This window comes from Lithobates pipiens, unplaced genomic scaffold (assembly GCF_037356315.1).
Source record: "Lithobates pipiens isolate NorthernLeopardFrog02 unplaced genomic scaffold, aLitPip1_a1.2 Scaffold_25, whole genome shotgun sequence".
Classification (NCBI taxonomy): Eukaryota; Metazoa; Chordata; class Amphibia; order Anura; family Ranidae; genus Lithobates; species Lithobates pipiens.
Window position 1 is genome coordinate 99550637 of NW_027507787.1, and position 72089 is coordinate 99622725.

The following is a 72089-nucleotide window of genomic DNA, read 5'->3' on the forward strand; positions in this document are numbered from 1 at the left end:
AAAAAAAGGAAAAAAGGACTGGGTGTAGTAACGGTGAAATAGCCGTGAATGTGGTATAAATAGTTAGAAATTTAAAATAGTGCTCAAACGTAATGTTTGAAGTGAATATCTCAGTGGTAGTACGATCTGATAGTTGGTCCAATTATAATAAATATTACTATATAAGATAAAAAAATTGCAGTGAACATAGAAATACCATGATACTTAAATAAAATACCATAAAAATTGAATAAAAATTAGAAATGTGCAAAAATGCAGGTGAACTGTGAACAATAAACGTAGTGAAACAAGTCTCTGATAAGTGACGGAATCTTCCGTGAGTGAAGGGGGGAGGTGATGGTTTCCAGTTGTGTTCCTCGCGTTCGGTGGCTACGTGTATATTATATTATTATGCTCTCACCGGAAAAAAGACCCCATCCGGGGTGGATCAGCCTTCACAATATCAGCTATTGTGTCGCTCTCTGGCTTCCTTCAGGTGTAATATTGGGGATCCCTCGTTTCTCCGTGAGAAGCAGTGTGCCACGTTATATAAGGTAAAGAAGAGGCACATCCATAGTGTGATACTGTTTAAACATTGCTTTTATTCCAAAAATAGATTAAAACTACTTACAAACAAGATATTTAAAATTGCGGTAGTGCATGTAGCTTTAAAAGTCCCACTCTGTTATCTCCGCCTGAGCTCGAGGTGTACGTTGCCTGGCCAGGCAACGTACACCTCGAGCTCAGGCGGAGATAACAGAGCGGGACTTTTAAAGCTACATGCACTACCGCAATTTTAAATATCTTGTTTGTAAGTAGTTTTAATCTATTTTTGGAATAAAAGCAATGTTTAAACAGTATCACACTATGGATGTGCCTCTTCTTTACCTTATATAACGTGGCACACTGCTTCTCACGGAGAAACGAGGGATCCCCAATATTACACCTGAAGGAAGCCAGAGAGCGACACAATAGCTGATATTGTGAAGGCTGATCCACCCCGGATGGGGTCTTTTTTCCGGTGAGAGCATAATAATATAATATACACGTAGCCACCGAACGCGAGGAACACAACTGGAAACCATCACCTCCCCCCTTCACTCACGGAAGATTCCGTCACTTATCAGAGACTTGTTTCACTACGTTTATTGTTCACAGTTCACCTGCATTTTTGCACATTTCTAATTTTTATTCAATTTTTATGGTATTTTATTTAAGTATCATGGTATTTCTATGTTCACTGCAATTTTTTTATCTTATATAGTACTATTTATTATAATTGGACCAACTATCAGATCGTACTACCACTGAGATATTCACTTCAAACATTACGTTTGAGCACTATTTTAAATTTCTAACTATTTATACCACATTCAGGGCTATTTCACCGTTACTACACCCAGTCCTTTTTTCCTTTTTTTCTTCTTTATATTATTTTATTGTATATCTTTACCTTTAAGGCACATACGGTAAGTATTTATTTGCACTTGCACTCCATCAATAACTATACATGGTTATGGTACAGGGATAAGCATTCCATATTATGGTCACAAAGTTCTTTGTGGTTTTAGTGTTTTTGGGTTTCATTAACCAGCACGCTGAGAAATATACGTAATATGTGTTGTTGTATTTAACTAACCAGCACGCTGAGAATTATATGCAATATGTGTTTCCACCTATGAGATGTTCACTAACAAATAGCATAGGGTGTATGATAGCACATTTATGTTAGTACCTAACTTGCCAGCACACTGAGAATTACATACAATAGAGTCCTCACCCAGAGGTCCATAATAATAATTGGTATTATCGGTATAGCGCCATATCTATTTCTTCTCCTCGTTTTAGCATCTTTTCACCCATTTGGGTGGAAATTAATAGTGGCTGCTCTTACCCTAACTTCTTATTTATTTCGTATCTATTTCTTATATATTTCTTTATTTGTATCTAACTGAATATTCTAAGGCTCCATAGCGCAACCTGTACCCCACACAATTCTCAGGAAGAGGCATAGACTCCCACGGGAGTCTATGCCCGGAAGTGGGTGAAAATACCTGTCTTTGACAGGTATCTCCACCCCCTCCCCCCTGAAAGGTGTCAATTGTGACACCGGAGGGGGGGAGGGATCCGATCAGCGGAGGTTCCACTTTAGGGTGGAATCCCGCTTTAAGTAATTCATCCCAAGGCTCCATGCACACTAGCTTAAAAAATTGCTCCTAACAGCAGCTTTTAAACTTTTTTTCCTGCTTCTAGAAGCAAATAGTATCATCCTATGTGTCTATGCACACCATTTTAGTCTACAGCATTTTTGAAGCTTCAGCTTCTAGGAGCAGAAAAAAATTATTTTTTTGCCAGCAGAAAAAACAGCTGAATGCTCCTAACTGCCGCTAAAACGCTAATAAAAGCTGGCACAAAAAATGCTATATTGAGCATTTTTCATCCAGCATTTGTATGGCATTCTTTTAGCAGTCATGGAGCCTAATGCCCCGTCCATCGGAAAAAACTTGGATGGTTTTTCAGACGGAATTCCACTCAAGCTTGGCTTGCATACACACGGTCACACAAAAGTTCTATGAACTTTCGACCGTCAAGAACATGGTGACATACAACACTACGACGAGCCGTGAAAATTAAGTTCAATGGTTCCAAGCATGCGTCAAATTTTTTCTGAGCATGCGGAGGAATTTTGTGCGTCGGAATTGCTACAGACGATCGGAATTTCCAATCTGAACTTTTTCCGACCGAAAAATATAGAGAACCTGCTCTCAATCTTTTGCTGGCTGGAATTCTGCCAGCAAAAGTCCGATGGAACATACACACAGTCAGAATTTCTAACCAAAAGCTCACATCTGACTTTTGCTGGCAGAATTTCTGATCGTGTGTATGTATTAAAGCATACTGTATGTTCACCCAACAATAGGAATTCAGTCATACAGCTGCATAGCAAACATGATTTTTAGGGCATAATGCATACAGGACATTTTGAAACCTTTCCTGAATGATTTAACTTGTCAGATAGTAACCAACGTTTAAAAACATCCGTTTTGCAGTGTTTACATGCTGTGTTTATGTTTTAGAAGTGTTTATTTTTTTTAATAGCCAAAAATGTATCTCCATTAAAAACGCCTGTAAACGAAACGAGGCTAAGCGCGAGTCACCCGGTTTCAAATGTATCTGAATATCCATTCTGAATGCATTTTTTTTGCTTTCGAAAAAATGCTTCTAAACTTAACTGCCTGGGAATGACTATAAACAACCCTTTGTACATGTAGTGACAAGATAAAACAGTAGAGAGTTCAGGGGCAGCTGAAAAAAAATGCCCAACAGCTCCTAAACGTCCGTTTACCAGCAGCAGTGTACAGTAAATGAAGCCTTAGCTTACAAAGCTGCCCTCTGCCCCTTATAGTAGGTGAGGTTGAAAAAAAGACACCAGTTCATCAAGTCCAACCTATGTGTGTGATTATATGTCAGCGTTACATTGTATATCCGTGTATGTTGCAGTCGTTCAGGTGCTTACCTAATATTTTTTTGAAACTATCAATGCCCCTTGCTGAAACCACCGCCTGTGGAAGGAAATTCTACATCCTTGTCGCACTTACAGTAAAGAACCCTCTGTGCCTCGTTCCTCCTCAGTTATCCTTTTTTGGGGGTTTTTGGCTTGAATACAGACTCATAAAAGCAAACAAAAAAAACATAAACCATGTTATGCTACAATAAACCTTTCACTCTACTTTCACTCAACTTCAAAATTGCTGCATTTCATTCTTTTTTTTTTTACTCAGTATACTCAGGAAACGTAGAAGTGAATAAAAGTACTTTTGCTGTCCATGCAACCAGCAGACAAACAAAGATTTGGGGGGCACACCCTAAAAAAATGCATTAAAGCTGGTGCAGCCATAAGACTATACTGACAGAAAAAAAGATTACAGAGCACACATACAAAAATTACATTTAACTTCTGCAAGGCTATTTAAAAACACCTGAGGATATTCAGAAATTATGGGGATTTAGTTACACCATATGACCATATAGTGCTAAGCCCACTACTACGTCAAAGTACCCCACGATCAGTGGGTTCTACGCTATCCATAGAATGGAGAATCCTGCTTCTCTGAACCACTGAACCATGGGAGCATACACTCCTCTATACGGGAGAACTAAAGGACTCCTCCTATAACACAGGTGGACACTAATAAGAGGCAATGATGGGGGGTGGGGTGCTCCAGCAAGGGGCGGATCCAGGGGGGCAACGGGGCAATTGCCCCCTCCAAGAATGCAATTGAGTGGGCGGGCAGACGTTGCCATGGGTGAGAGAGCCAGTGGGCGGCTCCATGGCTGAGAGCACGGGCGGCTTCGTCTGTGAGAGACAGCAAGCGGCTCCGCGGGCGGCCAGGCAGCTCGGGTGGTAAGCAGCTGTGCAGCTGTGCAGCTCAGTGACAGTTTGTGAGCAGGCTGCTGGCCAATCAGGGAGCAGAGAGATGATATCATCTCTCACCACCCGGCGCCCACCCTGCATCCCTGCAGTTCTGCCCTCACTGTGCAGTGTGCAGGCAGCCACAGCAGCAGAGAGATTATATCATCTCTTTGCTGCTTGACAGGTAATCTGCTGCCTGACTCTGGGACACAGCAAGAGACAATTATAGCAGGCAAGTGACAATCCGCAACATGTGGCATGGGATGTGGCAAGCGACAATCTGCAACGCGTGGAATGGGATGTGGCAAGTGACAATCTACATCATGTGGCATGGGATGTGGCAAGTGACAACCTGCATCTGGTGACTGGTGACGTGGCAAGTGACAATCTGCATCTGGTGGCAGTTGACATGACAAGTGACAATCCGCAACGTGTGGCATGGGACGTGGCAAGTGACAATCTGCAACATGTGGCATAGGATGTGGCGAGTGACAATCTGCATCTGGTGACGTGACAAGTGACAATCTGCATCTGGTGACAGGCGACATGCAAGTGACAATCCGCAACATGTGGCATGGGACGTGGCAAGTGACAATCTGCAACGTGTGGCATGGGACGTGGCAAGTGACAATCTGCAACGTGTGGCATGAGACATGGTAGGTGACAATCTGCATCTGGTGACGTGACAAGTGACAGTCTGCATCTGGTGAAAGGTGATGTGGCAAGTGATAATCCACAACGTGTGGCAGGTGACACGCTCAGGGCTCCCACTGATTCTGCATTATGGTGAGTTGAACCATTTCATTTTTTATAACAATGTAATAATAGTAATGCGTTTCAATCATCCTGACACCATAACAACCATGGCGCTGTGATGATTGAAGCGCTAACACCAGCCATTTCCCCGATAAATTTACCCCCAAAAAACATATTTTCTGGCAGTGCCCCTCCCGAGACTAGGCTCTGGATCCGCCCCTGGCTCCAGCCCAAAGGGATTTGGTCAATATCCATACACTAGACAAACAAAGATTTGGAGGGCACAACCTAAAAAATGTATTAAAGATGATACAGCCATAAGACCATACAGACAGAAAAAAAGATTACAGCGCACACATACAAAAATGACCTTTAACTCCTGCAAGGCTATTTAAAAACACCTGAGCATATTCAGCAAACATGGGGATTTAGGGGGATATGGCCATATAGTGCTAAGCTATGTAACCAGCAGTGTGCCAGGAGAGCATCCTTTGCATATGTACTTTGCGCTCTACTCTCAGATAATTTGGAGGAAACAATCCATCCAAATATTTACCATATTACTGTCCATGCGTATAATAAAACCTCCCAGAAAGCTGTCCTGCCACCCAACTGAGGCCTCATTTTTGCTGTCTCTGCATATTTTATAGGTTTTTGTTGGTGGAAGAGCCTACAATGTACTTACATTTTGAGTCTGCACACCTAGAACTGAACTGCAAGCAAATAGGCTAACAATTTGACCTATTCTTCCACACTTTGGCTAAAAGAACTAGATCAGAATAGGTACAATGAGGGTTATTTACTAAAGGCAACTCCACTTTGCACTACAAGTGCAAAGTGCGCTTGAATTTTCACTGAAAGTGCACTTGGAAGTGCAGTCGCTGTAGACCCAAGGGGGACATGCAAGGAAAATAAAAAACAGCATTTTAGCTTGCTCATGATTGGAGTGGAGTGACGTGGATTCAGGGCCGGCGCTAGCAATAGGCGGGTCAGGCGGCTGCCTAGGGCGCCCGGGTAGGGGGGGGGGGCGGCAAAATACGGATCCCCAGCCACTCGCTTTATTAAAATATATCCAGGATTGTAATTTTTTAAATACATGCTGCCTCATAGAGGGCGATTGCGCCTATGAAAACATCCCGGACCGCTCTGTCCCCAGCCTGCAGTGCCGCCATAGCAGCGGCAGTGAGAAGATGAGGGGAGACAGCCGGCCGATCCGGAAGTACAGCATGATCGGTGGAACTGGCTGGGGCGGATGAGATGGCATGTAACTCTGGGCTTGCCGATATCCGCTCCCCCTCCTCCTGGCCGCTCGGGCATCTGTTATGGAAGAACAGGCAGGCAGCAGCACCACTCTCCTGGAGAAAAGGCATCACCGCCGCTGGCTCAGGTATAGTGGAAGCTCAGGCAGCATGCTTAGTTCTGCAGCCTGCAAACACATGAAATAAAAAATGTACTCTGTCAAGTTTATAGTTTATTTCGCTGTGTGTGTATGTGTGTGTGGGGGGGGGGGATTAGGAACAGACGTGCAGGGGGGTATGTAGGGGGAACAGGTGTGTGTGTAGGGGGGGGGGGGGTACATAGGGGGAACAGAGGTGTGTGTGTGTGTGGGGGGGGGGTACATAGGGGGAACAGAGGTGTGTGTGTGTGGGGGGGGGTGTACATAGGGGGAACAGAGGTGTGTGTGTGTGGAGGGGGGGGTACATAGGGGGAACAGAGGTGTGTGTGTGTGGGGGGGGTACATAGGGGGAACAGAGGTGTGTGTGTGTGGGGGGGGTACATAGGGGGAACAGAGGTGTGTGTGTGTGGGGGGGGTACATAGGGGGAACAGAGGTGTGTGTGTGTGTGGGGGGGGGGGTACATAGGGGGAACAGAGGTGTGTGTGTGTGTGGGGGGGTACATAGGGGGAACAGAGGTGTGTGTGTGTGTGTGGGGGGTGTACATAGGTGGAACAGAGGTGTGTGTGTGTGTGGGGGGGTGTACATAGTGGGAACAGAGGTGTGTGTGTGTGGGGGGGGTACATAGGGGGAACAGAGGTTTGTGTGTGTGGGGGGGGTACATAGGGGGAACAGAGGTGTGTGTGTGTGTGGGGGGGGGGTACATAGGGGGAACAGAGGTGTGTGTGTGGGGGGGGGGGGTACATAGGGGGGAACAGGTGTGTCTGGGGAGGGTACATAGGGGGAACAGAGGTGTGTGTGTGGGGGGGGGGTACATAGGGGGAACAGAGGTGTGTGTGTGTGTGTGTGGGGGGGGTACATAGGGGGAACAGAGGTGTGTGTGTGGGGGGGGGTACATAGGGGGAACAGAGGTGTGTGGGGGGGGGGGTACATAGGGGGAACAGAGGTGTGTGTGTGTGTGGGGGGGGTACATAGGGGGAACAGAGGTGTGTGTGTGTGTGGGGGGGTACATAGGGGGAACAGAGGTGTGTGTGTGGGGGGGTACATAGGGGGAACAGAGGTGTGTGTGTGGGGGGGTACATAGGGGGAACAGAGGTGTGTGTGGGGGGGGGGGTATATAGGGGGAACAGAGGTGTGTGTGTGGGGGGGTACATAGGGGGAACAGAGGTGTGTGTGTGTGTGTGGGGGGGGTACATAGGGGGAACAGAGGTGTGTGTGTGGGGGGGGGGTACGTAGGGGGAACAGATGTGTGTGTGTGTGGGGGGGGGGCAGACAGACGTGCAAGGGGGTACATAGGGGGAACAGGTGTGTGTGTGTGTGTGTGTGTGTGTGTGGGGGGGAGAGGAACAGACATGCAGGGGGGTATAGAGGGGGAACAGATGTGTGTGGACACGGGACAGATGTGCAGGGGGTACAGAGGGGTAACGTGTGTGTGTGTGTGTGGGGGAGGGAACAGACTTGCAGTGGGGTACAGAGGGGTAACAGATTGTTTGTGTGTGGGGGGGAGAGACGTGCAGGGGGCTACAGAGGGATAACAGGTGTGTGTGTGTGTGTGTGTGTGTGTGTGTGTGTGTGCGCGCGCGCGCGTGTAGGGGAGGAGGGGGGAGATAGACGTTCAGGGGGTACCACGTGTGTGTGTGTGGGGGGGAAGACATGCAGGGGGGTACAGAGGGGTAACAGGTGTGTGTAGGGGGGAGACAGACATGCAGGGGGGTACAGAGGGGTAACAGATTGTGTGCGGGGGGGACAGACATGCAGGGGGTACAGAAAGACAACAGGTGTATGTGTGTGGGGGGGACAGACTTGCAGGGGATACAGAGGGGTAACAGGTGTGTGTGTGGGGGGGCAGACTTGCAGGGGGTACAGAGGGGTAACAGGTGTGTGTGTGGGGGGGTGGACAGACGTTCAGGGGGGTACAGAGGGGTAGATTGTGTGTGAGAGGAACTGATATGTGTGTGGGGGGTTTGAGATGAACAGAGATGCAGAGGAGGGGTGCAGAGGGGAACAAGTATTCAGGGTGATAGTGATTCTAGTGAAAGTGATGGAGTGATCTGACGTGTGAAGATGGAAGAATTGTGGTGATCTGAAACTTGAAAATAAAGAAATTGGGGTGATTTGAGGTGTGGAGGTTCAAGTCCATCTTTGTAAAAAAAAATAAGAAATTAAGATCCTTTTGCATACAAAAAGGTACAAAAATGTGCATTTATTATTATTTTTAGTAGGTGTCTGTAAAGCAAGGTAAGTAAGTGTATCTGTATACTCGTACAGACAGGCAATTATACAGTTAGCCTGTCTGTATACTGCCCTAGCTTGTGGACCACAGCTGGCTTGATTAAGCAAGCCGGTGCCATCCACTATTTGTTTTCGGGCCGGGTCCAGATGCACAGGTACAGGCCTGTGGACCACAGCTGAAGAAATGGGTGAAGAGGCGCCACAAAAGTCTCAGTGAAGGGGCGGAGCCAACGGGGCGGCAACATTAGGTTTCGCCTAGGGCGCCAAAAATCCTTGCACCAGCCCTGCGTGGATTTGTCTTTCGTAATTTAACTCCCATTGTCTCTTTCAGTTTTCAGTTTTTCTGACCATAGCCTTGGTGTTCCTTAACATATGATCCTTTCAGTGTGAGTTCAGTTGGGTAGGAGGATGGTATCTCTAGATGATTGATTTAGTAGTTTAATTCAGCTATGTTCATCCCCCAAAACAAACTTGCTTACCTATTACACCTTCATCCCCATTATCAACTAAAACAATCTCAACTTCCTCAGTAATCCCGTGTCTCAATCTAGACAAAGAAAACATCTCTCAACCTAGACAAAGCAAAAATGTGCATTAAAGTACCTTCTTCTTAAGGTGTATTTAAAGGCAAGTGTACAAATGGGGGGAAATACTGCGCTGAACCTCAGTGAAAACTTGATAAATAAAAAGTGGCTAACACTCAAACAAACGAAGTTCAAAATAGCATGTGGAAAAATATGTATAGCGCTCAGACATGTAACCTCATAAATAAGAACATGACATTGATTAACAAGTGAAAAATTCAATACAAATGTGAAAATTGCTCAAAAATTTATGGTGATCAAAGATTGTACACAGAAATGTGAAATAACAAAAAGAAAGTGAAAACACTTGATTGTACCAATGGGACTCAATGGGATGTGAGTTCTAGTTAAAATATGTAAATATGTAGTGTTAAAATATGTAAATATGTAATATGTAAAATACATGGGAAAGTTTTTTAAGGCTTCGCTTCCACAAAGGCTTGACTGGAGTATGGTCCCAATTGGACAATGAATATGCTACTCAACCTTTGACAAAGATGAACACACGATAGGGTACTCTTACCAGCTGAGGTGGACGCACGTACCATAGGGCAGTGGGTCAAATGGGCTTGTAATCTTTCTGTTGGTATCACTTAGGGTGTGATGGTGAACAGCTCCAAGTCGCAAGACCGTGAAGGTCCACGGAGAACCGTCAAACAGCAGCCAAGGGTATCCCAGGTACGTCCACGTATAGATGGAGGAAAGGGGTCAAAGATGGCGGAATGCGAAATGAAAAGGGGAAAAAAGAAAAAGCTCCATATGGTGCAGGTCAACCAATAACGATTTATTGGGCTTAAAACACCTTACAACAATTACAAGATAGATAATAAAATTAATCCAAAATGCGATAAAATTAAACGCTGTACTAGCCCTGGGCTTGCATATTTGTGACTCCCACATTGCTTTTAGTACAGCGTTTAATTTTATCGCATTTTGGATAAATTTTATTGTCTATCTTGCAAATTGTTGTAAGGTGTTTTAAGCCCAATAAATCGTTATTGGTTGACCTGCACCATATAGAGCTTTCCTTTTTTCCCTTTTCATTTCAAATTCCGCCATCTTTGACCTTTTCCTTCATTTATACGTGGACGTACCTGGGATACCCTTGGCTGCTGTTTGACAGTTCTCCATGGACCTTCATGGTCTTGCGACTTGGAGCTATTCACCATCGCACCCTAAGTGATACCAACAGGAGGATTACAAGCCTATTTGACCCACTACCATATGGTACGTGTATCTACCTCAGCTGGTAAGAGTACCCTATCCTGTGTTCATCTTTGTCAAAGGTTGATTGGCATATTTGTTGTCCAATTGGGACCATACTCCAGTTAAGTCTTTTTGGAAGCAAAGCCTTAAAGAACTTTCCTATGTATTTTACATATGGACTAGAACTCACATCCCATTGAGTCCCATTAGTACAATCAAGTGTTTTCACTCTCTTTTTGTTATTTCACATTTCTGTGTACAATCTTTGATCACCATAATTGTTTGAGCAATTTTCACATTTGTATTTAAAGGCGAAACATTTTTTTTCTTTCGCTTTAAATAGAGTAGGAAGGGGTTAGAACCACTGTCCATTTTTTGACATTTGTTTGGGATATTTCCCTCAATTCCTGTCCTGTAGCTACCTGTAATTACAAACAGAAGTAAAAGAAAATCTTTCCAAAGGCAGGAAGAACCTTTCTTACACTATAATCACTGTAATGAGTGTCAGCATTGGAAGGTTTCCCCTCTTTTAGCTTCCAGTCACAGGCTGCGACAGAGCTGTCGGTGATAGCTTGGCCAATGTACTGGGAGTGCATGGGGAGTGTGCTCTCAACACACAACCCCATTTCACTGTGGATGCATATGTGCAACAGCTGAAAGGTAAAGCCAGATTTTACGCTGCTGCATATACGGTATGCATTTTGACTTGGCTCTACTACGGCACTGTGTGAAAATGATACCACTACATTAATGTGCTGTAATAAAAGAGGTGATGACAAATGCATAGTTTGTAAACGTGTTGGATTATGGACTGCATATTAGCACCTCTCCTACTGCAGGGGAAATAGGTAAGCATGTTAAAGTATATGTAAAACTTTACTTTGAATATAAATGTATTTAAAAGTTTTCACAAGTTCAATACCATGAGATAAATATCAGGGAGTGCTGGTACATAATCAATTATTAGACAACCTCAGAAATTAGATATACAATAGTTGGAGCAAAAGCTAAAGAAGTAAGCCACAAACTACGCTGAGAGGTTGTGGAGAGTTATCAATGCACATGTCCCCAAAACATAGTCCATGACCATCAAACTGTTGAAGGAGTCATGCACAGCAATAGAGGACTCCACATACAATTAGGCTGCATTCACACCTGAGCGTTTTGTAGCTTGACGCCTGAAGCTACAAAACGCTGGAGGGGAAAAAATCCATTATTCTCAATGGAGAAGCTCAAACAAGTTCCGGACCCTTTTTTGTCGTGCGAATCGGGCTGATTTGGGCGTTTTTCTTCTTTTAACATTGGTGACCTTTTGCCCTGCACAAATTCGCGACAAAACGCGGCAAAAAAAGGCCGCGAATCGCGGTAAAAAATGCTGCGAATCGTGGTAAAAAACGCTGCAAATCGCGGTAAAAAACGCCGCAAAAAACGCTTGAAAAGCTACGCTCAGGTGTGAATGCAGCCTTAAGCCCCGTACACACGAGTGGACTTTTCAACATCCAAAGTCCGACGGACTGATTCCGTCAGACTATTCGATCGTGTGTGGGCTGCAACGGACTTTTGACTCGCCAAAGTCTGAAGGACTTTAGAATATGGAACATGCTTCAAATTTTTCCGAAGGAACTCCGCCGGACCCGGTCCCTTCGAAAAATTCGCTCGTGTGTATGCTATTCCGACGGACTAAAACCGACGCTAGGGCAGCTATTGGCTACTGGCTATGAACTTCCTTATTCGAATCCAGTCGTACGTCATCACGTTCGAATCCGTCGGAGTTTAGTGTGATTGTGTGTGGCCAAGTCCACTCAGCCGAAAAGTCCGTCAGAACTCTGTCGGAACTCCGGCAGAACTCCGACAGAACTCCTTCGGAAGTCTGTCGGACATAAGTCCTCTCGTGTGTACGGGGCTTTACAGTTTACATACCATCTTGGGTGTTTATTATAACACATAATTAACAGAAAAAGTCCACGCAACAGGTGGAAAAAGAAAAAGAAAAGTGGGAAATAGGAACAGGCAACAACCATGCACCTCAATGAATTAAGTAGAGGTACAAAAGTGGACCCGGGGGCTCAGATTCAGTCATACAGTAAGTAGAGAGAGTATGATTCTGTCTGGCTGCAAAAGCTTCCACGAGCTTTACATCCCAAATATGAGAATTTAGGTGGAGAGCCCATTTATTTGCTGTCAGTGGGAAATTATTAAACACCATGTGGCCTTCAAAATGTTTAAAAAGTAACTTTCTGGCATTCCTAAACACATTAGGTGGCAGCAGGCCCAGCATATACATGGTCAAGTGTGATTTGGGTTTGTACTGTAGATGGGTATAAATAAGATCCTTAACGCCTTGCCAGAATTAGGATATCCCAAATAAATGGAACAAAGTCCCTAACTGTGGAAGACATTGCCAACAGTGGCCTGAGATGTTGAGGTTGAGGGAATGTAAAATGGTAGGAATTTGGTACCAGTGATACAGAATTTTAAATTGGTTTTCAATCTAAACTGTACAGAGAAAAGATATTGCCTTTTTGCTGTGCTTTAAATTTCCTATTTAGAATGTGTTCCCTTTTCGTCATGTAGTTAAGTTTTAGGGGTAAATCAGAATGTGGGGTTTAAAAATAATTGTATATGTTGGAGATTAGATATTTGCATGATGCACCCATAATGTAAAGTTTCTCAAATGGTGGGGGCAGAGAAGGTTATATTCAGGGCAATGGACTGAACAAAAAGTTTTTGGGAGATAGCCAAGTGGGTATTTGGAGGGGAGATTGTAACCCTCTCTTAGAGCAGGAAAAGGAAAAGAGTTTTGGTATGGGTGTCAAAAAGGTTGCCGATATGAAAAAGGGATTCATGTTTCCAAGTGTAGCGATGACACTTTGGACAAAGTGTCTGTCATGTACAAATTTAGTTTTTGCCTCAGAACAGTAAAGGGGTTCTGAGGGTTAATTGTGTAGGTGTAACTTTGACATCAGTTTGGCTGGGCTGTGTTAGAGTTCTGCCTGGTCATGTGTACAGTTAGGTGCACATGACAGGCTCAGAACCAGGCCTGGTTGGACGTTTTGGGTATCAGCTTCCCCAGAGCCAATCAGTGGGTGTGCCGGGCCCTGCTGAGGAGTCTGGGGAAGGGTACTTAAGTTGTTGAAGTCACGTGTTCTAGGTTCGTTCGTGAGGCCTTAGCGGTCTGTTCCTGATTCTGGACCGGGGTAGCCCCACGAGTGGTCCCGGTCATGGGAGCGTTCGTCGCTCCGCAACATGCTTCGGTTGGCTAGCCCCAGTAGACCCGCCTGGTCTGGGGTAGGGATCTTTCTGTTCCCAAGTCTCGGAACCGGCTGGTCCGAGGCGCAGTAACTGAGGGAGGATTCAAGGCGTCCGGATGTGTTCTCGGCTTGGGGGAACCGCAGCTCATGTAAGTGACTCTTCGGAGGAGAGCCAACAAGCTGGCATCCTGAGAACTGCCTGGTTGCTGAGTTGTGAAGGACACTGATGAATTCATGCTTTTTCCAGTACTGCCAAGGAGATAGAGAATGCTCCAGGTACTGAGGAAAAAGGTTCCTGTTTACTTCTGTTACCAGTTACTCAAGGCCAAAGATTTCACAAGTTCTGGATCAAAGTGCTGATTGCCATAATCTCTGGCTAGAGGTTTGTTCAGCCCTGAAGCGCCCAGCTGCGAGTGGCTACTCCATGGGTGGTATTAGAGACTTTCTGATATTATTAGTTCTTGCCTGAGTTTCTTCACCCCTGCCCTCTGTTCCCATATGAGACTGTGATGTTGGATGTTACCCCTGCAAATAAAAACCTTTTCTAAAGGACTTTTATGGTGTCAGCATCCAAAGTTGTTGGGTACTAACTCTGGGAACCCCTAGACGTGGAAGAACCAGCCAGTGGAGGTAACTGGTAAGCCCAAAAGTTAAGTCCGCCCTGCTAAGGGTTATGGCCACTACACAAGGAAACATCATATAGTGGGTAAGGTTGTCTGGGATGGTGGGTGTATAGAGAAAAGAGAACAGGGGTATGCTGGGGGACACTAAACAGAATTTAGACCTACAGGCATTCTATAACTCCTTTGTAAGTTTCATTGGAGCATGTCTTGGCCTCTGGAATCCATTGCAGTACCCCAAATCAGAGAGTAACAGTGAACCAGGGCTAGCCTATGCAAAGCTTTAATATGCACTATAAATTAATGCAAGCCAGAAAAGTTTTACATGCTATCCAAGGCAATTAAATAATAATAAAAAGTGGCTAAATGCTTTCTTGATTGTCTTTGTAAAAATCATCACATGGCCATTATTCATCACTGTATCGACTGCTTGCTTTTGAGAGGTATAGCCTTCTTCTCCCAATCTGCAGCTTTCGAATACAGTATAGCACTAGTCAGTGAGTCTCTATACAGAAGACATTGTCAGACAGAAAGGGGGGGCTGTAGTGTGGACATGTCAGCCTATGATGTCACAGGGTGACTGTTCTAAGCTTGTCATGCTTTTGTACAGCATTGCACTTTTCTCTATAAGAAATGACATGCATATGTCTATCAATCTGCTAAATCTTCTCCCATTCCCCTTCTTAACCCTATTCTATCTGCACTGTGAAAGGAAGATGTGTATACTTATTCTGAGAGCGATCTGGTCCGGTCACAGACCAGGTGCCAAGGCATTCCATCCATTGTTAGCACTCTTTCCTCTCCCCTGAAGCTGGTGCTGGAGAGTGACTGGACCGGATCACTCTCAGAATAGGTAAATATTACACATCTTCCTTTTAAAGGGTAGATAGAAAAGGGTTTAGAAGGGGGTGGGAGAAGGTTTAAGCTTAGTTAGGGATAGGCTGGACTTCCATTTTTATAACTGCCAGCTACTGCCCTGTCTTTGGGCTCTGTGAAGGGGAAAAAGCAGCAACTGCAGCAACTGCAACAGAGAAAAGTTGCACCAGTCACCTGCCCTCTTCTGCCCTCTCCACCATTCACAAACTCCTATTATTCCACTCCCACATTACATTGTGTTATGTGAATGGATGAGCAGTCAAATAAGAGGATCTCCTCAATCCGTCCACAGAATATAAAGCACTGTGGGACAACACCTACTATTATTGTCCCACAGTGCATTGCATTCTGTGAAAGGAGGGGAGAGCAGAAGAGGCTGGGCAAGCGGTGCAATTTTTCTCTGTAGCAGTCACTGCTAATAACCTTCACAGTACTGGAAGATATCTGTTTAGACCATCCATCAGCTGTGAAGGAAGCACAGCAGGATGAAGACAGCGGCGCACTGGGGCAGGCCGCAGATCGCGGCGATATGCTGCGAGTGTCGGCTCCCGTGCGCATGCGCGGGAGTGACGTCATCGCGGCTCCGGAGAATCACAGTGCCGAAGCGGCGAGACCCAGAAGTCACTCCGGGATCCATGGCAGCGGTGAAGAGGAAGACGGAGGAACGCTTCGGGGGCTTCGTTCTCAGGTAAGTTATTCATAATGAGCTAGTATGCTATGCATACTAGCTCATTATGCCTTTGCCTTACAGGGTATGCTTTTAAAAAAACATATATTTTGCCTTTACTTCCTCTTTAAGTGAAAATGTCCAAATTGGGTCAAAAGTGTCAATATTTTGTGTGACCACCATTATTTTCCAGCACTGCCTTAACCCTCTTGGGCATGGAGCTCACCAGAACTTCACAGTTTGCCACTGAAGTCCTCTTTCACTCCTCCATGATGACATCAAAGAGCTGGTGGATGTTAGAGACCTTGCGCTCCTCCACCTTCCGTTTGAGGATGCCCCACAGATGCTCAATAGGGTTTAGTTCTGGAGACATGCTTGGCCAGTCCATCACCTTTACCCTCAGCTTCTTTAGCAAGGCAGTGGTCGTCTTGGAGGTGTGTTTGGGGTCGTTATTTTGGAATACTGCCCTGAGGCCCAGTCTCTGAAGGGAGGGAATCACGCTCTGCCTCAGTATGTCAAAGTACATGTTAGCATTCATGGCTCCTTCAATTAAGTGTAGCTCCCCAGTGCCAGCAGCACTCATGCAGCCCCAGACCATGACTCTCCCACCACCATGCTTGACTACAGGCAAGACACTTGTCTTTGTACTCCTCACCTGGTTGCTGCCACACACGCTTGATACCATCTGAACCAAATAAGTTTATCTTGGTCTTATCAGACCATAAGACATGGTTCCAATAATCCACTTCCTTAGACTATTTGTCTTCAGCAAACTGTTTACGGGCTTTCTTGTGCATCATCCTTAGAAGAAGCTTTCTCCTGGGACAACAGCCAACAGCGGCGTATGGTCTTAGCACTGACATGCTGACCACTCCTTCAACCTCTGCAGCAATGATAAAAGCGCTCATATGTCTATATCTCAAAGACAGCCTCTGGATATGACGTTGAGCATGTGCACTCAACTTCTTTGGTCGACCATGGTGAGGCCTGTTCTAAGTGTAACCTGCCCTGTTAAACTGCTGTATGGTCGGGGGCGTGTCCGGAATGGCCGACTGAGAGGACGCACACTGAGTGAGCTCCGGCGGAGTGTTCCGATCGATTAACGTTTTCCCTGCAATCTAGCTGCCCTGCTCGGTGCATCCTCGTAGGATTGTTCCCTGAAGGGGATGACCAAGGGACAGAGCTCTTCGAACACCCGGAGGAGCTCCGCAGCGGTCAAATCTAAGCCCCAGGCTGACTCGGGCCCTCCTGCAGGCCCGCAACCTCCGAAGCACATGGCGTCTCAGACAGAGTGCCCTGACCCTGCCCTGACGGAGCAATCGAACTTTGCTGTGCTTATGCCAGCGATCACGAACTGCCAATCCGCCCTGACGGGTAAGATTGAATTGGTACAGCTGGATGTCGGATTAATCCGTTGCGACATGGACACCTTTCGCGCCCGGCTGATGGAGGCAGAACGCCGAGTGAGAGACGCTGAGGACACTCTGAGGGAACACTCCGGTGCCATCCGCACTTTGCAGACCAGAGTCAAGAGCCTGGAAAGCAGAGCAGAAGACTCAGAGAACCGTAATCGGAGGAATAACCTCCGCATCGTGGGCCTGCCGGAGGGGGAGGAGGGTGCGGACCCCCAGGCCTTCACAGAACGGCTGCTGCGAGACCTCCTACCTCGTGCGCAGTTTTCACCATTTTTTGCAGTGGAGAGGGCACACAGAATGCCTGCTACCTGGGGTGCACCGGGAGCTCCTCCACGCACGTTCATCCTTCGTCTGCTGAACTATCGAGACCGAGACCAGGTCTTGCGGGAAGCGCGGAAAGCTGAGACCCTTCAACATGCGGGCGCACGACTTATGATCTTTCCGGACTACTCCATTGATACGCAGAAATTACGACGCTCATTTGATCATGTTAAGTTGAATCTCCGGAACAGACGCATAAAATACAGCATGATTTTCCCTGCCAGGCTCAGAGTCCAAGATGGAGAGACGGTGCGGTTCTTTACCTCCCCAGAAGATGCATCGCACTGGCTGGATTAGTTGCCCAGAGGCTGAAGTTGCTGCACGTTATCCTGTGTCTCCTATATGTTGAAAGTTGACCGCTGTACCTATTGCGGTCATTGGTGGGGTCTCCCTGCAGCTGCCGCCATTGGGATGTAGGTAACTGTTGACTACCCCTCTTTCCTATGACCTACCTGCCGGATTAAGGGTGGGGGGCTCTTCGAGCATTAGGGGGGTTGATGCGTGACACCGTTAAGGGTGACTTTTTCCATTTTCCTTTTTACCCCTTTTTCTTATATACATGCATATTTTTCTATGTTCTGTTGGTAACGGTTTTTGTTTAAGACTGTGCCCCCGACAGGGATCGGGAGATCTGCTGAATTTTGCAGGGACCGTCTATCCTGCTACAAACTGAGCCGGAGTCTGTGTGCTAAGACTGAACTCTCAAGGTGCTGGGTTTTTCACGCACCCCCATGGTTGTTACCAGGAGGTTATGTTTGGGATTACAAGACACACTGTGGTTTGGGGGGTGGTGTCGGGGAGGGGTGAGGGAGGGGGGTTACAGTTTTGGTCATGATTTTCTTTCTCAGCGTACAGTCTACTTGCTTAATATATGACATGTTTCAATGTTGTTTTCAGAGTCTAGCAGTCGTCTTACTACTCCTTTTGCTGCACTGGTGTGGAAGTGGGAACCGGCATAGGACAGGTCTTGGGGCCCTTTGGTATGGATAAGGGTAACTGATATATTCCCGGTAGATATCTCTACTGACCCGCCATGGTACCGCTGAAGGTTCTCTCCTGGAACGTTAGGGGAATGAACTCTAAACACAAGAGGTCCTTGGTCTTTACATATGTCAAGAAGTATGCACCACACCTCTGTATACTCCAGGAGATGCACTTGGTGGGGAGTAAGACACTGGCCCTTAAGAAACCTTGGGTGGGCTCATATTATCACGCTACCTACTCCGCATATTCTAGAGGAGTTAGTGTTCTCGTGCATAGGTCCCTTCAATTTACTCTCCTGGACCTTCAGACAGTGTGTGAAAAAATTTCACTGTACGCAGATGATATTCTCCTCTATCTTCCAGATGCGTCCTCGACATTGGAAATGGCCCTTAAACTCATAGACAAATTTGGCTCCTTCTCGGGGGTGCACATCAACTGGAATAAATCTTTACTGTTCCCCCTGTCACCCGCTCCCCTTGTTGTATCCACCCGTACCTCTCTGCGGACTGTAGATAAATTTCGCTATCTAGGAATAGAGGTTCAGAGGGAGCCCAAACACTATCTGGCAGATAATGTCTACCCAGTCTTACAGAACCTGGTGGCCAAGTGCCAGGTGTGGAGAACTCTACCCCTGACACCGGTGGGTAGGGTCAATCTGCTCAAGATGACGTTTCTCCCAAAATTTTTGTATGTTTTTCGTAACACCCCGGTCCCGATCCCTAATTCCTTTTTTAAGAAGGTAGACCAGACAGTGAATTCCTTCATATGGGCCGGGCGACCCCAAGAATAGCGCAAACTACCCTCCAACTGCCCCTCTCACTTGGGGGTCTAGCCCTTCCCTGTCTAAAAGAATACTATTGGGCGGCTATACTGGTCACGGTGTGGTAGTGGTTCATGCAGCTCTGTTCTAACCTGTCTGTTAATCTGGAGGCGGCAATTTTGGGATCCCATGCTGCATTGAGTACCTTGGTATATAGAGGGCAGAAGGCTCACCCTGGGGTCACTACCCCCATGCGAACTACTCTTTGGGTTTGGTCTCAGGTTACGACTCGATTGAACCCGCCCGCCGCACTGTCAACACATACACCGCTGTGGGGAAATCCAAGGTTGAAACACCTCAACTGGGTCCCGGACCCTGCCCTCTGGGTTGGGTATGGTGTCACAACTCTGCAACAAGTGATGCCGGGGGGCTCACTTATCCCCTTTGATTCCCTTAGAGAAGAATACCAATTCCCCTCCCGAATGATTTTTCGCTACATACAATTACGCCATGCCCGAGAGCACCATTTCCCCGCAGGGGTAAGCCTCCATTCCCATATCGTTGAGAAATTCCTCCTGGCTCAGGAGGCGGATCGTATCCTCTCCTCTCTTTATCTTAGAATCTCAACGGGGTCGGAAAGGGGGGGATCTAGCCTCTTCCAGAAATGGCAGGAGGACATCCCCATCCTGGCGACTGATGATTGGGAGGAGGGGATACAACAATACTTGCCATTAATGATATCAGCTAAGGATAGGTATATACAGTTGAAATTTATTCACAGGGCGTATTATACCCCGCACTGCCTTTCTAGAATATACCCAGGACATTCGGATAGATGCCCGAAGTGCACCACTGAGGTGGGATCTTTTATGCATGTGGTGTGGGACTGCCCGATTATAAGACAGTTTTGGAAGGATGTGGTGCGGGTGGTCAACGAATTGGGGGACCTCTCGGTAGGGTTAGACCCGGTGGTTCTACTGCTGGGCGTGTGTGACAGAGTGGCACCAAACACATATAAACAGCTGTTTGTGTTCTATACAGCATTCTATGCCAGAAAGACTATTCTTATGCAGTGGAAGAAATCGGACCCGCCTAGTGTAGCCCACTGGAAAGCCCTGATTGATTCTGCTCTCCCGCTCTATAAGCTTACCTATATGAGTCGTAAATGCCCTAAAAAGTTTACTAGGATCTGGGGAAGCTGGGTGCAGGAGTGAGGCGCACGATGAGACACAGGCATGTCCGGTATTGATGAGTTGACCCTTAGCTTTCTGGGCCCTCCCGCTTGCACGGGCCCATCCCCCCCCCCCCTCGCCCTGACCTGGGGTAGATGGCGGGGTGCTATACTGTGTTTAACCACTTTCAGACCGGACCATTTTGCTGGTAAATGACCAGAGGTCTTTTTACAATTTGGCACTGCGCTGCTTTAACTGGTAATTGCGCGGTCATGCAATGTTGTACCCAAACAAAATTTGCGTCCTTTTCTTCCCACAAATAGAGCTTTCTTTTGATGGTATTTGATTGCCTCTGCGATTTTTATTTTTTGCGATATAAACGTAAAAAGACCGCAAATTTTGAAAAAAAATGATATTTTCTACTTTTTGTTATTAGAAAAATCCAATAAACTCAATTTTAGTCATACATTTAGGCCAAAATGTATTCAGCCACATGTCTTTGGTAAAAAAAAAGTCAATAATTGTATATTTATTGGTTTGCGCAAAAGTTGTCACATCTACAAACTAAGGTACGTTTTCTGGAATTTACGCAGCTTTTAGTTTACGACTGCCTATCTCATTTCTTGAGGTGCTAAAATGGCAGGGCAGTACAAAACCCCCCCAAATGACCCCATTTTGGAAAGTAGACACCCTAAGGAAATTGATAAGTGGCATGTTGAGCCCATTGAATATTTTATTTTTTTGCCTCAAGCGATTGAATAATGACAAAAAATAATTTTTTTTTTTTTTTTTTTACACAAAGTTGTCACTAAATGATATATTGCTCACACATGCTATGGGCATATGTGAAATGACACCCCAAAATAAATTCTGCTGCTTCTCCTGAGTACGGAGATACCACATGTGTGGGACTTTTTGGGAGCCTAGCCGCGTACGGGGCCCCGAAAACCAAGCACCGCCTTCAGGCTTTCTAAGGGCGTAAATGTTTGATTTCACTTCTCACTACCTATTACAGTTTTGAAGGCCATAAAATGCCAAGATGGCACAAAACCCCCACAAATGACCCCATTTTAGAAAGTAGACACCCCAAGCTATTTGCTGAGAGGCATTTTGAGTCCATGGAATATTTTATATTTTGCCACAAGTTGCGGGAAAATTACAAACTTTAATTTTTTTTTATTTTTTTTTCACAAAGTTGTCACTAAATGATATATTGCTCACACATGCTATGGGCATATGTGAAATGACACCCCAAAATAAATTCTGCTGCTTCTCCTGAGTACAGGGATACCACATATGTGGGACTTTTTGGGAGCCTAGCCGCGTACGGGGCCCCGAAAACCAAGAACCGCCTTCAGGTTTTCTAAGGGCGTAAATATTTGACTTCACTCCTCACTACCTATTACAGTTTTGAAGGCCATAAAATGCCAAGATGGCACAAAACCCCCACAAATGACCCCATTTTAGAAAGTAGACACCCCAAGCTATTTGCTGAGAGGCATGTTGAGTCCATGGAATATTTTATATTTTGCCACAAGTTGCGGGAAAATTACAAACTTTTTTTTTTTTTTTTTTTTTTTCACAAAGTTGTCACTAAATGATATATTGCTCACGCATGCCATGGGCATATGTGAAATGACACCCCAAAATAAATTCTGCTGCTTCTCCTGAGTACGGGGATACCACATATGTGGGACTTTTTGGGAGCCTAGCCGTGTACGGGGCCCCGAAAACCAAGCACTGCCTTCAGGATTTCTAAGGGCGTTACAGTTTTGAAAGCCATAAAATGCCAAGATGGCACAAACCCCCCCCCAAATGACCCCATTTTGGAAAGTAGACACCCCTAAATTTAGGGGTACACTAGTGAGACTAGGTAATAAATGGCAGGTGCCCTGAAACTATAAAAAAAAATAACTAACCAACCAGCGTCACCTGTAACAGTTATATGGTGATCACTGGTGAAAGGGTTAACTAGGGGGCAATCAGGGGGCTTTATGCGGTAGTATATGGGGGTCCCTGGCGCTATAAAAAGCTGCGGCGAACCTAAATACCTACCTGCCTAACTAGCGTCACCTGTGACACTAATACAGCGATCAGAAAAGCGATCGCTTATTAGGCTGGGTTCACACTGGAGCGATGTGGGAACGCCACGAATGCGCGGCGGGTTCCCACATCACATGCCTCCCGGCGGCAGTTCACACTGCCCTATGCGAACTGCTGGGAGTGTCAGTGAAATGTTAATGACACCCCCAGATCAGTTCGCATATCGCAGTGCGATCTGCAAACTCGGATCGCATGGTGTGAACACCCATGCGATCCGATTCTGCTGCGGACCAAAAAAAGGGTCCCGTGCGAGTTTGCGGCGGGTGCGGCGGGTGCGGCGGGTGCGACACGAATTCAGCCATACTATCTGTATGGCTGAACTCGAATCGCACAGAGATCGGATGTGATTTGCACTGCAGTGCGGTGCGAATCACATCCGTTCTCATAAACCGCTGCAATGTGAACCCAGCCTTAGTGACACTGGCGACGGGGGGTGATCACGGGGTTAAACCTTTATTGGGGGGGTTAGGGGGGTACCTTAGAACTAAAGGGGGCTAACCCTAACTGCCCTAACAGTTATTACAGTCACAAATGACACCCGCCGGGTGATCAGGGGGTTAAACCTTTATTAGGTAATAAATGGCGGGTGCCCTGAAACTATAAAAAAATAACTAACCAACCAGCGTCACCTGTAACAGTTATATGGTGATCACTGGTGAAAGGGTTAACTAGGGGGAAATCAGGGGGCTTTATGCGGTAGTATATGGGGGTCCCTGGCGCTATAAAAAGCTGCGGCGAACCTAAATACCTACCTGCCTAACTAGCGTCACCTGTGACACTAATACAGCGATCAGAAAAATGATCGCTTATTAGGCTGGGTTCACACTGGAGCGATGCGGGAACGCCACGAAAAAAAGGGTCCCGTGCGAATTTGCGGCGGGTGCGGCGGGTGCGACACGAATTCAGCCATACTATCTGTATGGCTGAACTCGAATCGCACAGAGATCGGATGTGATTTGCACTGCAGTGCGGTGCGAATCACATTCGTTCTCATAAACCGCTGCAATGTGAACCCAGCCTTAGTGACACTGGCGACGGGGGGTGATTACGGGGTTAAACCTTTATTGGGGGGGTTAGGGGGGCACATTAGAACTAAAGGGGGCTAACCCTAACTGCCCTAACAGTTATTACAGTCACAAATGACACCAATGCAAAAAAAAAAAAAAAAAAAAAAGCAATTGGTGTCACTGTGACTGGGGGGGGCAGGGGTAATTGGGGGGTGATCGGGGGGTAAAGGGGGGGTGTGAGTGTGCCTGGCATGTTCTACTGTGTAGTGTAGTGCTTGTGCAACTCACCGATGCTCTCTCCTCGGTGCCGGAACGAAAAATACCGACACGGAGGAGAGAATACATCACTTCCTCTCCTGTGTTTACATTACAGGAGAGGAAGTGATGTCACCGGACATTTTCATTCGTCGGGAGCGATCGCGAGGGGGTGGCCATGAATGAATGGCCGTCCCCTCGTCCGGGATCGCTCCCAAACGAATACCGACCGCCGCAGGCACCGGGCGGGCAGGCAAGGACGTACATGTAAGCCCTTATGCCTGCCCGTGCCATTCTGTCGACGTACATCGTCGTGCGGCGGTCGGCAAGTGGTTAAATGGCTTGGCCCAATATAACAGAAAAATTAAAAGTTGTCCCCTATGACTGCTGGAATAGGTGCGGTGCAGATACGCTCCGCGGAATGTGACTGCTAACTAGGATTGCACGCTGTACTTTGCCGTCTGATTCCGTTTTTTTTTTCTTCTCCCTTTTTCTTTTCTTTTTTTGTGCTTATCACACTGTATTTCATATTTTAAATGTAAAAAATATGCTGTGATGCTTTGATGTATCCGTTTAGAGACCAATAAAAAACGTTTCTGTTAAAAAAAACTGCTGTATGGCCTTGGCCACCGTGCTGCAGCTCAGTTTCAGGGTCTAGGAAATCTTCTTATAGCCTCGGCCATCTTTATGTACAGCAACAATTCTTTTTTTTCAGATCCTCAGAGAGTTCTTTGCCATGAAGTGCCATGTTGTGCCATGTTGAACTTCCATTGACCAGTATGAGAGAGTGAGAGCGATAACACCAAATTTAACACACCTGCTCCCCATTCACACCTGAGACCCTGTAACACTAATGAGTCACATGACACCGGGGAGAGAAAATGGCTAATTTGGTCCAATTTGGACATTTTCACTTAGGGGTGTACTCACTTTTGTTGCCAGCAGTTTAGACATTAATGGTGGCTGTGTGTTGAGTTATTTTGAGGGGACAGCAAATTTACACTGTTATACAAGCTGTACACTCACTACTTTACATTGTAGCAAAGTATAATTTCTTCAGTGTTGTCACATGAAAAAATATAATGAAATATTTACAAAAACGTGAAGGGTGTGCTCACTTTTGTGAGATAATGTATATATATATATATATATATATATAGATAGATAGATAGCGCTACCTCTGTAAGGGCTGCTGGTAATAGCTGATTCTTCCCTAATAGTATAGAGGCGGCCCGCCACCATAAGCACAAGTCTATACACTTCAGATGTAATAACTCAGTCTAGACCAGGGATGTCTTTTTGAAATATATTGCTTGAAGAACTTTAAACAGGAGAGGGGTTAGGGCATGGGATACTCCAAAAACGCTGCACAGTAGCAAGAGAAGACGCTTCTCTAGGATCACACTCCAGTATTCTGACAGGGGAACAGCTAGTATTCTAAGACCCTGTGAGAGGTGTCTCAGTCCACAGCTTCGTCTGTCACTTATATCCTAAAAGTATCAGGAATCAATTCAGGGGCTGTCCTGGGAAGTCCCCAGGACAGCCATGCACCTCCCAGCTTCCTTTGGTAAATAGTCCAGTGATGAAAACAATCCTTCTCTGATCCCTATGGTGAATTCCCACAGCCAGCTTCTCAGAAAGATAATTCCAGGCCCTCAGCCCTGACACCTTTGAGGCCTCAAGAACAGCTACACAGTCCACAGGCTACCTCAGAGGGGCAGAAGCCTCCATAAGGCTTGTAACCTTCCTGGGGATCTCTCCAGGGCTTCACAATATTTATCACCCCAGCCACCTTCTGGAAACTCTTCTCCAGGGATTGACCAGGCCACGATAGATATTTAGGTTGGTCATTTGAATCCCCTTCCCTATGTTCTGGAAGCTTCCTCTTTAGTGGCAGGGGGAAGCAATCAAACTCCCATTTACTGCTGTTTTGACTGCAGAAGGAGCCAAAAACTAAATTTGCCTAGGACCCTACAATAGGATGGGTGCTACATCTTCATAAATGTAAAACAGGCAGCAGCTTTAAAACGATTACCTGCTTTTTTGGATATTGTAGGCTCAATTCACAAAGCTGACACACCATGATTAGGATTGTAATTTTCCAAAAATTACACTTATTTTCAGCAGATGTCAATGACATTTTATTTAATTATAAAGATTTGTTGAAGCTGTGTGAATTGAGCCTTAATTTTGCTTTCAAGGGCTTCTGTGTGAAGCTGACAGGTTCTATGACTGGCTCCTGACCTAGCTTTGCAAGTTCACCTAGAGGACTGTGACTTGGCAGGACAGTGACACTAACCACAAATGAAACTGTCAGTAACAAAATAAAAATTTCAAAAAAATCACATAATCACTTTAGATTTATGTGTTTATGCAACATTTTACGGGAAATTATTCAAAGTATTTAGACGATTAAACAAGTTATGTTCCTCTGAAGGAGTTATAACTTGGAAAATGGCAAAGGGACTAAAGTAGACCTTTTGAAAGCATATATCAGGAATACTTTATGGTGTGTCCTTAACCCTTTCACGCCTAAGGGTAAAACAAATGTTAATGCCAAAGTACAATTTTGCAACTTTGACATGTGTTAGTAAAACAAAACATATCATTACTTACCTACCTTGTGCATCCAGGTGGATTATACCTTGTTTTTTTCAGGACAAATTGGGGTTTCATTTGGAGGTAAATGGTAATGGATATCTCCTGATTTTTATTTTTTTTTATGAAAAAAAAGAAAAAACTGTCCCAAAATAGTAAAAAAAAAAAAATATATATATATTTTTTTAAATATAGCTGTATATTCCTTGTTACTACCGTAACCTACCACCAGAGAACAACCCAAAATAAATTTAGTTTTTTTAATCCTAAATTTTTGTTTTTTTTAATCCTACCTAAAAACCACTGATACTAACACTGATACTAATTTATAAAAACATTTTTTTTTTAAATCCTGCCTAAAATATACTGACTATGACCTTTGACCCTTACCTTTGACCCTTACTTGACCCAAACATCAACTCTGGCACTGACCTAGATGTAACCTTAAGGCCAGGTTCAGTGCGTTCGTGCTCATTGGTTCAGGTGCGATTCAGATCCAAATTTTTGCCTGAATTCGCACCTGAACCAGACCCAAAAAAGCACAGGACTATTATGGAATTTGCACTGCAGCTGCCCCGGACATGTGTGATCCAGCTCTATTGAGAGTTGCATTTTTTATGAATTGGAAGCAGTAAAAAAACACATTCAAGTCGCACATATGTGAACCCAGAGTGATCTAGGTTTTTTTTCCTTTCTTTTTTACACACAGTTATTTATTTATCTCTCTCTGCAAGGAGAGAAAAAGATCCAATGTATTTTTCCTCTCCATTCAAGGATAGAGAAACACAGGGTTTGTCTACTCATTGACTGATCACTGTAATAGCCAAGCAAAGACTATCACAGCACAAAGACTATCACAACGGTTCCTGATCATTCGCACAGGTGGTGTAGCATGCTCCCGGCACAAAGACAGATACGGAAAACAGCCCAGTCTAGTGAGGCTGCATACGGTGCCTTGAAAATTTTTCCATATTTTGTTATGTTACAACCAAAATTGTAAATATATTTTATTGGGATTTTTTGTGATAGACCAAAACAAAGTGGCACATAATTGTGAAGTGGAAGGAAAATAATAAATGGTTTTCACATTTTTTTTACAAATAAATATGTGAAAAGTGTGGTGTGCATTTGTATTCAGCCCCAATGAGTCCATATTTTGTAGAACCAACTTTAGCTGAAATTACAACTGCAAGTCATTTTGGGATGTCTCTACCAGCTTTGCACATCTAGAGAGTAACATTTTTGCCCATTCTTCTTTGCAAAATAGCTCAAACTCTGTCAGATTGGATGGAGAGCATCCGTGAACAGCAATTTTCCAGTCTTGCCACAGATTCTCAATGGATTTAGGTCTGGATTTTGACTGGGCCATGCTAACACATGAATATGCTTTGATCTAAACAATTCCATTGTAGCTCTGGCTGTATGTTTAGGGTTGTTGTCCTGCTGGAGGGTGAACCTCCGCCCACGTCTCAAATCTTTCACAGACTCTAATGCTATTTACACACCAGGGTGTTGGGGTTGTCAACGGTAAACGCTCAAATTGGTTTGAAGAAGGTTGGGCTCGGAGGGAACTTGTGATAATAGCGAATTAATATTCGCTATTGTCTTGCGACTTGTGGATGTGGAAGCCATGGAGGGGGGAGTGCGGGGGGGGGGGGCTGGAACCGTCACCGTGGAGAGTCTGAGTGCCGGTGGACCTCATACGGGGTTTGTTTGCCACCCCCCAAAAAAGAGTTTAACACCAGCTGCCACTGGTAAGGAAATGGGCTGGGTGACAGGAATGATCAGGGCAATCAAGTTGTTAACTGTGTGTGTTAACAATATGTGCTGATTTTACTCACAGACTGCCTGGCTTTTCTTCCTGATTTCAGCTCTGAGCGTAGGTAAAATCAAGGAGAAGAACCAGCTAGGTCTCTGTGCTGTGGTTGGCCCCAACCATCAGCAGGTTCACAGCCAAAATCATTGGCTGCGAGCCTGCTGACAAACTGCTGCTGTGTGTCCAACCACAGTACAAGAAGCAGGGGGCACGCGTACCTGTAAAACAGGGTCGCAGGGGGGACAGAAAAGCTGCCGGGAAGCAGTATATGTTAAGCTACTGCTCAGCAAGTGGTTGACCACTTGCCACCCACCCACCCACCATCAAATGACGGCAGGGAGGTGTGGCTCTCGTTCTGGGGTGACGTCATATGACGTCGTCCCCAGAACGGGCGCTCTTGCATGCTCTTGCTAGGACATGGCATGACCCTAATCTCTGTAAAGAGCCTATGATGCAGCTCTTTAATCATGTGATTGGCTGTGTCCAATCATAGCCGATCACATGTAAACACGGAAGTACCGGTAATCGGCTCTCATCGCCTCACACTGACAGAGTATGTGGCGAGGAGAGCCAATCAGCGGCATCTCCTCGCAGGGGACAGCAAGACAGGTAATGATGATCAGTGCCCTGATTAGAATAAAGTGCCAGCAGTGCCAGGATTCAGTGCTCACCAGTGCCAGCAATCAGTGCCCACCAGTGCCAGCAATCAGTGCCCACCAGTGCCAGCAATCAGTGCCCACCAGGTGCAGCAATCAGTGCCCACCAGTGCCAGCAATCAGTGCCCACCAGTGATGCCAGTCAGTGTTGGCTTTCACTGCCTATCAGTGCCCACCAGTGCCGCCTATCTGTGCCACCTATCAGTGCCCACCAGTGCCATCTATCTGTGCTGCCTATCAGTGCCTACCAGTGTCGCCTATCAGTGCCCATCAGTGATCACAAATGCCACCTATCAGTGCTGCCTATCAGTGCCCATAAGTGTGGCATATTAGTGCCTCCTCATCAGTGTCACCTAATCAGTGCCACCTCATCAGTGTCCATAAGTGCCACCTCATCAGTGCCCATTAGTGCAGCCTCATGAGCGGACATTAGTGAAGGAGAAAAATGACTTATTTACAAAAATTTACTGACAGAAACGTTTTTCTTTTTTTAACCCCTTCAGCCCCGGAAGAATTTACCCCATTCCTGACCAGAGCACATTTTGCGATTCGGCGCGGTCGTGCGACATGGCTCCCAAACAAAATTGACATCCCTTTTTCCCCATAGAGATTTCTTTTGGTGGTATTTGATCACCCCTGTGGGACAATTTTGAAAAAAACACATTATTTTTTACATTTTGCTATAAATATCCCCCAAAAATATATAAAAAAACATTTTTTCCCTCAGTTTAGGCCGATAAGTATTCTTCTACATATTTTTGGTAAAAAAAAAAAATCGCAAGCATCATTTATTGATTGCTTTGCTTAAAAAGTTATAGCGTTTCCAAAATAGGGGATAGTTTTATGGCATTTTTATTCATTTTATTAATTCTTTTTTTACTAGTAATGGCGGCGATCTGTGATTTTTTTATCATGACTGCGACATTGTGGAGGACACATCAGACATTTTTGGGACCACTGTCATTTATACAGCAATCAGTGCTATACAAATGCACTGATTCCTGTGTAAATGACACTGGCAGTGAAGGGGTTAACCACTAGGGGGCAGTGTAAAGGTTAAGTGTGTCCTATGGAGTGTTTCTAACTGGGGGGGGGGGGCATGGCTACATGTGAAAGGTCACTGATCTCTGGCGGATGGCCTGGGTGGATAGGGGGTGAAAGTGTCCAGTATTGACGTGGTTAAACTCAATTCATTATTGTCTTCAAGGTCACAGCAAATCTGACTTTCTCATAGAAGTTTTATTTGCCTTTGATTAAATTTCCTTATCAAATTCACACAACAAACAAACACTTATATATGGAAAAAATATGTAATGTTTCCCTTTAACCTATTAAATGTCTTTAGTAATTAAAAAAAAAAGCCATATGAGTAAATTAGATATATGAGCACATGAGTTAAATAGGGGACATTTTCCTTTTTTTTATATCAATCCCTTAAGACAATGAGGACACTCTATTTTTCCCTTTCATGGTCATCACACTTCCCTGACACTCATTCACTCCCTTCCAGCTAGTCTGGAGACTTCACTCTCAGGGAATTGTTTACAAGATCACAGCTCTGGCTCAGCCAAATGGCTCTGTGGCTTTCTCAGCTGAAGCATGTAATGTCTTTAGAATGAAGCCTGCCGCCAGTGGTCATTCTCATTACTGCCTGCTCCATGAATGGCCTATTCTCTGGGAAGGAAGAACGACTGAAGCCAGAGGCAGGAGAGTGATCGCTAACAAGGCACTCGGATTAATTAGGGTGACTGTAATAGATTCTCATTGCATTGTAAAAAAAAAAGACATGCAAGTCTTTGTACATGGGGTTATATCAGAACCCGTCATCCAACCGGATCTGTTTCTCAAGCTTGGGAAAAAAGTTATCAATGGGACATTTTGGTTAAAAAAGAAAACCTGTTTTCGAGCAGTTATAATGGCCAGGGCCTGCTTGTAAAAGGTCTTCCTCTTCTGTATAGCCAGTCCTGTCCTGCACTGATTTACCATTAAAATCGTAACCTCATTTTCTGAGGTTGTGAATACTTCCTTGTGCACTCCGAATACCTCCTCCTGACACATGCCTGAACTCTGAATGCCAGAAACTGGAAGCACTTGGGTAGAGGAGAAGTTTAACAATAGGGTAAAGAGTGGCAGGCAAATCTGTTAAAGCCAAACGGTTAAATACAAAAATGCAATACATTATACAAATGATTTGAATTTCTGTCCAGCCAGTCCTGAGATTTACACAGCTCTGCCATGTAGCACGGCCCTCACTGGTTAAACAGAAAAATGTTCTTTGCTACAGTTAAAATATATGTAAACACTCACCTTGTAAAACAACCCATTTTGGTTTAACCACTTGCCTACTGGGCACTTAAACCCCCCTCCTGCCCAGACCAATTTTAAGCTTTCGGTGCTTTCACACTTTGAATAACAATTACTCAGTCATGCAACACTGTACCCAAATATTTGTTGTCCTTTTTTCATACAAATAGAGCTTTCAAGTGGTTGTAAACCCTCCCCTACAACTTTGTCCCATGTGAATAAGCATAAAAAATACCCTAATAAACACTGCTTGTAGATATTTCCTTACTTGCTTAGTATTGTTGCAATCTTTTTTGTTCTTTAGAATGACGTCACTGAGCATGCCCAGATCTCCCCTGATTTAACGCACACTCTCTATGTCTTATCTATCTGTTATCAGGACTTCTTACTGCACAGCACTGAACTCCCAGCAGGCTACAGTGTAAACCAGGGAATGGAACCGCAAGTCTTATCAGCTGAAGCTGATAGGACTCATACAGGCAAACACTAGGTAATCAGCACAAGTAAATACTATGAAATAAAACAAGTCAGCTATGAACAGGGAAGCAGGGTTGCCATAGAAACATTGGATTGAGAAGTAGGCTTGGTTAACAGTACAGGAAGTGCTCAATGTAAGGGCGGAAATACACTCCACTGTGGACTCAGAAAACAATACTTAAGATGGCGCTGCCTAACCCCTGGAAACAAGTTTTTTACACCCCTTTCACCCAGGGCGTTTTGCAGGTGCTATAGCGCTAGAAATAGCGCCTGCAATCCGCCCTAAAGAAGCTGCACCATTGTGTGTAGTGTGAAAGCCCCGAGGGCTTTCACACTACAGCGGTGCGCTGGCAGGACGTCACAAAAAAGTCCTGCCAGCAGCTTCTTTGGAGCGGTGTGTTTACCGCTCCTTCACCGCTGCTCCCCATTGAAATCAATGGGGCAGCGCTGTATTGCCGGCGTATTGCCGGCGGTTTTAACCCTTTCGCGGCCGCTAGCGGGGGGTAAAAGCGCCCCGCTAGCTGCCGAAATGCGCCGCAAATCCGACGCAAAGGGCGGTGTGGTGTGAAAGGGGTCTTAAAGTTTCTTTAAACAGTAAGTAATATGCGATTTGAGCTGGATTAGAGAGGCTATAGTTTGATAATTACTTATTATAATGGACTAAATGAAAAATGGTATTTGATCACCTCTGGGTTTTTTATTTTTTGCGCTATAAATGAAAAAAGACCGAAAATTTAGAAAAAAAAACACATTTTTCTTTGTTTCTGTGATAAAATTTTGCAAATCATTTTTTTTTTTCATGAATTTTGGCCACAATTTATACTGCTACATATCTTTGGTACAAATAACCCAAATTAGTGGATATTATTTGGTCTTTGTGAAAGTTAGAGAGTCTACAAGTTGTGGTGCAAATCATAAAATATGGATCACACCTGATGTACTGGTGGCCTTTTCTTGCGACCCGAACAAGCCAGGAAATTACAAATAACCAATTTTTGGAAAGTAGACATTCCAAGGTATTTAGTAAGAGGAATGGTGAGGTTTTTGGTGTTGTAATTTTTTCCCCCAATTCTTTGCAAAATTAAGATTTTTTAATTTTTTTTCCCACAAAATTGTCATTGTAATAGGTTATTTCTCTCACATGGCATGTGTATACCACAAATAATGTCCCAAAATACATTCTGCTACTCCTCTTAAGTATTACGATACGTGTGGGACTTTTTCACAGACTGGCCACATAGAGAGGCCCAACATGCAGGGAGCGCCATCACATGTTCTAGGAGCATAAATTACACATCTAATTTGTTGACTACCTGTTACACTTTTGAAGGCCCTGGACTCCAGGAAAATGAGATCACCTCTCATTGGACACGCCGATCGAGTGCTAAATGGCCACTGTGATTGGCTATTTAGCACGATTTGTGATTGGCTGTGTCCAAGGGACACGGCCAACACAGAACTTCCCTGATGCATGCCTGCCACGGCGCGCAGAGGGGAAGTAAACAGGAGGATATCCAGGGACGCCCCCCCCCCCCCCAGCAGTTAGCATCCGCGATGTAGCCGTCTTTTGGTTATAGCGCGGACGCGAAGTGGTTAAAATAGAAATGAAAGGCAAAATATTTCTGTATACATATAAAAACATGATAAATACCTTTGTAGCACCCTCTACCATAGATAGGTGCTAGAGTGAGGATTTTTTTGGTAAAGAACTGTCAGTACAGGTAAATTAAAGCAGGCCTATGCTGCAAGATAGGCCTTCTTGTTTTGATCTGGGGGCAGGGAGTGGTTAGTGTAGCAGTGGGTGTGACCACCTGTGCTTTGGTTCTGAGGTGCCTCTCCTGCTTCCAGGGAGAATGTTCTGGAAGAGGGGCAGGGCCTAGAACTGGAGTGGCAGGCAGCTCATATGAGGAGCCCTGACCAATCCCCAACTGGAATTGGCAGGGGGCAGGCCTCCCATATAAGCTGAGGTAGCAGGCCACTGGGGAGGAGTTGTCAGCCGGAAGAAGTGGAGAATGGAGTACTAGACAGCAGCAGGAGGGCACCCCACCCTTACATGGTCATGGGTGAAGTCCTCATCATTACACGGTCATTGATGAGGAGTTCCTGAAGCAGAGGGGCAAGAGAGGCTGTCGGAACGTACGGTCTGGTTAAGTTCTCCATCATGGACTCCGGGCAGAGAAAGGTCTGTAAGTGTACCACAATGGAGGGCTGGATGTGGAGACATGCAAGTCTGGGAGGGAACTTTGCCCTTACATGGTCATGGATGAAGTCCTCATCATTACACAGTCATTGATGAGGAGTCTTGGAACAGAGGAGAGACTGTGGGGAATAGTGTCAAATTGATGTGGCCCGAGGGTGCAGGATTTGCAGGCTGAACTAGCTGGGAACAGTAGTCCACCGTTCAACACATGCTATTAAACTACTAGGCCTCCAGGGAGAGGTACTGCAGACCTCTGGCCTAGTAGCAGCAACCAGTCAGCATTAGAGACTATTCAGAGTGGGATCTTTTGCATATAGAACAGGATGTGACAGGAAACGTAATGTGTTACAGAATAAGTTTGTGCAGGAGGGAAGGATTCCTGGGAGCAATAGTCTGCAGGAGTTACACAGAGGAGGAGCAATAATCTGCATAAAGATGCATGGAAGCGACTGTAGATGTTATATATGTGCATAATTTCTTCAAGGCTCAAACAAAGTTCTAATTGATCAATATGATGGCAAAGTAATTTGATCTATAGGCATCCCGTATATCTCTTTTTTTCTCCAACCAAGTTATATCCCCCAATAAACAAACACAAAACAAAGCAAAAGACTGTTCATTGTCTCAGAGGTGATATCTGGAGGTCTGGCAGCAGGGTGATATGGTGGATGTTAGTAACTAGTGGCAACACACTGCTACACCTTTTTTTCCCCTTTGTTATAAGTGACCACATGCCCTCTGTTCTCAGCTGCATAAGAAGTCAAGGAGGAGAAACAGCACTACAATGATCTTCCCAGCGAATGGCCGTGCAGGGGGGATGTGTCAGGGCAAGTCTGATCATTGGAGGAGAGCAAGCTGAGTTCTCAGCACAGCTAAAGAACTGACCATGGTGTGCTCTCATGCCTAATGTGGTCACTTTTTAATAGGAAAGCAGAGGGACTGGCAGGAACACCAGGGATTCCACACAAAGGAAGCAAAACAAAGAGAACGGGATACTTTTTCATACAAGTACGGTATGGTAGGCACATATCAAGAATATAAAATGTTGGGTTTACATATTTTTAAACCGCTTGCACAATGTAAACAAATGCCAGTTATCGGCATTCCTTTCCTCACACTGACAGCATGAGGAGAGGAGAGCCGATAACCAGCTTGTATGAAAGGGACATCTACACTGATAATCAGGGCACTGATTATCAGTGTCCTAATTATCAATGCAGTCCCAACAGTGCCTATCAGTGCTACCTACCAGTGCCCATCAGTGTCGCCTATTAGTGCAGCCTCATCAGTGCCCAGCAGTGCCCATCAGTGCAGCCTCATCAGCTCAATTTGTGTGAAAAGAATGATAAAAAATTGAATATGGGTACAGTGTAGCATGACTGCACAATTGTTATTCAAAGTGTGACAGCACTGAAAGCTTAAAATCGGCCTGGGGAGGAAGAGGGTAAAAGTGCTTAGTAGGCAAGTGGTTAAAAGCCAAGTTCACCTTTGGAACATATTACATGTTCCACCCGTATCTAGAGTGGAGCATGCAGCATCTTCCAGCTCATAATAAATGAAGAAAGTCGCGCTACGGACTAATTTCTAGGTCTGTGATAAAAAAACTGTGACAAAGGTGAATAAATAATTAAATTAATTAATTAATTAATTAATTAATTAATAAAATGAGGACGCTAATCAAGGGTTAGAGCTGCCAATGCCTGAATTCTCCCACCTTTAAATAAAGGGAGGGAGGTGTGAAATGAAAAATAAAAAAATGGGCTATGGCGCTAAACCCAATTTGTGTGCAACTTGTGCTTGTAGGTGTATGCGCATCAGATATGCCAGTGTTATCAAAGACGTCACTCTGACGAAACGCGTAGGGCGTAGCCACGTACGTGCACCTTCATCGTAGCCAGCAGCAGCAGTAGCGGACGGCGGAGTTTACTTTCGTTTTAATGCTTTCCGTATATGCACAATGTTATTGAACAAAATGTGAGTACCTTCCTTTTAATATTGAATAAAAGAATTTAAGAACGTACTTGCGCCATGGATATCTCTCTCTCTCCCCCATATGTATATAACCACTGAGAGTATTTGAATTAAGAAGTGAACACTCTCCCAGCGCATCAGCAGAAGCGTTTTGATAGCGACACAATGGCTTACATTGTGGAGGCCTGAATAACCCCTTGAGGGGACTGGATCTGGTGAGAGCAATCACATTTCCACACTACTGAGTGGTGCACCGGGGATGAATGGTTCCTCTCTAGATTGATCAGTTTGCACTAAGTCACCTCACTTTAATATCATCCTTCAAAGTACTGCAGCATGCGATTTTTAGCGATTTCAGAAAGTGTTTTTGGGAAAAGTTTCTTCAAAGGACTTTTTTAAGGACTTTACCACCACCTTGCTGCATGAACTTTGCATGATTGCCGAGATTAGTTTAATTGCACTGTGAATTATTTTTATTTTTATTTCTATTTAGATTTTCATATTTCTATTATAATTTTTTTACTTTTACATTTACTTTGATATATGTATTTTCTGCACTTGTTCCAGTTGTTAGGATTTTCATAGACGTGTGTTACCACAACATTAGCACTTTACGTGTAAGTTTGATAACACTGGCATACCTGATGCGCATACACCTACAAGCACAAGTTGCACACAAATTGGGTTTAGTGCCATAGCCCATTTTTTAATTTTTCATGTTCCAGCTCATTCCTCCTCTCCCCCGAATTCCCCCCTCCCCTCACCCACTGTCACTTTTTAACCACTTGAGATCCGCGCTATAGCCAAATGACGGCATTAGCGCGGATCTACTTTTCCGGGACTACGTCTATTGACGTTGTCCCGGTTACGAGCGGCCTGCGCGCCCCCTGAGGGGCGCGCGCGGCGCGCTCTGTGATCGGCGAGTCCACGAGACTCGCCTGATCACCGATCCGTGCAAGGGGTCGATCCCGACCCCTTATCACGTGATCAGCTGTCAGCCAATGACAGCTGATCATGTGACAGAACGGAGCCGGTAATCGGCTATTATTCCTCCTCGCGCTGACAGCGCGAGGAGAGAAAAAAAAAGCCGATCACCGGCGGCCGTGATCGGGACATCAGTCCCGATCACGGCCAGCAATACAGCTGACCACCTGCCTCCTGCCAGTGCCCACCTGCCCACCGCAGTGCCATCCTGAATGAAAGTAAGTGCCCCCCATCAGTGCCACCCAGCAGTGCCCACAGCGCCACCCACAGTGCCACCCACAGTGCCACCCACAATGCCACCCACAGTGCCATCCAGCAGTGCAACCAACAGTGCCACCCACAGTGCCCACAATCTTCCTTAAAGGTGCTGCACCCCAGTGCCGCCCATCAGTGCCCAGCAGTGCCGCCCATCAGTGCCCAGCAGTGCCGCCCATCAGTGCCCAGCAGTGCCACCTATCAGAGCCACCTATCAGTGCCACCTATCAGTGCCCATCAGTCCCATCTATCAGTGGTACCTATCAGTGCCCATCCGTGCCACCCATCCGTGCCACTTATCCGTGCCACCCATCCATGCCATCTTATCTGTGCCCATCTTTGCCCATCAGTGCCGCCATATCTGTGCCGATCGGTGCCGCCTTATCTGTGCCTATTAGTGCCGCCTTAACTATGCCTATCAGTGCCCACCAGTGCAGCCTATCAGTGCCCACCAATGCAGCCTATCAGTGCCCACCAATGCAGCCCATCAGTGCCCACCAATGCAGCCATCAGTGCCGCCTAATCAGCGCACTTCAATGAAGGAGAAAAATTACCCGTTTGCAAAATTGTATAACAAACTATTAAAACATGATTTTTTTTTTTGCATCTTTTTTTGTTTGTTTAGAAAAAAATAAAACTCCGAGCTGTAACTAAATACCACCAAAAGAAAGCTCTATTTGTGGGAAAAAAATGATAAAAATTTCATTTGGGTACAGTGTTGTATGCCCGCGCAATTGTCATTCAAAGTGCATCAGCGCTGAAAGATGAAAATTGGTCTGGGACTGAGGGGGGTTTAAGTGCCCAGTAAGCAAGTGGTTAAAAACAGTGTGACTGAGCGGGCTCCACCCACAAAGCTGCATCATTTGTTCAGACTCCTGGGAATGAATAAACTACAAATGCTGCGGCAGACAGAATTTTAGTTTTTAACTGGATGCACAGATGAGCGCTCTTGTAGTTCATTGACATTGGGTGCAATGCTTTCCAGGCTCCTGCAGGAAAAATATAATAAATCCTTTTTTTTTTCCTGTAAAAATATGCGCATTTATAATTTTTTTCTCTAAAAGTAAACTTAGCCTTTAAAGTGTTACTAAACCCACAACAGTAAAATCCCTGCAACAATTAATTAATTTGCATCTTTTATATCTGCCTGGAAAATAGGTTTGTTTAAAAAAATGAATTTTTTGACAAATATTCGCTCATTTTCAATATGTGCAATTTATAAAATGCATTATATGATCTGTAAATTTTCCTGTTCCCTGATAATTATTTCCAGATTTTTTTTAGTTTGAAAAAAAAAACTGCAAAGTTTTTAAAGGGGGCAATTACACTAATATATTATTATTATGTCAAACATATTTTGGGGATATATTTTGTGCTGTGAAAATAATCACTTGCTATGGAGAAAAGAACTAAAAAATGTTGAAATTGACGTGCTTTGTTCTTTTAAATTAAATTTAAAGCGTTTGTTACTCCAACATTTCATATTCATATTTAAATTAGTCTTTGGAAAGAAAAGGGAAAGTAGAACAATTTGTTTTTTAATAACTGTAATTTATTTATTTTTTATGTATGCCAGTTTATCAACATATATTTTACATTTATTATTATTTAATATCTTCAGTACTGGCCACTTTCACCCCCTTAATGTCCAGGCCTGTTTTCAAATTTCAGCGCTGAACTTTGAATGACAATTGCGCGGTCATGCAAAACTATACCCATATGACATTTTTATAATTTTTTTCACACAAATAGAGCTTTCTTTTGGTGGTAGTTAATCACCATTGGGTTGTTTGTTGCTAAATAAACCAAAAAAGACTCAACATTTTGAAAAAAGTAAATAAACAAACTGTATTCTGCTAAATTCTAAGGAAAGTTATAGAGTCCACAAACTGGTATGGTTTGGAATGGAATGGTATATATATCTGAAGCTTGATTAGTCCTGATCTACTGACAGCCTATGTCATCTCTTGAGACTGGAAAACAGCAGGACCGTACAAATATCCCTCAGATTACCCCTTTTTGGAAAGCACACAGTCCAAGGTATTTAGTAAGAGAGAGAGAGACAGTTTTTTGAAGTTGTAATTTTTTTTCCCAATTCTTTGGAAATTAAAAAAAAAAAATGTTTCTCACTTTTTTTATATACTGTCACCAGTGCAGTACAGTGTTATCATATCACTGGCGTGTCAGTGATCAGGGACACTGACTGGTAAGAGTATGTAGAAAAATCATATTTTTTTTTAATTTTGTTCTTTTTTATTACATTTTGTTTGTTTTTGTTTTTTATGTTTTTTTTTTTTTTTAACACACTGTGACCAGAGCACTACAGTGTTACCATAGATAAGGATTTTTTTTTTACACATTATGATTGCTTATACCAGTGAATTTCACTGGTATAAGCAGCCATTTTTACTGAATGAAACTGGTTTATGCAGTGTTTACTACTGTGGTTAGCTGTGATTGGCCACAGCTAATCATCTGGTACAGATGGGCTGTGATTTGCTGATTAGTCTTGATTGGCTCTGTCTGGACCATGTGATTACTGTGACCAATCACAGCTAGCAGCACAATTGTACACAATAAATGGCACAAATAAAAGCCATACATTGTTTACAATTGTCATGTGATTGGCCACAGTGATCACATGGTACTGGCAGCAGGCCGGTACACTGATCAGTCATTGGACAGATCGCGTTTGAATGATGAATGTCCCACCCAATAGGTTGGGCGGGGAATGGTTAATTATATATATGATATTTTTATAGTATTATATTTATTATTTTATAATAATAATCATAATAATAATTGTTATCATCATTATTGTAGAGCCCTTGCCCTGGGCTGGCTAAATTTTGTATATATCTCTGCTGTAGTTAGCTGAGCTGCAATTTACTTTTTAGGTCTGATCAAGTTTATCCCTAAACCTGGTGGCTGATTGCGTCTGCTTGCCTCTGGAAGAATATCCTGGAATAGTGCGGGTGAATCAATCACTGAGGTATAAAAAGCCTGGGAAGCTAACCCATAAGGTGTGTCTGGGAAAAATATATTTGTTTGGGAGGATCTGTTAAGACCCCTCTCCCTTGGGGATTCCCCCCTGGGAGGAAGCATGTGTGTGTTCCAGACAAACTAATTCTTCTAGACCTTAGCAAGTGCTATAGGCTGAGGACTAAAAAGAAAACTTGACTGTGGAAGTAGGGCTGGAGTGGGAATCCTTTTACTGAAGCTGTTGCGGGGGAACTGGGCAGAAGCTGTGCCTGTACATTTTGAGTAGGACCTTTTGCCTATAGCTCCAGATATGGAAGTACTTCTTGAGGATGAAATGGCAGAAGTTGCTGCTTAAAAGAGAAGTATGGGTTTGGGGATTATTGTAGAATCATACGTACCTAGGTACCGATGCTCTATCTGTCCCCCGGCGCCTCTTCACTGAGAACCGAAAGATCGAACATAGCAGATGTCAGTCAGCAGCTCTCCTTCTCTGCTCCTCCATGCTCACTTGAGTGCTGAGCTGTGAAGGGGCAGAGAACGGCCATCTCCGTGGCTCACTGAGAGGCTGAGACGGCCATCAGTCCAAGCACCTGGCGGATCCAGACTCTTAGTGTCAGGATGACGCAGTGCCTGGACTGATCTGTGTGATGTCAGCAGAGAACGGACTTCAGATACCTCTCTGCTGAAAACAGGTCACAGGAGTTGCACTCCTGTGACCCATAGGAGAAGCCCAGCCATACAAGTTCAGTTTGGACTTCTCCTTTAACCACTTTCAGACCGGACCATTTTGCTGGTAAATGACCAGAGGTCTTTTTACACTTTGGCACTGCGCTGCTTTAACTGGTAATTGCGCGGTCATGCAATGTTGTACCCAAACAAAATTTGCGTCCTTTTCTTCCCACAAATAGAGCTTTCTTTTGATGGTATTTGATTGCCTCTGCGATTTTTATTTTTTGCGATATAAACGTAAAAAGACCGCAAATTTTGAAAAAAAATGATATTTTCTACTTTTTGTTATTAGAAAAATCCAATAAACTCAATTTTAGTCATACATTTAGGCCAAAATGTATTCAGCCACATGTCTTTGGTAAAAAAAAAAGTCAATAATTGTATATTTATTGGTTTGCGCAAAAGTTGTCACATCTACAAACTAAGGTACGTTTTCTGGAATTTACGCAGCTTTTAGTTTACGACTGCCTATCTCATTTCTTGAGGTGCTAAAATGGCAGGGCAGTACAAAACCCCCCCAAATGACCCCATTTTGGAAAGTAGACCCCCTAAGGAAATTGATAAGAGGCATGTTGAGCCCATTGAATATTTTATTTTTTTGCCTCAAGCGATTGAATAATGACAAAAAAAAAAAATTTTTTTTTTTTTTACACAAAGTTGTCACTAAATGATATATTGCTCACACATGCTATGGGCGTATGTGAAATGACACCCCAAAATAAATTCTGCTGCTTCTCCTGAGTATGGGGATACCACATATGTGGGACTTTTTGGGAGCCTAGCCGCGTACGGGGCCCCGAAAACCAAGCACCGCCTTCAGGCTTTCTAAGGGCGTAAATTTTTGAGTTCACTTCTCACTACCTATTACAGTTTTGAAGGCCATAAAATGCCAAGATGGCACAAAACCCCCACAAATGACCCCATTTTAGAAAGTAGACACCCCAAGCTATTTGCTGAGAGGCATGTTGAGTTCATGGAATATTTTATATTTTGCCACAAGTTGCGGGAAAATTACAAACTTTTTTTTTTTTTTTTTTTTTTTAACAAAGTTGTCACTAAATGATATATTGCTCATGCATGCCATGGGCATATGTGAAATGACACCCCAAAATAAATTCTGCTGCTTCTCCTGAGTACGGGGATACCACATATGTGGGACTTTTTTGGAGCCTAGCCGCGTACGGGGCCCCGAAAACCAAGCACCGCCTTCAGGCTTTCTAAGGGCGTAATTTTTTGATTTCACTCCTCACTACCTATTACAGTTTTGAAGGCCATAAAATGCCAAGATGGCACAAAACCCCCACAAATGACCCCATTTTAGAAAGTAGACACCCCAAGCTATTTGCTGAGAGGCATGTTGAGTCCATGGAATATTTTATATTTTGCCACAAGTTGCGGGAAAATTACAAACTTTTTTTTTTTTTTTTTTTTTTTCACAAAGTTGTCACTAAATGATATATTGCTCACGCATGCCATGGGCATATGTGAAATGACACCCCAAAATAAATTCTGCTGCTTCTCCTGAGTATGGGGATACCACATATGTGGGACTTTTTGGGAGCCTAGCCGCGTACGGGGCCCCGAAAACCAAGCACCGCCTTCAGGCTTTCTAAGGGCGTTACAGTTTTGAAGGCCATAAAATGGCAAGATGGCACAAACCCCCCCCAAATGACCCCATTTTGGAAAGTAGACACCCCTAAATTTAGGGGTACACTAGTGAGACTAGGTAATAAATGGCGGGTGCCCTGAAACTATAAAAAAATAACTAACCAACCAGCGTCACCTGTAACAGTTATATGGTGATCACTGGTGAAAGGGTTAACTAGGGGGCAATTAGGGGGCTTTATGCGGTAGTATATGGGGGTCCCTGGCGCTATAAAAAGCTGCAGCGAACCTAAATACCTACCTGCCTAACTAGCGTCACCTGTGACACTAATACAGCGATCAGAAAAACGATCGCTTATTAGGCTGGGTTCACACTGGAGCGATGCGGGAACGCCACGAATGCGCGGCGGGTTCCCGCATCGCATGCCTCCCGGCGGCAGTTCACACTGCCCTATGCGAACTGCTGGGAGTGTCAGTGAAATGTTACTGACACCCCCAGATCAGTTCGCATATCGCAGTGCGATCTGCAAACTCGGATCGCATGGTGTGAACACCCATGCGATCCGATTCTGCTGCGGGCCAAAAAAAGGGTCCCGTGCGAATTTGCGGCGGGTGCGGCGGGTGCGGCGAATGGCTGAACTCGAATCGCACAGAGATCGGATGTGATTTGCACTGCAGTGCGGTGCGAATCACATCCGTTCTCATAAACCGCTGCAATGTGAACCCAGCCTTAGTGACACTGGCGATGGGGGGTGATCACGGGGTTAAACCTTTATTGGGGGGGTTAGGGGGGTACCTTAGAACTAAAGGGGGCTAACCCTAACTGCCCTAACAGTTATTAGTCACAAATGACACCCGCCGGGTGATCAGGGGGTTAAACCTTTATTAGGTAATAAATGGCGGGTGCCCTGAAACTATAAAAAAATAACTAACCAACCAGCGTCACCTGTAACAGTTATATGGTGATCACTGGTGAAAGGGTTAACTAGGGGGCAATCAGGGGGCTTTATGCGGTAGTATATGGGGGTCCCTGGCGCTATAAAAAGCTGCGGCGAACCTAAATACCTACCTGCCTAACTAGCGTCACCTGTGACACTAATACGGCGATCAGAAAAATGATCGCTTATTAGGCTGGGTTCACACTGGAGCGATGCGGAAACGCCGCGAATCCGCGGCGGGTTCCCGCATCGCATGCCTCCCGGCGGCAGTTCACACTGCCCTATGCGAACTGCTGGGAGTGTCAGTGAAATGTTACTGACACCCCCAGATCAGTTCGCATATCGCAGTGCGATCTGCAAACTCGGATCGCATGGTGTGAACACCCATGCGATCCGATTCTGCTGCGGGCCAAAAAAAGGGTCCCGTGCGAATTTGCGGCGGGTGCGGCGGGTGTGGCGGGTGCGGCGAATGGCTGAACTCGAATCGCACAGAGATCGGATGTGATTTGCACTGCAGTGCGGTGCGAATCACATTCGTTCTCATAAACCGCTGCAATGTGAACCCAGCCTTAGTGACACTGGCGACGGGGGGTGATCACGGGGTTAAACCTTTATTGGGGGGGTTAGGGGGGTACATTAGAACTAAAGGGGGCTAACTCTAACTGCCCTAACAGTTATTACAGTCACAAATGACACCAATGCAAAAAAAAAAAAAAAAAAATGACATTGGTGTCACTGTGACTGGGGGGCAGGGGTAATTGGGGGGGTGATCGGGGGGTAAAGGGGGGGTGTGAGTGTGCCTGGCATGTTCTACTGTGTGTGTGAGTGTTGGTGCAACTTACTGATCCGCTCTCCTCCGTGTCGGAACGAAAAATACCGACACGGAGGAGAGAATACATCACTTCCTCTCCTGTGTTTACATTACAGGAGAGGAAGTGATGTCACCGGGGATTTCTATTCGTCGGGAGCGATCGCGAGGGGGTGGCCATGAATGAATGGCCGTCCCCTCGTCCGGGATCGCTCCCGTACGAATACCGACCGCCGCAGGCACCGGGCGGGGGCCCGATCGGGCCCCCGACCCGCGGGAGGCAAGGGACGTACATGTATGTCCTTATGCCTGCCCGTGCCATTGTACCGACGTACATCGGCGTGCGGCGGTCGGCAACTGGTTAAGGAATGTAACTGCTCTCATAGGGTCTCAGATCTGCTGGCTGTTCCCTCTTATTCAGCACTGTTTTTGAGGCTGCTACTGTAGGGCCCAACACTACTAGAACCCAGACATTCAGGAAGCTGACCTATAAGACTCATGTGCCTTTGGGGTATATGGCATTTGTTCCAGATCTGCACTAAATCTTCAAAAGGCACCCCTGAACCCGAATTTGTCAGTGTACTACTGGCACTGAACACAGGCTGGGCAGCCTCTGAACAGGTAAGGGTGACCCAATTCTTTTCCAGGGGTCCTTTCAGGGGTTCATTGCTACATTTTCAATATATAATAGTTTACAAATAAACGTTTACTGAAATATGGGATGCTTTTGTATATTTTATCTTTAGAAAAAAAATTATTTTTGTTCTCAAAACTATGAAAGTTGTGTTATTGTATAGACCAGTGGTTCTCAACCTCAGTCCTCAAGTACCCCCAACAGGCCATGTTTTGGTAATTTCTCTTAGATAAAATAGCTGTCCAAAATACCAAGCCATTGTCTCTGATGTAAAGAACCTGTGCCAGATAAAGGAAAACCTGCAAACATGGCCTGTTGGGGGTACTTGAGGACTGAGGTTGAGAACCACTGGTATAGACAAGCAAAAATAAAAAGCCACTTATGAATACATATTACTTAACACTTTGTAGCGGCAGATGGAGCCACAAGGTCTGTTGACTATTGGTTTTCTGCAGTGCTTTTTCATTGCCGTAAAGATGTTACCTCCTTCTCTAGCTATTCTGCTCTGTTCAGAACACATATAAGCTTAATTTGTTGGAGTAAGGGATTCACACACAACTGAATGAGCTGGTGTGAAAGACATACCCCTTAACTACCGTATGTCTGATCACAGGGTCTCATGGATTTGCAATTAGAAAGAGGCAGTCAAAAAGACTACTGGGGTTTAGCATGCTCTCAAAATGCTATTTTTATGCTGTTTTTATGAAAAAATATTCAAGTAATAGATACATTATATAAAATATCGTTAAAAAATAAAATCGTATTGGTCAAACCCATTGTATTTTCCATGGGTACAGGGTACAGTTATTAAAAGGGTAACTCAACTTTTGTGGGAAAAAATATTCAAAAAAAAAAATTATACAATTGTGACATAAGCCATATTGTAATTTATTGTTAATAAGACCCTTTTCACACTGAGGCATTTTACTGCTATAAAAAGCCCCTGTAAAGCGTTTGAAAACTGCCTCCTATTCATTATAATGGGTGCTGTCACACCCGAACGGTATGATTGCGGAACGTTTGGAAAAGTCCTGCAAGCAGCATCTTTGGTGCGGTTTGGGAGCGCTGTCCCCTCCTGAGCCATACCAGGCTACGTGCCCTGCCCTCAACATGGGGGGGTGCTTTGGGGAAGGGGAGCCCTGTTGTGGTTTGTACTTTTGTTATTTTGCACAATAAAGTCGTTTTTTATTGGAGTGCGGCTGTCCAGACCTTTCCTCTTCTAATTGTGTTAAAAAAGGCCTGGATTCTTTCCTAAATATAAACAATATAACTGGGTTCTAACGTTTATAGGTAAAGTTGATCCAGGGAAAATCCGATAGTCTCTCGGGGGATCAGGGAGGAATGCTTTGCTGGGGTTTTTTTTTTTGCCTTCCTCTGGATCATTTGTAAGTGTAGGTTTGTGTATATGGGATTGTATTTTTTTTTTTTTTGGTTTAACTTGATGGACTTGTGTCTTTTTTCATCCTGATTAACTATGTAACTATGTAATGTGACTAGTGCATACTAAGCCCTTGTGCACACGGTCAGATAATCCGTCGGAATGTGTCCTATCGGACCGTGTTGTCGGATAATCCGACTGTGTGTGGTATGCATCGGACTGATTCCGCCGGAATATCCGTCGGACCAAATTTTCCAACATGTTGGAAATATTTTCCGACCAACTGGTCCGATCGGACATACTCCGATCATGTGTAGCCTACTCCGACGGACAAGGTGCCACGCATGCTCACATTCAAATTCCGACATGGAAGCGCTCGTTCAGGTAAAACTACTGCTCGTAAGCGATATAGCACATTTGTCACGCTGCAATGTTAAAAATTCTTTCATGAAGCGCATTCTCTTGTTCTTTACAATGCTGCAAGAACAAACTTCGTTTGATGCTCATAGTCACACACACTTCTCCCGAACGTATTTCATTACTCTTTTTTAACCATTTCAGCAATACAATTTTAGTTTGCGTCACATCTACACAATTTTAGATTTGGTTTATTCTTTTTTGGATGTTTTTTTATTTTTAATTCCAAAAAATCTCCTTTAGGCTAGGTTCACACTATTGCGATGCGGGAACGCCGCGAATCCGCGGCGTTTTCCCGCATCGCATACCTCCCGCCGGCAGTTCACACTGCCCTATGCGGACGGCTGGGGGTGTCAATGTTATGTTAATGACACCCCCAGATCCGTCGGCATATCGCAGTGCGATCTGCCGACTCGCACAGGAATCGGATCGCATGGTGTGAACCCCCATGCGATCCGATTCCGTTGCGGACCCAAAAAAGGGTCCTGTGCGAGTTTGCTGCGGGACAGCTGCGAGTTCAGCCATACTATCTGTATGGCTGAACTCGCAGTGCTACGGAGATCGGTTGTGATTTGCTGTGCGAATCACATCCGGATCTCCCCCCGCAGCAGTGTGAACCCAGCCTAAAAGACAGTTTGCTAATTTCTCCTTTTTTTTGGGGTGTTTTTTGTGTGTAAACTTACCACAACAACATTATTTTATTTTTTATCTTTGGTTTTTCTTTTTTAATCTACAGGAGGTTGTTTAGTGTTGGTACCCCTTGTTATTCATTTCGCTTTGTATTTTTGAAATGTACCTGCCTGCTCACAAATAAACTGGCCTTTTGGAAGGAAAACACATTACACAAGTATTTCATCAAACAAAAAAAAACGTTATTTTGGTCGCTATAAAATAAAAATAGGAACGCAGCGCTGGAGAAACTTCTTACTTTGGTGCAGCCTTTGGCCCCCAGGGCAGACATGAACAATTTAGAATAGAAAAATTGGTGGCCTGAGGAGTAGATATCTCAGGGAGAGAAGTCTGGTCCGAAAGTCCTAGAGAACAGGAAATTCAGATGCCATTTCTGTCCCCAGGATGTGGATCTTCAAGAGGCTGCATCTTCTGGCAGACCAGAACCCAGGCCATCACTCTCTCGTCTTCCTTGGGCACTTCCCACCAGGCATCCTTCCAGGCTGTGGCTCGGCTCCTGTAGTTGGGGCAGGAGGAGAAGGAGGGCATTGGTCGACCTCCTGGCTGCCACTTGCCACAGCCTCCCCCCGACTGAGGTCTTCCTGTGTATGAAAAGGGGACATAGTTTTAGTTTTTTGATCATCAATCACACCATTTTGTGCTCCTGGCTTTTGATAATTGAATGTTACCAAATAGAACAGACTATCATTCTGAGACCAGCATTTTTCTTTCCCGTCCCAATCATTTTTGGTCACTACTGTCTATTGAGATGTAAACCACTTTGAGAAATCACAACTTACTGATCAATAAGAACATCTAGTTAACATCATTAAATGTAACACAAGAAATATGTTCAACAATGCAATACTTGGCTCAAGCTGGGCCCCACCACATGCTGCTGCCTGGAAGGTCCAGGTTGGACATCAGAAGCCTCAGCTGGGGGTGAAGGATGCCTTGAAGGAAGACTGGAGAGTGGTGGCCTGAGTGGTGGCCTGGGTACCCCTTGGCCTACCAGAAAATGCAGCCGGTCAAAGTGCACCATCCTGGGGTGATAAACGGCATCTGTATCTCCTGCTCTCAAGGACTCCAGGTGCTTCTTTCTCTCCCTGAAAAATGTAATCCGCATGGCCCCAATTTTCCTATCCAGATAGTCCATGTCTGCCGTGGGGACCATGATCCGCACCAAAGAAAGCAGTTTCTCCAGTGCTGTGTTCCTCTTTGTTCTGTCGGCATAAAACTCGTTGTGGAACTGCCACAGGCAGGGCATCTCCATGTAGATTTCTAGGAATAGCCCCATAAAATTTTCATTTTGGAATGGATCCATATTGTCTGCAAGACACAACACACGACAAACCCTCAAATACTAATAATGCCATTAAAAACCCTCCTAATCTTGTCCCAACATCGGCCTAGATAGAAGCAGTCTAGTATAGTGAAGCACCAAGTTAAAAATGTTACCTTCGTTTCCACGTTCGTCACGTCCGCGCCTCACTCTCTTCCCAGATCGTATGGACGATACACGCGTGTTGCGTTTTATATACAGTGCGCATGCGTGAAACTCCTCCCGCCCCTGACGTTCTTTCCAGACTATTCCCCGCCCCTTCGCTTCTGGCACAGTGGGGAGAGCACATGGCGGAGAGAACGCAGGTGCGCACTAATAATAGTTCCACTAACGAGGAGGAGGGTGAGGAAAGCCCGGAGCCTGAATCGTCCCGATCCAGGAAGACAAGATTTAAGGCCTCAAATATGTCTTTTGGAGAGATGTTGGAGATGGTCGACATATTGAACAGGACCGACTATGATGGGAAGTTTGGACCTTTCCCAAACCCAAATATCAGAAAGGCCAAGATCATGAATAAAGCTGTGAAGAGTCTTCATAAGAATTTTGGGGTACACCGATCCAAGGATCAACTGAGAAAACACTGGTCAGACCTAAAACTGAGGGAGCACGAGCAGTACATAAGGATCAAGCGTGTTCTTAAAAAAAGTAAGTAGTTGTCGTGTGTTCATATGATTATTCTTGCTTGCATACTGCTCCATGTGCTTTGATTTCATGTTGTGCATTTTAAAATGGCCACTTTCAAGTTCATGGTTTCATTCGTTCTGCAGGGAAGTATTCCAGCTTAACAAAGTGTACCCAATAATGTTCTCACTTTGTAACTCGGCCCAAAAACACAATTGTACAACACTTCCAAGCAATGTTTCATATTCCTATTTCTGCCCTCTGTGTGCTAATTATTCTTTGTTTACATTCTCATAGGGGAGAGAAGACTCGGCAAGTATGAGGACACCAGGGACCACACCCCTCACAAAGAAGGGCAACTTCCAAAAGCAGAAACAGAGGAGCAGGAGCAGGAGGAGGAGGAGGAAGGAGAGATCGTGGAGGTTCGACAAATTGTCACCAAAACAGGTGAGTGTCGGAGAACACAGCTTCCGGTAAGCTCAGCAATGTATATCACCATATTTTTATTACATGGTGTGTTTGTTTGCTTTGTTTTGAAGGTGATGTGGAAGAAGATTCCCGTTTTACCAGTGAAAGTGCCCAGATCTTGATCGGGGAGATAATGGGGTGCAATCGTGATTTGGAAATTATCCAACAAAACATCAATGATGTAAAAAATAAAATGAAGAACATCATTGATGTTTTGGGGAGAGTGTGAAACAACAAAAACTAGATAGGGTTTTATTTTTGCTATTAAAAAATGTTTTTTTGTATTTATCGAAATTCCAAATTTGGAAGATGCACAGAGTGTGTAAACATGCACTATCTCCCATCATGGGGGATCAATGTACGTGTTTTGTGTAAAGTGTCTGAGATTAAAGCGGGAGTCCACCGGGACTCCGCGTTTTTTTTTTTTTTTTTAAAAGCCAGCAGCTACAAATACTGCAGCTGCTGACTTTTAAATAGTGACACTTACCTGTCCAGCGCGCCCGCGATGTCGGCACCCGAAGCCGATCGCTCGCTCGGCTGCCGGGTCCCGCCGCCATCTTGGGTATGGGAATCAGGAAATGGAGCCTTTCGGCTTCATTTCCCGGTTCCCTACTGCGCATGCGCGAGCCGCGCGGCGCAATCCGGACGGTCCCCGCTGCCTCTGGGAGCTGTGTGTTTCCCAGCAGGCAGCGGGGCACTTGCTGAAGGGGGCGGGCGCTTGCGGAACGGGGGCGTAACGTACGCCCCATTCCGCAGAGAGCTAGCCCGGAAGTGGGTGCAGTTACCTGGATTATCCAGGTAACTGCACCCCCCTCCCCCCTGAAAGGTGCCGATTGTGGCGCCGGAGGGGGGGGGATTCCGATGAGCGGAGGTCCATTTTAGGGTGGACCTCCGCTTTAAGGAGTTGCAGCCCCAAAGCATGTACATTGATCCCCCATGATGGGAGATAGCACATATTGACACACTGTGTGCATCTTCCACATATTGATTTTTCAGGGGTCACACCCCATGTGATGAAGGCAATATCAGCCCAGTTTGTACATAATCAGGTCTGATATTGTCTTCACTAGTGATGGACGAACTTCCGACGGGACGTTTCGCGAAAGCGAAATGCGAACGGACCCAAACGTTCGCGAAACCGAACGTTCGCCGCGGGCCCCATTGACTTCAATGGGAGGCGAACTTTGCAAACCTTCATGTCGAATTTGCGGCCACGTGGTAATTATTAGGGGGTAAAACGTAGTCCCACCATCTGGACAATGACATAATACATGTATGAGGTGAATTTGGGATCGATAACTACAAGCATTTTTATTTTATTTGGGAAATTGTTCTAACAATTCAGGACTATGGAGCTAATGAAGGCAATGGAGGAGAGGGAAGGTCAGGGACCAGGGTAGGCAAAGAAGAGGGTGCAGGAGATGATCACCAGCAGCGTGACATACCGGAATGACACATGCACCGTGATAGAGGCATCTGACAGCAGCACCGTAATACAGAGCACTGACAGCAGCACCGTGACATACAGCGCTGACAGCAGCACCGTGACATACAGCGCTGACAGCAGCACCGTGACATACAGCGCTGACAGCAGCACCGTGACATACAGCGCTGACAGCAGCACCGTGACATACAGCACTGACAGCAGCACCGTAAGCAGCCCCAGGAGGAAGTCAGCACAGCACAGGGATGGTGTGATCCCCTCATAATAAGAACCCCCAGGAGGAAGTCAGCACAGCACAGGGATAGTGTGATCCCTTCATAATAAGAACCCCCAGGAGGAAGTCAGCACAGCACAGGGATATCATAAGCAGCCCCAGTAGAAATATGACACCGCTCAACCTCTTCAAAGAGGAGGGTAGGGGCATATAGTACGGTGTGCTTTTTTGGGTCAAGGAAGTGAGCAGACTGTACGTCAGTCCCTATACCGCTGAAGGACTGCTGCAGTATAGGGCAGCGGTCAGCAGTGGTGCACGTCAACCCTATCTATTGTGGACCGATAGCGGTCCTTACAGAACAGCAGACTGTACCGCACTCAAGCCTATGTACCGTAGCACCCTATACCAAGTTACCAGTCCTTATAAGAACTTTTGTGGACCAAGCAGGTTGTGTATTAGTGTTTAGCAGACTGTACGTCAGTCCCTATACCGCTGAAGGACTGCTGCAGTATAGGGCAGCGGTCAGCAGTGGTGCACGTCAACCCTATCTATTGTGGACCGATAGCGGTCCTTACAGAACAGCAGACTGTACCGCACTCAAGCCTATGTACCGTAGCACCCTATACCAAGTTACCAGTCCTTATAAGAACTTTTGTGGACCAAGCAGGTTGTGTGTTAGTGTTTAGCAGACTGTACGTCAGTCCCTATACCGCTGAAGGACTGCTGCAGTATAGGGCAGCGGTCAGCAGTGGTGCACGTCAACCCTATCTATTGTGGACCGATAGCGGTCCTTACAGAACAGCAGACTGTACCACACTCAAGCCTATGTACCGTAGCACCCTATACCAAGTTACCAGTCCTTATAAGAACTTTTGTGGAACAAGCAGGTTGTGTGTTAGTGATTAGCAGACTGTACGTCAGTCCCTATACCGCTGAAGGACTGCTGCAGTATAGGGCAGCGGTCAGCAGTGGTGCACGTCAACCCTATCTATTGTGGACCGATAGCGGTCCTTACAGAACAGCAGACTGTACCGCACTCAAGCCTATGTACCGTAGCACCCTATACCAAGTTACCAGTCCTTATAAGAACTTTTGTGGAACAAGTGAGTTGTGAATGTTTAGCAGACTGCAGCAGAAGGGCAGCAGTCAAGTATAATATCCTTTCTATATTTGGAAGAAAGAATATTATACATGTACAAGCCTATTACTGTACCACTGATACCAGTCCTGAAAAGAACCTTTGTGGAACTAATAATAACAGCAAGTCTTTAAAATTACCCTCACTGCCTGACAACACTGCTTCCTTCCTGTCCCTATACAAATTGGCAAAAAAAGAGAACGATTAGTGGTTACTGGAACAGCTCTTTTGTGGACCTTGATAGTAACAGCTAATGATGATGATGATGATGATGATGATGAAAGACTAATCTGGCTGTCCCTGTAGCATACACCGTCCTTTCCCTTTCTCTAAACTAACAAAAGACACTCAGGCTGCTGCAAGAATCAGCAGCACAGCAAACCTATCAACACCTAACACCTATACCAGTCCTGAAAAGAACTTTTGTGTACCAAATAGCTAGTGGTTTATCTCTCCCTACTCCACACAGGAACCTGTCCCTATCGTAACAGAAGAAAGAATGTAAAATGGCCACCGGATCGGGTGTATTTATAGGTTAGGGGGAATGTCCAAGTGTCCATGTGCTGTCATGTCTCAATTGGCTGTCCTGTATCACATGATAAACGTGTCACCAAAGGTTAAAGTTCTTGTATACATTAAACACGTAAGTCCGCCGCGGCGAACGACGGAAAAAGGCGTTCGAACGTGCGGACCGCGAATGTCGGAAATTCGCCGCGAAACGACCGCCGGGCGAAACGTTCGTCCATCACTAGTCTTCACTTTTCAAAGTTGAACTTTGTAAGTTCCTGTGTTCAGTATTTTACGGTTTGATACATGCCTGTTTACACAAAAACAACAAGTAAACAAAATTATGATTAAACTCTGTTTTGGATACACACAATCTCTTGGTTTGTTGTAAAAACCTTTTCGAAACGCATATGTGAATGTGCTTGTATTAAAAAGTTTAATTATCAACAATGTGTGGCTTCCTTTTTCATTGCACATAAAATGTATTTGTAAAATTTTAGTTTGTGCTGAGAAGGAGTGTGATTTACTAAAGGCAACTCCACTTTGCACTCCAAGTGTAGTTTCAGGTGTACTTTTGCAGTGCACTTGTAGTGCATAGTGGATGTGCCTTTAGTAAAAAACACCCACAGTGAGGTGTAAATTTGGACAATCATGCCATTTTCCTGCCATGGTGCTGAAAATGAGCAAGAAGAGCCCGGAGCGGAAAATAAATAAAATGAAGAGATAGCGTAGGGCGGGCATGACAGAGTTAACAGGGTACAGAGAGGGTTAGGTCTTACTTGATTGGAGGAGCGGTGGGGAGGAGGGGACAGGAGAGTAAAAAAGAGCTGGCCCCTCCCCCCCCGACATCAGTGCAGAGAACAGGAACAAGCTTGCAACACGGGGCAGCTCAGGACGGGTATGGCGGCACGTGGAGTGGAAGGGAGGGTTGGAGCAGCCGGCCTCTGGTTCGGCTGGGTCGGTCGAGCCCAGCCGCTATCACCCGCGATCGCGGCACCTGAGGGGGGGTTTCCTACTCTGCAGCGTTACTACCCTGGCATGATGCGGCCGCGCAACCTGCGCGCGCCGCCCGTTCAGAGCGGGGCGGCGGGCATAGGGTTCAGGCACTCGGCACAGCCTGTGGCCTCCGGCGGGCGGAAGGGTCCCAGCGTTTATTTGCAGCCCTCAAGATAGCGGCCTTCTTTACATGCGGCCCGCCCAGGCTTAGTGGGCCGGTTGTCAGACAGTGTGGTATGTGTTTGAATTACTACACTCTCCCTGGACTCTCCATGTCTGTCCTGAGTTACAATAAGGCTGGCGGCGGGGGCGGCGGCGGCGGCGGCAGCTCAGCTTCTGCACTCGGCACACAAGCACCACCCCCTCGTGACGCTGCCATTTACTCCCATAACATTACAGGCTGCCTCCTTGTCCCGGAGCCATGACGTCACTCACGGCCGGAGGGCGGAGGCAGCCCGGGGACATGGGAGGAGCCGGAGCATAGTAAGCTGCTGCCCAAGCTTAGCTGCTTGTGACTGCAACCAAGAGGAGCCAGCGCTGCCGAGGAGGAACCTGAAAATTCCTTGCAGCAAGTCCACTCACCCAGACAGCAGCACAGACAGGGTCAGGGGACAAAGAAAAGTCGATCAGTGTAATTCAAGTAAGCACTAAATAATAAGCTAATCGGATGCTATATGGGATGCAGGCTGCATGGCAGCATGATTAATAATAAATTGAGAGTCTGACTGTTACTGTTAGTGTCTGTGATTTCTGAAAATATACAGCATGGTGGGGGGAGGGGGGAGGGGTAAATGTACTGCCACTGGCCATGGTAACTGATGAATAATTTAATGGCACTGGTCATGGTAACTGATGAATAATTTATTGGCACTGGCCACGGTAACTGATAAATAATTTAATGGCACTGGTCACGGTAACTGATGAATAATTTAATGCCACTGGTCACGGTAACTGATGAATAATTTAATGGCACTGGCCACGGTAACTGATGAATAATTTATTGGCACTGGTCACGGTAACTGATGAATAATTTAATGGCACTGGCCACGGTAACTGATGAATAATTTATTGGCACTGGCCACGATAACTGATGAATAATTTAATGGCACTGGCCACGGTAACTGATGAATAATTTATTGGCACTGGCCACGGTAACTGATGAATAATTTAATGGCACTGGTCACGGTAACTGATGAATAATTTAATGACACTGGTCATGGTAACTGATGAATAATTTAATGGCACTGGTCACGGTAACTGATGAATAGTTTAATGGCACTGGTCACGGTAACTGATGAATAGTTTAATGGCACCGGCCACGGTAACTGATGAATAATTTATTGGAACTGGCCACAGTAACTGATGAATAATTTATTGGCACTGGCCACGGTAACTGATGAATAATTTAATGGCACTGGTCACGGTAACTGATGAATAATTTAATGGCACTGGTCACGGTAACTGATGAATAATTTAATGGCACTGGTCACGGTAACTGATGAATAATTTAATGGCACTGGCCATGGTAACTGATGAATAATTTATTGGCACTGGCCACGATAACTGATGAATAATTTAATGGCACTGGCCATGGTAACTGATGAATAATTTATTGGCACTGACCACGGTAACTGATGAATAATTTAATGGCACTGGCCACGGTAACTGATGAATAATTTATTGGCACTGGCCACGGTAACTGATGAATAATTTAATGGCACTGGTCACGGTAACTGATGAATAATTTAATGGCACTGGTCACGGTAACTGATGAATAATTTAATGGCACTGGCCATGGTAACTGATGAATAATTTATTGGCACTGGCCACGATAACTGATGAATAATTTAATGGCACTGGCCAAGGTAACTGATGAATAATTTATTGGCACTGGCCACGGTAACTGATGAATAATTTAATGGCACTGGTCACGGTAACTGATGAATAATTTAATGGCACTCGTCACGGTAACTGATGAATAATTTAATGGCACTGGTCATGGTAACTGATGAATAATTTAATGGCACTGGTCACGGTAACTGATGAATAATTTATTGGCACTGGCCACAGTAACTGATGAATAATTTATTGGCACTGGCCACGGTAACTGATGAATAATTTAATGGCACTGGTCACGGTAACTGATGAATAATTTAATGGCACTGGTCACGGTAACTGATGAATAATTTAATGGCACTGGCCACGGTAACTGATGAATAGTTTATTGGCATTGGTCACGGTAACTGATAAATAATTTAATGGCACTGGTCACGGTAACTGATGAATAGTTTATTGGCATTGGTCACGGTAACTGATAAATAATTTAATGGCACTGGCCACGGTAACTGATGAATAATTTAATAGCACTGGCCACGATAACTGATGAATAATTTTATCCCTTTTTTTTACGCAATTGTGTATAGTTTACATACTGTTTTTGTGCATGTTTGCAAAATTAAAGTGGGCCGGTCTGAATGAAGTCCAGAGCCAAATTTCTGTCCCAGTCCAGCCCTGAGGCCGCGGCATCGGCGGGACTAGCGGATGGCGGAGCGGCGGTAGAGGCCACACCCAGCAATGGCCGCCGGGCCTCCACTGCCTCGGCAGGCGGTTCTCCGGGGTCGGGCCACGCCCAGCAATAGCCGCCGGGCCTCCACTGCCTCGGCAGGCGGCTCTCCTTGGTCGAGCCCACGCTCGGCAATGGCCGCCGGGCCTACACTGCCTCGGCAGGCGGCTCTCCACGGTCGGGGCCACGCACAGCAATGGCCGCCGGGCCTACCCTGCCTCAGCAGGCGGCTCTCCACGGTCGGGGCCACGCACAGCAATGCCCGCTGGGCCTACACTGCCTCGGCAGGCGGCTCTCCGTGCACCAGAAAAGGACATGTGCATGGCAGCGGGGGGCAGGCTGGGGGGACCGAGGCGCCTCAACCCCCGTTTGTGGCCATCCTAGAGTTGGCTAGAGGAACACGCAGACGGCTCTCCGGGCACCAGTTTTTGGCACGGCTGGGGGGGACCGAGCAACCCAAAACCCAGTTGGCGGCCATCTCGGAGCCAGCTGGTGGACCACGCGGGCGGCCCGCCGCCCAGGCGGTAGGGGTCGGAGCCCCGTCAGGCAGACCACATTCAGCTGCGGCCGCCAGGCTGCCATTCCCATGGCTGGCAGCTTCCAACAGACGGAGACAGACCGGAGGGCTTCCAGCCTCGTGGATCATCACCATCCTGGGGGATGCTTCCCCAGAAGGGCTGCACCTCTCGGGGGGACAGTTGGTCGAAGCAACGAACAAGGGGGCAGAGGCGGAAGGAGTGCCCCAGAATTGATCAGCCGCGAGGGTGGCAAGTCTTGCAGCTGGTGGGACTCTTCCTAGGCAGTCAGGTATGCTCCTGTACAATTTTCTATTTCTTGGTAGGCTGCGGGTTAGCAGAAGGGTTTAGTAAGGGTGGGATGAGGCCACAGCGGGGGGTAGGGGCACTCGGGCATGTTTGCCCGCGGGTGTTCCCCTGGGTTCGTCCGTCCTACAGTCACGTCGATGCCAGGGCAGTATGGGAGTGCGGAAGTTTAATGGTTGGGGGAAGGTGCAACGGGTCCAGTCAGCAGCCTGGTTTGTGCGGAAGGGGATGGGGCTCTGCCTGGGACAGTAGGGAGAGAGCGCTGCTAGCCAAGCAGGCGCAGAGCAACAGGGGGGCGTTACGCGCCCTTGAGGTGGGGTTTCAAGTGCAATAGATGGGGATGCCGGGTTTTCAATACTGGGTGCAGGCTCAACTCGGGTTTCAGTATTTTCAAGGAAAGGGGGCCGGGGAGCAGTGATCCAGAGACAGGGGCGTTGGGCCGCATGGGGCACGGGCAAAAGCAAGGCTGGGCCCAGCGGAGGGATGGGTGTCCTGTCCTACTTTGGGAAATAGTGGTGGGGCCCTAGCTGAGGTGGGGGGCCTCGTCCTACTTGGGAGGGAGAATGGTGGGTTGTGCCGACCTGAGTTTGGGGGTTCCTTTCTAACGGAAGAATCGTGGGGGGGGCCAGTGTAGGTATGGGGGTTTTTTCCTTTTCTTGCTGTGAACAACAGGCTTTGGAGCTCAGTGGAGTGGGGGTGCCCTACTAATAAATAAACAATAACATAAAATACAAAATGGAAACAGATGTATATATATATATATATATATATATATATATATATATATATATATCGAGGGTTGGGGCACAAACGGTAGATAACTATCGGTTTGGGTGCATTTGTAGTAGGGGTGTTCCTTTCTTAACGGTGGATATCGGGGGTTAGGCCCATTGGATGTATGGGTGTCCCTGCTCAACGGTGGAATAATGTTGGTTGGGCCCATCGGAGGTATTGGGGGGGTCCTTTGGGAATGGTGGATATCAGTGGGTTGGGCCCATCGGAGGTACAGGGCCCCTTCCTATATGAACTGAGGTTGGTCAGGCCCATTGGAGGTATGGGTGGCCCTTTCTAATGGTGGAGAAATGTCGGTCGGTCCCATCAGAGGTAAGGGCGGCCCCTTCATAACGGTAGAGAAATGTTGGGCGGGCCCATCGGAGTATGGGTGGCCCTTCCTAGCGTTGGAGACAGGTTGGTCTGGCTCATCAGAGGTATGGGGGGCCTTTTCCTAATGGTGGAGAACTGTTGGTTATGCCCATCGGAGGTATGGGTGGCTCTTCCTAACGGTGAAGTGATGTTTGGTCGGTCCCATCAGTGGTATGGGCGGCCCCTTCCTGACGATGGAGAAAGGTTGGTTGGGCCCATCAGAGGTATGGGTGGCCCTGCCTAAACTGTTAACATATGGTAATGGAGCCCATCGGTGGTACGGTGCCCCTTTATGATGGTGGAAACTTTCGGTTGGGCCCAGGTGGGGTGTGGTTTCCCTTCCTGACGTGACGGTGATGACAGAAGGGTAGCAAGTGAGTATCTGGTAAGTATGGAAGTAGAGAATTATATATTCACGGTGGTGACTTCGGGCTACTGAGTACGTATCTGGTGAGTACGCAAGCAGTTAAGTATACAATCACGGTGGTAACATCGGGGTAGCAGGTCAGTATCCGGTAAGTAGTTAATTAGCCAATTGTGGGTTTATAGGCCTGCATAGACTGTAGATGGGACACAAGCTTATTGTATTACCTGCATTAAACTTGTTGGTACGTGAAGGGGGATTTAACAGTTGGTGATAGTTTGCGCATTGGGGGGTGATCGGGCAGGTTGGTGATGGGCTATAGGCGTTTACAGGCATGTGACTGGCCAGACAGGCTGTGGGGCTTCCTTCGCAGGCCGGGGGAGTAGGGTTTCCATCTGCATTCGGAGTACGTCGGTGGGAGGTATGAGGTATGGCAAAGGGAGTGTGCTGGCCATTAAGGGAGGTAGGATTGTGTAGGGGTGCTGTGAGGCACTTCCAAGGGGTCATTGTAAGGGGAGTTTAGGCTTCCACGTCATGTGGGGTTTGGGGATCAGCGGTCCTTGGTAGGGTGTTGCCACCTCCCGGGGGCAGAACGTCATCTTAAAAGCAGTAAGGCTTGGGACTTGGGCTTCATCCTAAGGGGGTCTTGCAGTAATTCCTGTCATTGGTGAATCGGGCAGGGATGGTACAGTGGGTCCCGGGGGGAGGGTTGCTGGTTAGGTACTGGGTTTAGTGAGTTGGGTATGTTTTCTTTAAATCACAGTGCTGCTGCCGCTTCATTGCAATTTATAGGACAAGCACTATAGGTGTCTCCCCCCCCCCCCCCACACACGTGCAAGGGAATGTCCACTATGTTCATATTTCTCAGCAGTTTGGTTGGAAGGTTATGGGCGTCAGGTTCTTTATTCATAATTACATTTTCTCACTGTTGCGTCAGTGGGTAAGCGGCCAGGTGTAGGTTGGGTTCAGATCCGGTTCAGCTCATTTTCAGGGGTAACCGAGTTGGTTCTAGGGGTATATGTGTGTATATATACATCTTTATAGATTGTTGTTCCTTTTTCCTCTTTCTTTCTCACATCATGTCGCGCGATTTCAGGTGCGGGTAGGCTGCCGGGGTTTTCTTTTTTATTTTGTTGGCCCTTGTATGGGTTTCAGGGGACAAGTGATGCAGACAGTTAGTATTGTGGGACACTATTTAGGCATGGCTATACGATAGGCCGGCTCTCGTTAAGTATGAGTGCCGGGTGGGCTGGGGAGCGTAGCATGCCTGGAGGGCGCAGAATGGGCACGACTAGATGGGGCCCGCTGTATACTGCCGGTCAAGGGTTTGTGTTTACCATGTGGGCTTGATGTCCATGTGGGAGGTGACGGAAGGGGCTGTGTGGGGGCCCCGCAGCATCACTCGTTTAATTGTAGATTGGACTGCCCGGTAGAGGGGATGGAGATAGTTAACTACAAAGGGTAATGGGGATGTCGGCCGATGTGGGGTCAGGAATGGTGGCTGGTCAGCGGGTGGTTAGAGCTGGACCTGGATACTGGAAGGTGCTTCTGGGGTTCGGGAAGTGACCTTTATTCCGGGGGGGAATATGGGGGCCCGGGGGTTTTGCAGGTGGCAGCTAGAGAGCGTGGGGGTTGGTGGGGCTCCCAAGGGTAAGGTGTTCCCCTTGGGCGCTGTGGCGGGTGTTGGTCTTGGCTGGTGAATAAAGAAACCTCGGATAAGGAGAGTAGGGACCCATTGGTGGTATGGGTCCCGATGGGGGTATTCCAGCTAATGGTGGTTTTAGCTGGAATTTGGTTAACGGGTGCACTGCGGTCAGTTGGTTGTCTCTGAGCCAGTATGTCGGCTAGAGGCCTATTATCAGATATAAAAGGTTCCGCAGTGCAATATTATTATTATTAGTATTATTATTATTATTATTATTATTAAATAGATGGTATGTGTAGTGCCCGCCAAGACCAACGCGAATATCAGATGTTTATGGTTATGTTCATTTAAATTTATTAATAAAGGGGCTGCTACGGCCAATTTTACCCCAACTTGGTGTGGTCTCTATTAATTGAGAATGGTAATGGGGCCTCTAGCAAGGTTTGTGCGGTAGCATGGAGGGACAGTACATCTGTTATACAATAGTCAAGAAGAGCCCGGAGCGGAAAATAAATAAAATGAAGAGATAGCGTAGGGCGGGCATGACAGAGTTAACAGGGTACAGAGAGGGTTAGGTCTTACTTGATTGGAGGAGCGGTGGGGAGGAGGGGACAGGAGAGTAAAAAGGAGCTGGCCCCTCCCCCCCGACATCAGTGCAGAGAACAGGAACAAGCTTCCCACCCACCCTCCCTGTTTGTTTTTCGTAGTTGACTTTGTTTCTTCCTACAGATCGGTGTGTACTCAAGATGTCGTTGCAGCTGGCGGGTGTTGGTCTTGGCTGGTGAATGAAGAAACCTCGGATAAGGAGAGTAGGGACCCATTGGTGGTATGGGTCCCGATGGGGGTATTCCAGCTAACGGTGGTTTTAGCTGGAATTTGGTTAACGGGTGCACTGCGGTCAGTTGGTTGTCTCCGAGCCAGTATGTCGGCTAGAGGCCTATTATCAGATATAAAAGGTTCCGCAGTGCATTATTATTATTCATATTATTATTAGTATTATTATTATTATTATTATTAAATAGATGGTATGTGTAGTGCCCGCCAAGACCAACGCGAATATCAGATGTTTATGGTTATGTTCATTTAAATTTATTAATAAAGGGGCTGCTACGGCCAATTTTACCCCAACTTGGTGTGGTCTCTATTAATTGGGAATGGTAAAGAGGGGCTGTAGCAAGGTTTGTCTGGTAGCATGGAGGGACAGTACATCTGTTATACAATAGTCATGATTTTGGTCAGTAATTTACTACATACATTCATTTTAAAAAGAAGGTGTGTGTGTAGCAGACCCACAACATAATAACATTATCTGAAGAAGAGACTGTCCCCTCATCTCGCTCTGAACTTGGGTTTGCACTGTTGGTGAAAAAGGCACAACTTAAAAAAAAATGGCAAAGTGGGAGGCCACAGTCTGCCATTCCTGTGGCGTTGAAGGACACTGTGTAGTGAAACAAGTACAAAAATTAGTAATTTGACAAATCAACATTGCAAGCAGATTAGACACCAACATGGTTGGTCAAAATTAGTATAACATTTTGGGAACTGAGTATTTAAAGCCTAAAGTATAAGGTCCCCTTATGAGAGTCATCACCCTCCCACCCACCCCCATATGATGGGCCCTTGCTAAAAAATGAGGGGGGATGTTTAGAACAGGTAACCCTCTCCACTTGATTGAGAGCTGAATGCCTAAATAATGTGTGATACTTTGGGAAGCCCCTCCTTACTTACACTATTGGCAGCCCACCGGACAGGTAAGAAGTGTCATAATAACAAAATGGAAGCACATTTTGACATTCTGCTATTACATAGCAAGAAAATTAATGTGTTAAAAAAATAAAAAAAGCATTTGAAAGTATTGAGGCAGGCCCTTACACTACATGCTTTGGTGAATTCGTCCATAAATGTGATCATGAAAAAGGTAGTTATAGTGTGTATTGGGTTTGGTCAAGTCATCAGATAGAGGATTGCTATCAGCTGAGCTGAGGAGAGGGGGGTTACAAATGAGTTTGGCACAACCCCAAAAATTAAAAAAAGGTCACTTTGCATGAATTGAAGCACACACATCAAATTTGTAGACATTTTAGGGGGTGTTTAGGGGAAAGCAATACTATGGAGCTGACAAAAAACATTGTTAAGTGACTAGACTATAGTTTTATGGGCCAAGAAGAGCATGGTGGGGAATTTAGTGAGGCAAATATGCATGAGGACAAAGGGGGCAGAGCATATGAATTAGAGCATATTGCAATGATGGTAATTAGGGAATGAGGAAAGAAATGCAAGACATTAGCAATCATGAAATACATAGAATGTGATGTTTAAGGATACAACTTAGCTTCATATACAGTAGTCCTTCTGCAGGGCCTGAATGATGGCAGAACAGGTCTCTGGAATAATGATCCCCAGAGCCTGGGGGGAGATGCCTGTAGACAACTTGAGGTCCTGAAGACTTCTCTCTGTCACCAAGTAGCGCAATGTGGCGATGAGCCTCTGCTCCGGAGTGATGGCTTGCCACATGCAGGTATCCTGCCTGGTGATATAAGGGGTCAGCAAAGCCAGCAGACAGTGAAAAACGGGGTCAGTCATCCGGAGATAATCCCTGAAATGATCAGGATTATTCTCGCGGATCTCACGGAGAAAAGGCATGTGCGAGAACTGGAGCAACCAATTCTTGGTCCACAAACGCTTCCCCTCCCTGTTCATGGACCGGCTTGTGTCAAAGTAAGAACCCCAACACGAAGCCCCTGCACAGCACAAACTGTACGACGAGTACGTAGACGAAACATGGTTTGAAAACGGTCGGCTTATCAGAATGGACACCATTTCTGGCACCGATAAACAGCAAGGCCTGAAAGAACGACCTGAATAGCAGAAGCAAGCAGACAATAAAAAATGCCTTTCAAAGCGTACTATACCTAGATATAGTCCACAATGAGAAACAAATACTTAATGACTGCACGCACTGATTATCAGATACGCAAAGACAAGCAGAAACCGAAGAGCAGTAGTGATCTGTATCACTAATGTGAAAAGCGCGAATCGTCTCTCCCCAAACTTCTACTAACATGAGATCAGCAGAAGGAGCCAAAAGGGTGCCAGACGTGGTGCTGAACTTCCCTTTTCTAGTCCCGCTGTACACGGCTTACGTCACCGCGTTCTTGGCAACCGCAAAATCCGACAACTGGGTCCGACCGTGTGTATGCAACAGTTTCGGACACAATCCGTCGGACAAAATCCGACGGATTTGGTTGGCAGAACGTCCGACCGTGTGTACGTGGGCTAAGAGTGGGCCTATTGGACCTGGTTCATGGTCACATGTAGTTGGATAGAGCCCTTTGATGATTAGCAGAGTTTCTTTAACAGCAATACTATCAAATGTTGGCCAATGGCTTATTGATGTGGAGTCTACACTAATGGGCCCTGGGAGGTATGTTGAATTTTTAAACTTAATTCCATATGTGATCGATGAGGCTTTGTTGGCAAAGTAATGAACAAACTCATCACATCTTTTCTGTGAGAGGTTCAGACTTGGCTTCAGGCAGCCTGGATTGCACAATTTTCCACAGCATGTAAGTAAGCCTGTTACTTGCTGTTGTAATTTTTTGTGATAGGTAATCTGATTTTTTTTGTTGTGAAATAATGGTTTGATAATTCTTAAAATGTTGATTTAGGGATTTTTGGCCTGTTTAGTTTGTGTCTCCACTGCCATCCAAGCTTACATCCCTTACACCTGTGCAACTTAAACATTAATGCACTACCACAAACTGCATAGAAAACAGGCCACAATCAACTTGATGGCAGACTGAAAGGATATATTATGGCAATGCAGTTAAACAATGTATGAAGCCACGAACAGGCAATTTGAACATGTTTAACCACTTCACCTCCAGAAGGTTTACCCCCCCTTCCCAACAAGGCCTTTTTTTGCGATATGGCACTGCGTTAGTTTAACTGACAATTGCGCGGTCATGCAAAACTGTACCCAAATAACATTTATGTCCTTTTTTTCCCCCAAATAGAGCTTTATTTTGGTGGTATTTAATCACCTGTGCGTTTTAAATTTTTTGCGCTGTCAACAAAAAACAACCATCAATTTTGAAAAAAAAGCAAAAAAAACGATATGTTTTGCTTTCTGCTCTAAAACACATCCAATAAAAAAAATTAAAAAAATTTAATTTCTCCATCAATTTAGGCCAATATGTATTCTGCTACATATTTTTGGTAAAAAGAAATCCCAATACATGTATATTGATTGGTTTGCGTAAAAGTTATAACTTCTACAAATTATGGGAAATTTTTATAATTTTGTTTATTTACTAGTAATGGTGGCAATCAGCGATATTTCAGCAGACAAATTGGGCACATGACACTTTTGATACTTTTTTGGGGACCAGTGACATTATTACAGTGTTCTGTGCTAAAAATATGTACTGTCACTGTACTGATGACACTGGCAGGGAAGGGGTTAACATCAGGGGTGATCAAAAGATTAACTGTGGCCTTCTTTTCGGACAGAACAACAATCTTCCTTGTTTACATAGGTGGATTGTCATTCTGCCTGTGTCCTGTGTAATTCGAGGAGTGTCGGCAGACATCGAGTCTGCAGTACCCGCCGCTGGGCTCCCACTGCGTGTGATCACATCGGTAGCATATTGCGCACGCTCCAGACTCAGAAGTGTCTGATCACATACTAGGTACGTGATCTGGTGCAGAGTGGCCACCCTGTACAGTGGGCGGTCCACAAGTGGTTAAAGACACTGTACTAGATAATGTAAACATTGACCCATAAGATGGAAATCAACTGAACTGTTGTGATGCTAAATCAAACGCATACAGGGTGAAGAGTATTGGCATTAACTAACCCAAAAACAAAGGTTCTCATATGCACATTACAAATACAGCCCCAATAGTGGGTGGGTGTATGTGTTCCTGACAAAGGGATACCTCGGGGGGTGACTGTAAAGTATTCAAAGTGCTTGGCTCCTAATTGTCAATATTAGACAGCTATCATTGGGGCTCTTCTGTAAGGTGGTGCACATGTAGCTGTGTCTTTAAGAGTGAGCAACGAATGACTGATGGGCTACTAAACAAGGAGCAGTCTCTGTTACATTAACTGTGTCAGTGTTGAGATAAGTTCAGATGGTTCAGCCTCGCCCTCCTGGTACATGAGAATCCTGTCCAGATCACTTGGCCACAAGTTCCTGGGACCCAGTAACTCATAGTAATTTCAAGCAGAACCTTACAGAGCTTAGTCTCTCAGCTGTGGTCCATGCTGGTTCTCCCTTGCTGTAGACACTTATGGCAATGGGTCCTTCCCGGCCCAGTCCTAGCTCAGCAAATAATCTCTCTGCAGCTCACACAGCTGGACAGCTGGACACAGCAAGGGCACCCAATCTCTGCCCAAGCTCAACAAAGGCAACAGGTCTGCACTCTCTAGCCCCTGCCTCTCTGGTCCCCACTCTGCTCTAAGATGGCAGCTGTAATTTATTGTCGGGTCCCGGCAATATAGATGAAAATCGTTGAAAAAAAATGGCATGGGTTCCCTCCCCCCCCCAGTCCATTACCAGGCCCTTAGGGTCTGGTATGGATATTAAGGAGAACCCCACACCCGAATTAAAAAGAAAATGGTGTGGGGGTCCCCTGGGCCCCCAGGCACTATATACTCTGAACAGCAGTATATATACTATACGGCCTTGGGTGGTGTTGGTGGTGTCACAACACTGTAACCCCTCACAGATACTCTTGTTGGGTGCAAGAATGGGCCCCGCATTGAAATATTATATCAAAAATTGTAATTACATGCCCCTGTTAAACAAGGGCAGAAAAATTGGACCGTGGGTGGTAGTGGTTACACAACACTGTAACCCCTCACAGATACTCTTGTTGGGGGCAGGAACTGGCCCTGCATTGAAATATTATATAAAAAATTGTAATTACATGCCCCTGTTAAACAAGGGCAGAAAAATTGGGCCGTGGGTGGTGGTGCCACAACATTGTTACCCCTCACAGATATTCTTGTTGGGCGGAGGAATGGGTCATGCTATGAAATATATCAAAAATTGTAATTACATGCCCCTGTTAAACAGGGGCAGAAAAAATGGGCTTGGGTGGTGGTGCCCTAAACCAAAAATATTGTTCAAAGCTAGCATCATCATGATTGAGGAGGAATAGGATAGTCAGCACAGGCAGTCTTCAAGGGATCCCACATCCATAGAAAATTCAATCAGTTACATCAGCATCAGGTGCTTGATAGCTGCTGATCCAAGACTGATTCATTTTTATGAATGTGAGCCTATCAACGGAATGTATGTTTCAGAAAGAACACTGGATGCAGGACAAGCCAGTACCTCAATTGCATATTGAGAAAGTTCTGGACAGTGGTCCATCCTCAAGACCCAGTAACCCAGTGGATTCTCTGTTGGAAAGGTTTCCAAGTCTGCTCTTGCGCCTAGATATTCCTACACCATGTAATGCAGACACTGGCGATGGTTGCTTGAACCGATCAGACCTTGGCGCTGAGGACTGAAAAATTGTTTAAAGGCATCGGTCAGCCGGCCACCTTCTCCACCGCTATTCCTCTTACTGAATGAAGCTTCAGCAACACCTTGATCAGCACCAGGAAATTGTAACCTCCCATTTTCTGGAAATGCATTACACAAACCTTACTTCAAGGCCTCCTGAAGATGTTTCATCCTCTGCTCCCTCTGTGAAGGCAATATGAGTTCTGCAACCTTACCCCTGTAACATGGATCAAGAAGGGTTGCCAGCCACTAATGATCCCTCTCCTTGATACCACAACTCCTAGATTCCTTTCACAGGCTTTACAGAATCAGGGAGGCCATGCAGCGTAAGTTTGCAGAAGCACATGATCCGTAACTACCTCCTCCCAGCCACATACAACTCCTTTCTGGGGACTGAAAACCATCCCTTGAAGACTGCTGCTGAGTGTTATCCTCTACATCCATGCTGACACAATCCTCCTCCTCCTGCTCTTCTTCCTGTGTGTTTTTGGTGGGCCCGCACTAATGCTATCTGGATAAAGGGGGCCTTGAGAGGTAAGGAAGTACTCCTCTCACTGTTCTACCTCAAGTGAACTGTCCATTATTCCATGAAGCGTGTGCTCCAACAGGAAGACTAGAGGTATAGTGTCACTGATGCATGCATTGTCGCCGCTCACCATCCTTGTGGCCTCCTCAAATGGTGACAGGACAGTGCATTGATCTGCAGCCACTGGCATGGCGAAATGAAGCCAAGCTCATTTGACCCTTTCCTGGTGCCATACTGGCACAGGTATTCATTGATGGCCCTCTGCTGTGTGTGCAGCCACTGCAGCATAGCCAACATTGAGTTCCACCTCGTGGTCATGTCACAAATGAGGCGGTTGGTAGGCAGGTTGCATTCCCTTTGAATGCTGAGCACTGGCATTGTATGACTGGCGGATATGATCACAGACTTTTCTGGCCTGCCTCGGGAGATCCTGTAAGCATGGGTGGGTACCTCCTCAAGAGCCACTGCACCACGAAATTAAGGACTTGTGCCAAACATGGAACATGGATCAAGTGTCCCTGTTGGAGGGTGGAGAGAGGGTTGGTGCCATTGTTGCATACAACCATTCCTGGCTGAAGCTGGCGTGGCGTCAGCCACCTCTGAACCTGCCCCTGCAGAGCTGACAGAATCTTTGCCCCAGTGTGGCTCCTGTCCCCTAAGAAGGCCAACTCAAGCACCGCATGGCATCTTTTGACTGACTGCAAGCGTAGCCCCTTGAATGCTTAAGGAGCACTGCTGGTTCAGAGGAAAAATCTGCAGAAGGGGGCATAGAGGAAGAAAAAGAAGAGAGGGTGTAGGAGAGAGCTGTGGCAGAATCACCACTAGCATTTTGTAGTCAACAATTCTTAACCCTATCTGCATCCTTCCCAGCTGCCAGCTGAGTTACCCAGTGCACCGTGAAGGAAAGGTAACGTCCCTGCCCATGCCTGCTGGACCTTGAGTCAGCGGTAATATGCACCTTACTGCTGACTGCCCTGTCCAACATGGCCAAAACATTGCTTTTACATTGCACATTACATTGTGGTGTACTGCTAGCTGATTGGCTGCAAGTACTTGGGACACCTATTTCTATACCTTCCTCTTAGTGCAGGTTTTTGAGAGGACTGGAGGTATAGTGGGGTTGGAGATCCCAGATGAGGAGGAAGGAGAAGTCCTCCTTTTTCTTTAATGTGGGTTTTTCAAGTGCTGTTGCCAATGGACTGCCTGGCAGGTCATCATATGTCTGGTCAAGCATGTGATGCCCAAGCGGCTGCTGTTCTGGCCACGCTTGATCCGCTTTAGATATAGGTTTCAAACAGCAACAGTGCGATCTTGTCACTTACCTAATGGTTTTGAGCCCGGATTGCAGAGGGAGGCCTCCCTTACAGCTCCCACTCCCGGTTCCCTGGTAAGGTAACAGGAGACACAGGAGTAAGGAGGGGCATGGGTGCCTGGCAGGATCAACAGACCGGAACTGATGAACAGACTGGGTCAGCTCAGCAGACTGGAACAGCCTGGCAGACAGGATCAACTCAGCAGACTGGATCAGCTTAGCAACCTGGATCAGCTCAGCAACCTGGATCAGCTCAGCAAACTGGATCAGCTCAGCAAACTGGATCAGCTTAGCAGACTGGAACATCTTGGCAAGCAGGATCAACTCAGCAGACTGGATCAGCTCAGCAACCTGGATCAGCTCAGCAAACTGGATTGGCTCAGCAAACTGGATCAGCTTAGCAGACTGGAACAGCTTGGCAGGTAGAATAAGCTCAGAAAACTGGATGATCAAACAGGCTGGGTCGGGTATCAGGCTGGCAGCAAGGTACAAGGGAGCAGGCAGGAGAGAAGTCACAGACAGGCCATGTCAGGTATCAGGCTGGCGGCAAAGGTACAAGGGAGCAGGCAGGAGAGTAGTCACAGACAGGCTGGGGTCAGGTGTAGGCAGATAACGGGTAGGTCACAGACAAGCCGTGTCTTTATCATAGGTAAGTATTTCAGATCAGGTTCTTGGGCACACAACGCTGTAGAGCATACAGTGGGGACCGTCTGTGACAGACAGGCTTAAATAGCCCATCTGGCGCCAAGACGGGTGCTCGCTCGTGTTCCCGCACGTGCTCCCGCACACGGGCGCATACGCACACGTGTGAATTCATAGGCTATGCTAAATGCAGAGTATGTATATATATATATATATATATATATATATATATATATATATATATATATATCAAATACACTGCCACTAACTGAATAATCTGCCTGCTTAATCTAACTCAAGCTATCTCTCTGTCCATGCCAACAACACTACACAAAGCCACTATGTAAGCTGCCTTATATAGTGTGGGGCGTGGACTTGGCCCTCCTTAGCCATGATTGGCCAAAGACACCCTGCTTTTGGCCACTTATGGCTCTCTTAGCAGAGGGTGCTGCGATTGGCCAAAGCATGCAGGTCAGGTGCATGCTTTGGCCAATCATCATGCAGCAATGCACTGCAGTCTTGCAGTGCATTATGGGGCATTCCGTGGTGTTCAAACTTGCAGAGAACGCCCCATAATGTTCGCTGTTCTGCGAACGGGCAAACACCCGATGTTCGAGTCAAACTTATGTTCGACTCGAACATCAAGCTCATCCCTAGTGAGGGGTATGAACCAGCTGCTGTATAGCACATTGCCATGGCTCTGTCACTATTCATGTCAGGGGAAGGGGGATAAGAGACAACTGCACGCAGCCAGCAGAGCATCCTGCTACAGAGGGAAAAAATAATTTAGTTATAACATTTTTTAGTCTTGAACATTAAAGCATACTGGATATATCTATATGGAATAACACCAGTATGCCCCATTTTACCTATTAACATATAATATATAGACTCTATTTAGGAGTAGGTGTTGTTTGAACACATTTAATTTTGAGCCATATGTATAACCCTAACTGCCAGGTGCATGTACATATATTTAAACTTCATTCCTGTGAGGCAACTCAAGTTTATCAACATATTATAGCTAGGTAAAACTGAACCAGGAAAAGAAAAAACATGCTCTCTCAAAACAGTGGCAACTGTCCCTGCTTTAGCAGTGTTGTCCATCAGCATGATATAGTTGAAAAAGTTCGGCACACAAATATATAAGAAACAGGAAATGTACTGAAATATGATAGATACCATTACTGACCTCCTTCTAAGAATATTATTTGACTGGCTTCAACATTTTCTGAGCCACTGACCTGGAAAAAGCATGCAGATTAGTAAGTCAGAGTAAAGTTATAACTCCTGATATGCATACTTCTTCCAGGTCAGTGCCCCTGAACATATTAAAGCTAATAAACAACCATGGCAAGTAACGAAGTGCATGGGTGCAGTGAAAGTCAGTGGAGAATTGTTGGGTGTAGTGTGAGACAGTGGAGAACTGTTGGATGCAGTGGAAGTTGATGGACAAGCGTTGGGTGCAGTGGCAGCCAGTGGAGAAGTGTTGGGTGCAGTGGCAGCCAGTGGAGAAGTGTTGGGTGCAGTGAAAGTCAGTGGAGAATTGTTGGGTGTAGTGTGAGACAGTGGAGAACTGTTGGGTGCAGTGGAAGTCGATGGACAAGTGTTGGGTGCAGTGGTAGCTAGTGGAGAAGTGTTGGGTGCAGTGGAAGTCAGTGGAGAAGTGTTGGGTGCAGTGAAAGTCAGCGGAGAAGTGTTGGGTGCAGTGAAAGTCAGCGGAGAAGTGTTGGGTGCAGTGGAAGTCAGCGGACAATTGTTGAGTGCAGTGGATGTCTGCGGAGAAGTGTTTTAGTGCAGTGGAATCTAGTGGAGAAGTGTTAGGTACAGTGGCAGCCAGTGGAGAAGTGTTGGGTGCAGTGGAAGTCAGTGGAGAAGTGTTGGGTGCAGTGGGCGTCAGTGCAAAAGTGTTGGGTACAGTGAAAGCCAGTGGATAAGGGTCGGGTACAGTTGCAGTCAGTGGAGAAGTGTTGAGTGCAGTGGAAATCAGTGGAGAAGTGTTGAGTGCAGTGAAAATCAGTGGAGAAGTGTTGGGTGCAGTGAAAGCTTGTGGATAACTGTTGGGGGCATGGACAGTCAGTGGAGAAGTGTTGGGTGTAGGAGCAGTCCGTGGAGAAGTATGAGTGCAGTGACAGCCAGTGGAGAAGTGCACCAGTGAAGTGGATGCAAGTGGAGAAATAAGCGTTGTATACTGTTACACTGACAGTCGGTGCACATTGGAGCAGTGATGGTGTAAGAAATAACATACATGTTCTTTATATTACCAGCTTAGTGAGTTTTGAAAGGTTTAATAATCCTCCTTCAAGATCCCAGACATCAGCGACCACCACAGCTGATGTCCTCTACAGTCACTGCTTCACGAGTTCCCCAGAGTGAAATCACATCCTTAGTCTGAAAGGAACTACCCA